The sequence below is a fragment of the Theropithecus gelada genome, chromosome 6, assembly GCF_003255815.1.
Source record: "Theropithecus gelada isolate Dixy chromosome 6, Tgel_1.0, whole genome shotgun sequence".
Lineage (NCBI taxonomy): Eukaryota > Metazoa > Chordata > Mammalia > Primates > Cercopithecidae > Theropithecus > Theropithecus gelada.
Genome location: NC_037673.1, coordinates 94,270,131 through 94,342,219, shown reverse-complemented (window position 1 = coordinate 94,342,219; position 72,089 = coordinate 94,270,131). Strand labels below are relative to the sequence as shown.

Genomic DNA, 72,089 nt, shown 5'->3' with positions numbered 1-72,089 from the left:
CATATATTTGCAATTGCAAATTGTGCTGCTATAAACATGCATGTGCTAGTTAGTGTCTTTTTCATATAATGACTTCTTTTTCTCTGGATAAATACCAAGTAGTGGGATTGCTGGATGGAATGTAGTTCTATTTTCAGTTCTTTAAGGATTCTCCATACTGTTTTCTATAGTGGTTGTACAAGTTTACATTTCCATCAGCACTATAAAAGTGTTCCCTTTTTACTACCTCCATGCCAACATCTATTATTTTTTGAATTTTAAATTATAGTCATTCTTGCAGGAGTAAGGTGGTATCATATTGTGGTTTTGATTTGCATTTCCCTGATAATTAGTGATGTTGAGCATTTTTTATGTTTGTCGGTCATTTGTATATCTTCTTTTGAGAATTGTCTATTCATGTCCTTAGGTCACTTTTTAATGAGATTTTTTTTTCTTGCTGATTTGTTTGAGATCCTTGTAGATTCTGGATATTAGGCATTTGTTGGATGCACAGTTTGCAAATATTTTCTCCCACTCTGTGAGTTGTCTGTTTACTCTGCTGATTATTTCTTTTGCTGTGCAGAAGATTTTTAGTTTAATTAAGTCCTATCTATTTATCTTTATTTTTATTTCATTTGCTTTTGGGTTCTTGGTTGTGAACTCTTTGTCTAAGCCAATGTCTAAAAGAGTATTTCCGATGTTATCTTCCAGATTTTTTATAGTTTCAGGACTTAGATTTAAGTCTTTGATCCATCTTGAATTGATTCTTGTATAAGGTGAGACATGAGGATCCAATTTCATTCTTCTACATGTGGCTTGCCAACTATTCCAGCACCATTTGTTGAATAGGGTGTCCTTTCTTCACTTTATGTTTTTGTATGTTTTGTTGAAGATCAGTTTGCTGTAAGTATTTGACTTTATTTCTGGGTTCTCTATTCTGTTCCATTGGTCTATCTGTCTGTTTTTATACCAGTACCATGCTGTTTTGGTAACTATAACCTTGTAATATAGTTTTAAGTCAGATAATGTGATGCCTCCAGATTTGTTCTTTTTGCTTAGTATTGCTTTGGCTATGCGGGCACTTTTTTGGTTCCATATGAATTTTAGGATTTTTTTTTTCTAGTTCTATGAAGAATGATGATGGTATTTTAATGGGAATTGCATTGAATTTATAGATTACTTTTGGCGATATGGTCATTTTTACAATATTATTCTACCCATCCATGAGTAGGGGATGTGTTTCCATTTGTTTGTGTCAATTATGATTTCTTTCAGCAGTGTTTTGTAACTTTCCTTATAGAAACCTTTCACTTTCTTGGTTGGGTATATTCCAAATATTTTTATTTTATTTTTTACAACTGATGTAAAAGGAGTTGAGTTCTTGATTTGATTCTCAGCTTGGTCAGCGTTGGTGTATTGCAGTGCTACTGATGTGTGTACATTGATTTTACATCCTGAAACTTTACTGAATTCATTTAGTAAAGACCTAGGAGTTTTTTGGATGAGTGTTTGGGTTTTCTAGGTATACGATCATATCACTGGTGAAGAGTGACAGTTTGACTTCATCTTTACCAATTTGGATGCTCTTTATTTCTTTCTCTTGTCTGGTTGCTTTGGCTAGGACTTCCAGTACTATGTTAAATAGAAGTGGTGTAAGTGGGAATCCTTGTCTTGTTCCAGTTCTCAGGGGGAATGCTTTCAACTTTTCCTTGTTCAGTATAATGTTGGCTGTGGGTTTGTCATAGATGGATTTTATTATCTTAAGGTATGTCCCTTCTATGCTGATTTTGCTGAGGGTTTTAATCATAAAGCAATGCTGGATTCTGTCAAATGCTTTTTCTGTGTCTATTGAGATGATCATGTGATTTTTGTTTTTAATTATCTTTATGTGGTGTATCACATTTATTGACTTGCAGATGTTAAGCCATCATTGTGTCCCTGGTATGAAACCAACTTGATCATGGTGGATTATCTTTTTGATATGCTGTTGGATTTGGTTAGCTAGAATTTTGTTGAGGATTTTTGCATATATGTTCATCAAGGATATTGTTCTGTAGTTTTGTTTTTGTTTGTTTGTTCTTGTTATGTCCTTTCCTGGTTTTGGTATTTTGGTGATCCTGGCTTTATAGAATGATTTAGGGAGGATTCCCTTTACCTTTTGGAATAGTTTCAGTAAGATTGACACTATTCTTCTTTGAATGTCTGATTGAATTCAGCTGTAAATCCATCTGGTCCTGGACTTATTTTTTGTTGGTAATTTTTAAATTACTGTTTCTATATTGCTACTTATTATTGGTCTGTTCAGGGTTTCTATTTTTTCCTTAATCTAGGAGAGTTGCATATTTCCAGGAATTTAACCATCTCCTCTAGGTTTTCTAGTTTGTGCATGTGAAGGTGTTCATAGTAGACTTGAGTGATCTTTTGCATTAATATTTCTGTGGTATTTTTTGTAATATCTCTTGTTTTGTTTCTAATTGAGCTTATTTGGATCTTTTCTTGGTTAATCTCACTAATGATCTATTGATTTTGTTTGTCTTTTCAAAGAACCAGCTTTTTGTTTAATTTATCCTTTGTATTTTGTTGTTGTTGTTGTTGTTTCAATTTCATTCAGTTCTGCTCTGATCTTTTCTATTTCTTTTCTTCTGTTGGGTTTGGGTTTGGTTTGTTATTGTTTCTCTAGTTCCTTGAGGGGTGACCTTAGATTGTCTATTTGTGCTATTTCAGACTTTTTATGTAGGCATGTAATGCTATAAGCTTTTCTCTTAGCACCACCTTTGCTGTATCTCAGACGTGTTGATAGTTGTGTCACAACTATTCTTCAGTTCAAATAATTTTTTACAAATTTCCATCTTGATTTCATTGTTAACCCAACAATCATTTAGATGCAGATTATTTAATTTCCATGTATTTGTGTAGTTTTGAGAATTCCTTTTGTAGTTAATTTCCTATTTTATTTCACTATGGTCTGAGAGAGTACTTGATAAAATCTTGGTTTTCTTAAATTTATTGAGACTTGTTTTCTGGCCTGTCATGTGGCCTATCTTGGAGAATGTCCCATGTGCTGATGAAAAGAATGTATGCTCTGCAGCTGATGAGTAGAATGTTCTGCAAATATATGTTAAGTCCATTTTTTCTAGAATGCAGTTTAAGTCAATTTTTTATTGTTGACATTCTGTCTTGATGACCTGTCTAGTGCTGTCAGTGGAGTATTGAAGTCCCCTACTATTACTGTGTTGCTATCTATCTCATTTCTTAGGTCTAGTAGTAATTATTTTATAAATTTGAGAGCTCCAGTGTTAGGTACATATATATTTAGTATTGTAATATTTTCCTGTTGGACTAATCCCTCTTTGTCTTTTTAAATTGCTGTTGCGTTAAAGTCTGTTTTGTCTGATATAAGAATAGCTACTCCTGCTCAATTTTGGTTTTCATTTGCATGCAATATCTTTTTCCACCCATTTACCTTAAGTTTATGTGAGTCCTTTTGTGTTAGGTGAGTAGCTTAAAGACAGTAGATTCTTGGTTGGTGGATTTTTATCAATTCTGCCACTCTGTATCTTTTAAGTGGAGCATTTAGGCCATTTACCTTCAATGTAAGTATTGAGATGTGAGGTACCGTTCTGTTATTAGTCATGCTAGTTGTTGCCTGAATACCTTGTGTTTTTTAAATTGTATTATTGTTTTATAGGCCCCATGAGATTTATACTTTAAGGACGTTCTATTTTGGCGTATTTTGAGGTTTTTCAAGATTTAGAAATCTCAGCATTTCTCGTAGTGCTGGCCTGGTAGTGATGAGTTCTCTCAGCATTTGTTTGTCTGAAAAAGACTTTATCTCTCCTTCATTTATGAAGCTTAGTTTCACTGGATACAAAATTCTTGGCTGATATTTACTTTGTTTAAGGAAGCTAAAGATGGGCTCCAGTCTCTTCTGGCTTGTAGGGTTTCTGCTTAGAAGTTTGCTGTTAATCTGACAGATTTTCCTTTATAGGTTACCTGATGCTTTTGCCTCATAGCTCTTAAGATTCTTTCCTTCATCTTGACTTTAGTTAATCTGATGACTGTGTGCCTAGGTGATGATATTTTTGTAATGAATTTCCTGGGTGTTCTTTGAGCTTCTTGTATTTAAATGTCTAGATCTCTAGCAAGGCCAGGGAAGTTTTCCTCCATTATTCCCTCAAATAAGTTTTCCAAACTTTTAGATTTCTCTTCTTCCTCAGGAATACCAATTATTTGGTCATTGAACATATATTAAACAATTATATTTTGTCACTGAACATATATTGAACAATTATATTTGGTCATCAAACATAATCCCACGTTTCTTGGAGGCTTTATTTATTTTTAAAAAATTCTTTTTTTCTTTGTTTTTGTTGGATTAAGTTAATTTGAAAGCCTTGTCTTTGAGCCCTGAATTTCTTTCTTCTACTTGTTATAGTCTATAGTTGAAGCTTTCTGGTGTATTTTGTATTAGGTTGGTGCAAAAGTAATTGTGTTTTTGCCACAATACTACAGTAATATTTCTCTAAGTGTGTCTTTTATTTCCAGAAGTTATAACTGTTTTTTCTTTATGATATCTATTTATCTGGTGACTTTTTCATCTATGTCCTGTATTGTTGTTTTAATTTCTTTAGGTTGTTTTTCACCTTTCTCTGGTACTTCCTTGAGTGATTAATAATAAACTTTCTGAATTCTTTATCTGGCAATTTAGAGATTTCTTCTTGGTTTGGATCCATGGCTGGAGAGCTAGTATGATCTTTTGGGGGTTCTATAGAACCTTGTTTTGTCATAATACTAGAATTACTTTTCTGCTTCCTTTTTATTTGGGTAGACTATTTCAGTGCAAAAATCTGGAACTCAAGGGCTGCTATTCAGATTCTTTTGTCCCATGGAGTGATCTCAGGTGGCTATTGATCTAGCCACCCAGCAGGGATACCAGATGCTGGGCTGGTGCTAGGGAATGTCTGCAAATGTTCTGTGATGTAGTCAATCTTCCGGTCTCCCAGCTACGGCTACCAGCACCTACTCTGGTGAAGGTGGCAGGGCAGTGAATTGGACTCTGTGAGAGTCCGTGGTTGTAGTTTTGTTTAGTGTGGTGGTTGTCTCAAATGCTGCTTATGCTAGCAGTGAAGTCACCATGTGGAAAGACTCAGGACCTCTCGTTAGCCAGGATGTGGCAGGCACTGGAATTAGCTGTTGTTCTCTCCTTCTTTGGAGCAGAGTTGTTCTCTTATGGAGTTACTGTAATGGACTGAGTTGGTTGGCCTGCAGTCAAAAGGCAACACTTTCAAGAGAGCACCAACTGTGGCAGTAGAAGGGATACATAAGCTTGCCCTAAGTTGGTCAGAGTAATTATTCAGCTTTCTCAGGCAACAGTCTGGGCCATCTAGGTAAGAATATTTAATTGTGATATTCTAATTTTATAATAAATTTGTTCCATCCCAGTTCAGATACTTTTATACTTTTGGCACAAATTGTAGCAAAAAGATCCCAGATCGAGCACAGCTGATCTTTGAGAAAAATATGTATTTATGAGAGGGTGTGAGGGGATGTGTTTTTTAAACTTGATTTATGTCTTTTGTGAATTTTGGAAAATATTCAGCCACTATCTCTTGGAATATACTAAGTATATTAGTCCATTCTCATGCTGCTAATAAAGACATACCTGAGACTGGGTAATTTATACAGGAAAGAGGTTTAATTGACTCACAGTTCCACGTAGCTGAGGAGGCCTCACAATATTACATGGCGGCAGGAAAGAGAACATGTGCATGGGAACTCCCCTTTATAGAACAGCATGGGAGAGACCCACACCCATGATTCAATGACATCTTACCAGGTACCTCCCATGACACGTGGGAATTATGGGAGCTACAGTTCAAGATGAGATTTGGGTGGGGACACAGCCAAACCATATCACTAAGCTTCCATTTTCCCTAATATTTCCTTCTGGAGCTCTTATTACTATGTGATGGACCTGAAATTCTATTTTCCATGTCTCTTAAATATTCTTGATTTTTTTTACTACAATCTATTTCAAGCATAAAATAGATAAAGTATAGAAAACCATACAACCCACACCAGTAAGACATCTTTGTCAAACTATAGCATTTTGCCATAAATGCTTATTATACATATTTTTGAGAAATATAGATACAATTATATATAGATAAGCATATATGGATATAAAGATGTTTTTGAGAAATTATACATATAATTAAAATCTCCTGGATACTTTCTCTGGATCTATTGTTTTTCCTGCTTATCTCAAATTAACAATGATTCATGATTTTATATTTTTAGTACATAAATATATCTTAAAATTTTATATTCAAGCTAAGCATTTTGATATAATCAGATATATCAACCTTCATGTCGTTTGCTTCTTGTGTTTTTGGTATATTGTTTAAGAAATTCTTACTCAATTTAAGGTTCATTTATAAACAAATATATCTATATTTTCTTCTAACATCTAAAAATGTTTTTCTTTTGACATTTATGTCTTTAAAACATCTGGAGTTTATATTCATGTAGGGTGAGGTAAAGATACTTTTTTTTGAAAATGAATAAACAATAGTTCAAGTGCAATTTATTAAATACGTTACTCTTTTCCCATTGATTTGAATTGTCAATTCCATTATATGTCATTTCTATTTATATGCTGGGGTCAACTGCTGGTTTCTGTTTCACTAGATTGTATTTCTAATTCTGAGGCAGTATAACGTTGCTTTAATTGTTATGTGTTATGTAAGTTATTCATTCCTAGTAAGACATGTTGTTTGGACATGTTATTCTTCAAAAGTATTCTGCTTTCTCCCTGGTATAACAAAAGGCATTTACATTTTTATGATTTTAAAAACCTTCACAGCAGTAAAGTGTAATAGGTATATAAATTTGTTTAAATATCAGTTGGTAGTTTGGTCATTTATATGTCATCAGAAAAAGAAATCATTTATTGAATACCATAATTCTGCACAGTTTCATAAAAACTGATTGATTTTACAAGAACAGTCATTATGCCTGAAGTCCTCTAGAGCTGTATGTTGCTATAGACAAGTATTCTAACAGATAATGTACTGGGACTGGTGGCAGTGGATCAATTTTCCAATAAAGTTTGTTTATCATATATTCATCATGGGACTTAACCACACTTTTCTTTTTTGGCTGCTTGTGCAAAATCATTACACATTTAGATTTATTTGCTTTTGCACATACAGATCTGCATTTTACATTCACACTAGAGCACTTCTCCCTATTCATACTTCCAACTTTATTTTGGGTCACAGTATTTATATTACCATTTTTATCAGTTCTTTTAATGTTTAATGAGCTGCTTTTGATAGATGGGTATATTCTTTGAATTGGAATGACAGCAATGAAACATGCTTAATGTAACAAATTTAAGTGATAATATTTAATTAACTTGAAAACACTGAGGTCAAGAGACAATATTTCAGTTTACTTGAATGTTAAGCAAGAGTTTCTTATTAATACAGTACAAACTCTTAAAGTCTATAAATTGTTAGAACAGAATAAGATTTTAGCAAAACTTATAGTTAATCTTACATCTCAAATTTACAAAATATATATAAATAATTATTGTAAGTTTAAAAAAATATTTAATTGCTAAACAGACAGATGATCCTTCATGGACCATGAGGGACAGAGTCTGAGGCCAGCACTGTGAAAAGCCCTGTTCTCAGGTATTTGCTTCAAAAGTGCCATAGCTTTGTACTGTGTTTCAGAGAAGTAGAACCTTAGTAATCTGAAGACATGTACCTTGACAGAAGAGCTATACCAACCTCAAATGTAGTCAGATCTAGAGTCTAACATATTTTTCAATTTCACTCTGTTGCTCAGGAAATTCCCTATGATATCACATGATTCATCTCCTTTCAGTGAACCACACACAGCGAGTGATCAAAGGATAGTCACTTTTATGATTGAGAAGTTTGTGTGGATGTTTTCATAATATTTTAGAAATTTCAAAGAAATCACATTCCTGGTATAAAAAGGATTAAAGTGTTAAAGGCTTACACACACACACACACACACACACACATAGCAGTTCCCATGATCCTTTACACCTGAATCGTATTCCCCAAAAGCAATCACTTAAACCTTTAGCTTTTGTTCCCCTAGTATTTTACCTCTATATTTCTACCTATTGCTTTTTACTAACTTATCGATTTTAAGCATTAAATTTTTTTTTTCAATCAGCCTTTCCAGCTTGAATAAGCTTGCTTTATTTATTTATTTACTTATTTATTTATTGTTTTGAGACATGGTCTCCCCCTGTTGCCCTGGCTGGAGTGCAGTGGCACAATCTCAGCACTGCTACAACTTCTGCCTCCTGGGCTCAAGCAATCTTCCCACCTAAACCTCCCAAGTAGCTGGGACTACAGGCTGCAGCCACCATGCCTGGCTAATTTTTTTTTTTTTTTTGTAGAGATGGGATTTTGCCACATTGCCCTGGCTGGTCTCGAACTCTTGGCCTCAAGTGATCCACCTGCCTCAGCCTCCCAAAGTGCTGGGATTACAGGCATGAGGCACTGCACCCAGCCATATATTTTCTTATATTCCAAAAAGATTTTATGTAGATTAAATGATATACAACTAATCTCTAAGTGCCTCCATTTTTAACTATCCATAAATGGATATGATAACATAGGGTAACTATGAGAACTAAATGAATTAATATTTGCAAAGTGCTTAGAACAGTGTCTAGCATATGGTAAATTCCATATGAGTTTTTAAAAATAAAACAAACAATATGGCAAAAAGATGTAAATTCAAAATAAGAAAAATGATGCCAATAAAAAATAAAACAAAATGCAAAACACAAAATTATTCCCATGAAATCCTTTACACTAATGAGAAATGGATCACAATCTTGGCTTTGAGCTTTCTGATACCAAGGCAGAATATGAATGACAATCACTTACATTGTTCACAGAGTTTACAATTTAAAAAGAAGAACCAGTATGGTTCCTTACATTAAGAAGAGAAAGAAATGAATCCTCAGATCCAAATATTTTCACTAAGTTTCTCATAGTGAACATAGTGTTGTTGGGCTGCGTCTCATCATCCCATTCAGTCACATCATAAACAGTTCATTGAGCACATTCTAAGGCTGCTGAGGACCTGTGTAAGACCAGGCACCGTGTTTCAGTTCTGCACCATCTTTATGGCCTGGGTTAGCCTAGGAGTAACTTTAAGAATGTCATTAGTGGCTGGACACAGTGGCTCATGCTTATAATCCCAACACTTTGTGGGCCTGAGGCAGGTATAACACAGTGAGATCTGTTTCTTTAAAAAACATAAAAAATTAGCCAGGGGTAGTGGAGCCTGCCTGTAGTTCCCACTACTCACTACTCTGGAGGTATAGGTGGGAGGATGGCTTGAGCCCAGAAGGCCAAGGCTGCAGTGAACTGTGGTCGTACCACTGAATTCCAGCCTGGGCGACACAGTGACACCCTATCTCTAAAAAAGATTGCATAGAATTGGATGAATAACAAGTTGATTTATTAAGCATGTAAGAATTGTATCTAAAATAGAAGGAAATGAGTCCTGAGTAATGGCCAGAGAGATTCTTCTTTGAGTAATATTCTGTAAGAGTATTACTTGGTTTTTCAGATAATTTTTTCATCTTCCTATTGATTCTTGGCTGTGTTCTGAATAACTCACTTTGCAAGATAACTGATCATGGAACAAATGCAATATTAATCTACACATGCTACAATATTATGCTGAATAGGGTGTCAAAGGGAGAGCTTTCTTGCAAAGTATTTCATGAGAAAGAGATTGCAAAATTGCTGCCGGGTGAGCCATCCTGTTATACATAATAGATCAGTTAAGGAAGAGCTCCAGGTAAATGCGGACCATATAATCCAAACTGTAGAACTGAGTCATCCAAGGGTAGGAGACAGAGGTGTTGCAGGTCTGGGGCTTGGAGCTTGAACGTCTTAGATATCCATCTGAAACACTGTTTGCCTGCCCTTGAAGCAAGAGTTTGGAGGTTAGTCACTGCTTCTCTTTATCATTTTCATATTCCATGGCAGGAGTGAAGAGAAAGAACATTTTCTTCTTTCTTCTCTGAAATTTGGGCATATTGTCTCCAGTTTTCATTTAGTGATTTCATTATTACTATCGACATTTTAAGCACCTGGAGATACTTGGGAATGGGACAACAAAAGGAATGAACAACTTAATGCAATGTGACCTTAAGAAGTTCATTTTCAACAGCATAAACAAGGATAACTGAGGTCAATTTAGTTTTTCAAGTGGGTTGGCATAGTTCAGTGAACTTGAAAAGTGGAATGACATTCTCAAGAGAACAAGGAATGTATAGTTTGTAAAGTAAAAGCAAATCTTTGAGATTTTTTTTCTGGCAAAAAAAAGTTACCCAATGTCCTACTAACACAGTCAGAAAATAATACATTAAGAATATTTTTAGTGGTGGCTCACTCCTGTAATTTTAGCACTGTGGGAGGCCAAAGTGAGAGGATCACTTGAGGCCGGGAGTTCAAGACCAGCCTGGGCAACAAAATGAGACAGTATCTCTTAAAAAAAAAAAAAAAAAAGAAAGAAAGAAGGAAAGTACTTTTAGGCCAGGCATGGTGGCTCATGCCTGTAATCCCTACACTTTGGAAAGCTAAGGCAGGAAATTAATGGGGCATGGTGGTATATGTTTTTAATCCTGGTGACTCAGGAGGCTGAGGCAGGAGGATCACTTGAGTCCAGAAGTTTGAGGCTGCAGTGAGCTATGATTGCACCACTGCAGTCCAGCCTGGGTGACAGGGTGAGACCCCATCTAAAAAAATAATAATAATTTAATCTTAGGAATTTTAGTTCATAATCTCTACCTGTTTGGATATATTCTTCCCACTTTAATCAGATCACCATTTGCTAGCAATTGAGCTTATTGATACTGCTGCCAACTTCATGAATGAAATGGAGTATTTGAAACACTGGCCCATTTATTTCTCTAAAAAACAAACCATTTCTCTTTGCTTCTGAAATTTCTTCCCACACTTCCATCACCTTAGTCTCTATGAAGTTCTTACCAAATATCTAAATGCATCTCTTTCCTGTAAAAAAAAAAAAAAAAAAAAAAAAAAAGGAGCTTCAAAGTGGGTGATCATTACATTGTCTATTGGCTTGTTCAATTTACTTTAAGGTCATGCAAAAACTACTTTATCCCAACTATAAATAATTTGCTTAAATTGAGGTCAGAAGTAGCCTAAGGAAGTAGCCTTCTTCATTGAGCCACCTGAGCCTACCCCCAGAATTCACTGACCCACACACCCAACACATGTTCACAGTCGATTCAAAATGCCCTCCAGTGAACCAGCCTCCTGAGACTTTCTTTGTAATCTCATCATCCGGAGATTCCCAGGAATCAACATGCGTGTCTATACTGATAAATGGCAGCAGGGCTTACAATGAAAATGGGAGCTAGGAAATGGGACTGAATCTTTGTTTATGGAGAACATGAGGTACAGGAAGCACTGTGGGACTACACAAAGAGTGAGGCTGGAGGAAGTTCTTATCGGAAAAAATTGCAACTGAGACCTCTTAATGTACTTTTTTCTCTTCCTTCTATGCTAGAATCTGTTATTTACTATCCGGACATTTCTTGTTTTTTCTTTGTTTTTACTCGGTTCAACTAAATTATTATTTTTTTAATTTAATTTTTTTTTTTTTTTGGCTAGGAGTGATGGTTCATACCTGTAATCCTAGTACTTTGGGAGGCCAAGGTGGGAGGATCACGTGAAGCCAGTTCAAGATCAGCATGGGCAACATAGCAAGATCAAATCTCTACAAAAAATTACAAAAATTAGACAGGTATGGTGGCAGTGCCTGTAGTCCTAGCTACTCAGGAGGCTTGAAGCAGGGGGAATGCTTGAGCCCGGGAGTTCAAGCCTGCAGTGAGCTATGACTGCGCCACTGCACTCCAGCCTGGGTGACAGAGTCAGACCCTGTGTCTATACATACATATATACATACACATATAATGTGTGTGTATATATGTATACAGACACACACACACATATATTTACTGAATAACATTAAAAAATTAACACACAGTAATTATAATTAGCATATTCATTATCTCATTTGCATTTATCATTTCTTTCTATTGGGGACATTCAGTTTTCTCTTTCTGTTTGTTTTGTTTTGTTTTTAAACAGAGTCTCCCTCTGTCACCCAAGCTAAAGTGCAATGGTATTTTCACAACTCTGCAGCCTGGACCTCTTGGGCTCAAGCGATCTTCCTGCCACAGCTGTCAAGTGGTAGCTGGGACTACAGATGTGGACTACCATGACCAGCTAATTAATAAAAAAGATTAGTAGAGATGAGGTCTTTCTATGTTGCTCAGGCTGGTTTTGAACTCATAGGCTCAAGGAATCCTCCCACCTCGGCCTCCCAAAATGTCAGGATTATAGGTGTGAGCCACTGCACATGGCCAATATCCTCTTTCTAGCTATTTGAAACTATGTAACATATTATTGTTAACTCTGGTAGTCCTCCTGTCATCCTCCAGTAGTATAGAATACTAGAACTTACTCCTCCTATGTAGCTGTAATTTTGTATTGGTTAACAAATCTTTCCTTATTTCCCTCTTAGCTCTCCTCCTTGCTAGCCTCTAGTGTACTCTGTGGTTTTTTTTTTTTTTTTTAATTTCTGTGATACCCACTTTTTTTAGATTCCACATAAGAATGAGAACATGTGGAGTTTAACTTTCTGTTCTTGGTTCATTTCACTTAACACAATATCCTCCAGTTCTATTCATGTTGCTGTGAATGACAGCATTTCATTATTTTTTATGGCTGAATGGTATTCCACTGTGTATGTATACCATATTTTCTTTAACCAAGCATCTGGTGTTGTACAACTAGGTTGATTTCATAGGTTGACTCCATATCTTGGCTATTATGAATAGTGCTGCAATTAAACATGGGGGTGCAGAGGTCTCTGATATACTGATTTATTTTCCTTTGGATAAATGCCCATAATGGTATTGCTGAATTATGTGGTAGCTCTATTTGTAGTTGTTTTTTTTTTTTGAACATTCACACTGTTCTCCATAGTGGCTGCACTAGTTTACTTTCTCAAAACAGTGTATAAGAGTTCCCTTTGTTCCACATCCTTGCCACCATGTTATTTTTTGTCTTTTTGATCATAGCCACGCTAACTCTGGTGAGATAATACACTATTACAGTTTGATTTGCATTCTCCTGATGATTAGTGATGTCAAGCCCTTCTTCATATGTTTAGTGACTGTATGCCTTCTTTTGAGAAATGTCTGTTCAGATCATTTGCCAAGTTTTTAATCAGATTTTTATTTTTTATTTTTTTGGGCTATTGAGATGTTTGAGTTCCTTGTATACTCTGGATGCTAATCCCCTTTCTCATTTGTTTATTTTTGCTTATGTTGCTTATGGTTTTGGGGTCTTATACATAAAATATTTTTCCAGACCAATGTCCTGAAGGATTTCCCCTGTTTTCTTCTAGTAGTTTTGTAGTTTTGGATCTTACATTTAGGTCTTAAATCCACTTGAGTTGATTTTTTAAACAGATGACAGGTAGTTTCATTCTTCTGCACATGGATATCTAGTTTTCCCAGTACCGTTTATTGAAGAGATTGTCCTTTACCCTATGAGTATTCTGGGTGACTTTGTCAAAAATCATTTGGCTGTATATGCGCAGATTAATTTCTGAGTTCACTATTCTGTTCCATTGGTCTGTGTATCTGTTTTTATGACAGCACCATGCTGGTTTTGTTACTACAGCTTTGTAGTATGTTTTGAAGTCTGGTAGTGTGATGTCTGCAGCTTTGTTCTTTTTGCTTAGGATTTTTTTTTTTTTTTTGTGGTTCCCTACAAATTTTAAGTTTTTTTCCTATTTCTGTGAAGAATATCATTGGTAGTTTTGATAATAATTGCATTGAATCTGTAGATTGCTTTTGGTAGTATGGTCATTTTTACAATACTAATTCTTTCAATCCATGAGCATGGATGCAAATGTCTTTTCATTTTTTTTGACATCCACATTTTTATGACACTTCACATTTTTATGACACTTCACATTTTTATGAAGTGATTAGTAATGATGAAGCTCACATAAATAAGGTTTTATCAACATATGCATATGTGTTTATACAGATGTTTACACACAAAACAGGCTAAAGATTCAATTTCCTTCATCAGTGTTGTATGTTTTCCTTGTAGAGATCTTTCACCTCCTGGGTTAAACTCATTCCTTTGTTGTTGTTGTGTTTTTGTTTTTATTGTTGTTAAATTTATTCCTAATCATTGTATTTTCTTTGTAGCATTTGTAAATAGGATTGCCTTCTTGACTTTTTTTTTAGTTAGTTCACTATTTGTGTATAGATATGTTACTGATTTTTTTTTTTTTTGAGATGGAGTTTCATTCTTGTTGCCCAGGCTGGAGTGCAGTGGCATGATATTGGCTCACTACAACCTCTGCCTCCTGGGTTCAAATGATTCTCCTGCCTCAGCCTCTTGAGTAGCTGGAATTATAGGCATGTGCCACCACACCCGGCTAATTTTGTATTTTTAGTAGGGATGGGGTTTCTCTATGTTGGTCAGGCTGGTCTCGCACTCCCAACCTCAAGCGATCCGCCTGTCTTGGCCTCCCAAAGTGCTGGGATTAGAGGTGTGAGCCACCATGCCTGGCCATTCAGGAGCATGTTGTTGAATTTCGATGTATTTGTATAGTAATTTTGTTTAGTTTTCTTTTTGTGTTTTTGTTTGAGAGACAAAGTCTTACTCTTGCCCAGGCTGAAGTGCAGTAGTGTGATCATAGCTGAAGCAATCCTCTTGCCTCAGCCTCCTGAGTAAATGGGAGTACAGGCATGTGCCACCATGCCTAGCTAATTTTTGAAATTGTTTGTAGAGATGGGATCTTGCTATATTTGCCCAGGCCGGTCTCGAACTCCTGGCCTCAACTGATCCTCTGGCCTTGGGTTCCCAAAATGCTGGGATTATAGGCATGAAACACTACATCTGGCCCATTTGTATAGTTTTAAATGTTTCTCTTGCTAGTAGTTTCTAGTTTTATTCCACTGTGGTTAGGTAAGATACTTGTTATGATTTATGTTTTTTGAATTTTGTTTAGACTTGTTTTGTATCTTAACATATGGTCTATCTTGGAGAATGTTCCATGTGCTGATGAGAAAAATGTGTATATCTCCAGCTGTTGATTGCAATGTTCAATAAATCTCTGTTAGGTACATTTGGTCCATGCTACAGTTTAAATTTGATGTTTCTTTGTTGGTTTTAGATTTAGATAAATCTGTCCAGTGCCAAGAGTGGGGTGTTGAAATCCCCATCTATTATTGATTGGAGTCTATATTTCTCTTTAGACCTAATGTTTGCTTTATAGATCTGGGTGCTCTCGTGTTGCCATCTGGAATTTTTTATTTCCTCACTTATCTTTTTGAGAATACTAAACCACATGGTGAGTTACAAATTTTTAAGTATAAGGAGAGTCTTTGGGGGTTTTCCGAGCCTACCTATTCAAATATGAATAATTGATAACAATTTCCCAAAGTTAATTTATGTTAGTTATTGTGAAAATTATTATAGTTCTTTTTTATATGAAGCACTAGGGAAAAATTTGAGACTTTAAAAGTGATCTTCTTTCTAATGATGGGCAAATAAGATGCTTGAACCTGTTTCTAAATGAATGCAAATTACAAGTTTCAGTAGACTTTCAGTCTACTGAAACCATTTGAGTGGGCTACCTTGGATGTCCAGCCCAACTGAAACTTTAGATCACTGCTTCCCTCAGGTGACCTCTAACCACCACTTCATGAGAGATCCCAAGGAAGAACCACCCAGCTGAGCCCAGTCAGTGCACATATCATGAGAGAAATTACTATACTTTATTGAAATTATGGATAGGCATTATAGAAATAAATTATAGTTGGTATATTAAAACCATACTAGTCCATTTTAAAACATTTTATTTCAAAGTTGAGCACCGAAGGTTGAACATAATATTCCTTTTTGCTAGACCACAAGTTCTTCCAGGTAAGAAAATGAGCCTATTTAGTGTGGAATTTCCAGTTTTTAACAGAGTGGCTTGTACTTAGTAGGTGTTCAATAAACATTTGTTAAATGAATGACTCTTCCCTTCTATGCTACATTCAGTCCAATTTTTCTCCTCACTAAAATCTCTATTCTATTGCAGAGAGTTATTTTATAAACTGAATTCATCATACTATCCTCTGATTGCCAAAGAATGTGGTTCTGATGAGTGGACAAGTTTTAGCACATTTTTATGACGTGATTAGTAATGCTGAAGCTTACATAAGGTTTTATCAACATTATACATATGCATATGTGTTTATACAGATGTTTACACACAAAACAGGCTAAAGATTCTTTAGCCTGATTTATTGACCCAACTGATTTAAACAACAATAATACAATTCATTTTTGCATTTGCTATGGACTAGGGGAAAAATTCATTTTTATAATAATTAAACAAGTGTTTGATAAGTAAGATTACAGGAGAAACATTTACATTTTAATGACAGTATTCTCAAATATTTTAGATCCTCTGTTAGCAAACAATTAAAATGGCCATTTTTAGTGTTTATTTATTCATAAAAGGGGGTTAGCTTAATAGGGCTATTTGTTCAGACTTCGTTAGTATTTTCTTTCAAGTAGGTACTATATAATTCAATGTAAACCTTATAGCAACAGTAAGACATTATTGGGCAGGATCATGGCTTCATATGGGGAGCATGAGTTTTAGATCCCAAGGAGTCTAAATTCTAATGTAAGCTCCACCCCTCACTGATTGCTGATCACCGTCTAATTACTCAACCACTTTCCTCAGTTTCCTCAAATCTCATAGAGTTTGCAAGGTGCCTGCATTGTGTCTGGACATAGGAGGTGATCAACAGATATTAGATCCCTTTGCTTCCCCTGCACTGGATACAGGATCAGTCTAGTTCTAGAACCAACTCCCTGCCTTCCATACAGCCTCTGTTGCTGATATCGCTAATAGGCAAGTATCAGAAAAAGGGGTTACCATAAGCTTAAAGCCTTTCTGATTATAAAATCACATCTGTCAGCTCACTCTTGACTCCTTCATTTTTTGTTTCTTCTAGTTTCAATTTTACTTCTACTCTTGAAGCATTACCAAGTTGAATCCCTCCCTCCCTCCCTTCCTTCCTTCCTCCCTTCCTATATTTATTCATAGGGGCAAAACTGTCTTCTCTGGGCACAAAACAATAAATAGGAAAAATTATCTGCCTTATGGACTTTACATCCTAATGTGGGAGACAAACAGTGAACACATAAACAAGGACTGTAGTAAGATAGGGAAGGAAAACAAAGGAGGGTGCAGGAGTAGAGAGGGAGGGGGTATCATTAGATAGAATGGTCATGATGGGCCTCTCAGAGCCTGCATAAAGAGAAGGGCTTTATGCTTGCAAATATCTAAGGCAGAAAGAGAGTGGATGAGAAGCCCTGAGGCAGAAGCATACCTGTCCTAGAAGAAGCAAAGATGGATGTGGTTAAAGTGAGAAGAAGGGGGTGGGCTGAAAATATAGACCATGTCAGCCAGCATGGGCTAAGGATTGTTTTTAACTTTTTTGGAAAAAAAAAATTGAACTTGCAGAAAACTTGTAAAAATAGTACAATTAACTTTTGTGTATGCGTCACCTAAATTAACTAATTATTAAATTTCTGCCACATTCAGACTATTTATCTAGCTATGTATATTATATACACATACACACTACCATTATCTGCTGAATTATTTGAGAATAATTTGCAGACCTTTTACTTCAAAATATTTCAGTGTATGCCTCTAAGAACAAGGATATTCTCTTTCATAATTCATAAAAATTTAACATTGTATAACACTATAATCTAAGACAGAGTTCATATTCAAATTTTATCCGTTGTCCCAATAATGTCCTTTAAGAACCATTTTTCCCCCTCATCAGGGTACAGTGCAGAATCCTACACAGACTGCATCTAACCACCACGGTGTCTCTTTAGTCTCCTTTAGTCTGGAACAGATCCTCAGCTTTACTTTGTTTTTTATGACACTGCTCTTTTTGAAGAGTACAAGTCAATAGTTTGTAGAAAGTCCATCTGTTTGTGTTTGTCTATGGGTTTTGAATTTTATTCTAAATGTGATGAAACCCAGGGCGGAGTTCTGAGCAGGGAGTGATTCTACTTATGTTTTGTAGGTTCTATCTGGTTGCCGCATGGCGAGTTGGAGCCCGCAGAGGAGCAAGTGTGGAGGCAGGAAGGCTCGTGAAGAGTGTCTTGCTATCGTCCAGGTTAGAGTCCATGGAGGCATGGGCAGGAGAAAGAGTCAGCAGGGAGACCTTTCGAATGGTCAGATTTGGAATATGTGTAACAGAGTTTTCTGGTGAATTTAATGTGTGGTGTGAGATGAAAAGAGACATGGCCGATTCTCTGAGCTACTATTTAAGCCTGAGCCCTGGTGAAGGGTGGTGCCATGGTTAGAGACAGGAGGAGGCTGTGGGTTGAGCAGAGGGTGTTTGTGTGTAGGTGACAGGAATCAAGTGTTTGGCTTTAGATTTGTTACATTTGAGATCTTTATGAGACATTAGTGTGGAAGTGATATGCAGGCAGTTGGAAATACAAGTCTGGAATTCAGGTGAGAGACTGGGATTAGAAAACCAAACCACCTAAATCTCAGTACTGATAACAAGAATACCTACCTTTATTAAGCACCATTGATGTACTAGGTAATTTGGCAGGAGCTTTATATCTACGTAACACCCTCAAATGTCAAGAAATACAGTGATATTAGCATTAACAGCACAACTTTCCAAGATTCTTGCCACATCTGCCTCCTATAGATTCCACTCAGATACCTAGGTGTGAGTGCTGCAGGGCTGAATTGCATGGGCTTTTGGTTAAGTCTTGCTAACTGGGTGGTGCCTCTGCCCTGTACCTCTTCCTCTGAGTGTGCCTGTGTTTCTCCTGCTGTGCCCAGCTGGGCTGCTGCTTTTCCTAAGGAGCTTAGACTATTTGTCCTGGATGTTGCTGCCCAGCACTGCTGGGTGCTGGTGCTTTGCCTTCTCCTGCTGGGCCACACCACCAATGCCTTAGAGCCCCAGAGTGCCAAAAATTCACGGAGGCCTGTGGTGAAATGAGGGAGATGCCCGCTGCTCTTTTTGTATTATGCTATCTTACCTGACCTAAGCTGAGCCAAAGGGATTCTCCGCTGAGGCTGTGAACTCTCTGTAGGTGGATAAAACTATAACTCTGTGAGGTGGCCATGTTCCACCATGAGTACCTGCGAGGCAGAGAAGTCAGCTTGCTGAGAGGGAGAGGAGAAAGTGACTTTAGAGTCAGAAGATGAGATCCTAACAGCTTCCCAGGCTCCATTCCTGCCCTTGGGTTCCACAAGGTACCTCTGTGACCATAAAATAAATCCCTCCTTTCTCCCTTCATGCTGGAGATAGTCCAAATTAGATTTTGTTGACAAAACCAGTCTTGGCCAGTTATGCTCTCTAATGCTTGAGGGATCTATAATAAATTTTAAAGTGGGCGTGGTGGTTCATGCCTATAATCCCAGCACTTTGGGAGGCTGAGGGGGGCGGATTATGAGGTCAGGAGATTGAGACCATCCTGGCCAACATGATGAAACCCAGTCTGTACTAAAAATACAAAATTAGCCAGGTGTGGTGGCGGGTGCCTGTAATCCCAGCTACTCAGGAGGCTGCCGCAGAAGAATCACTTGAACTTGGGAGGTGGAGAGTGCAGTGAACCGAGATGGAGCCACTGCACTCCAGCCTGGCAACAGAGTGAGACTCTTGTCTCAAAAAAAAGAAATAAATAAAATAAATACATAATAAAATAAATTTTAAAAGTCATGATATGAAAGAATACATGGTTGCTCCCTGTCACTGCTCTTCTCCATAAACACCTCAAGCATTGCCTGTAATCAGTGTTTCTATTAACTGTATACAACTTTCTTAATCATCTCTCTTCCACCCTTCTCTGTCACTTGCTCCACATTCTCTTTCCCATTTCTGTCATTTTTATAGTTTTTTTTTTTTGACATCTTTTCATTATTTTTTCCCATGTTGCCTTTTTATTGAGCACCTGTGTAAAATTTCTCACAGCTCCTCTCACCTCTCACATTTGAAAACCATTTTAAGATCAGAGAGGAGAAGGGCATTGCTCAATTGGGCCAATTTAAATCTGTCAGCCTTCATGGCAGACAGCCTATTCTCTCTTTTCTTCATTGTCTATTTCAAGCAATTCTGAGAAGGTAAGAATGCTATCATTGGCCTAGGCTGAACAACGAGAAGGGATCTGTGGATAAGAGTTATGGTGATGATGTGAGCCCTGGAAGCCCAGTTTCCACACCACTTATATACAACCCCATCTATCAAAACATTTCAGAGTGTCCTTTCCCAAAGTTAGGTGCTCTCTACACTGGGACTGCGATTTGCCAAGCTGTATAATACATGACCAGCAATCACTAGCAATAATTTCTCCATTAGCAGCTTTTCCTCAGAGTTCTTTCTGTCCCCAGTTTATCCCTAATTCCTGAAGTTATGTCCAGGGCAAATGGTTACTCACAAGTCAGGGTTATTTTTTTAGTAGGTGCTTTAAAGAATGTTTGCTGGATTTCCGGGGTGGCTGCAGTGAGGGATCCAGTAGGAAGCACCTGATATGCACAGGTTTTGCATTTGGTCTCATGCACTCTTCCAAGGAACCATGTGCACAGCACATCTCCCTCATAGATGTGAATAAACTATGCAGAACTGTGGCCGCGTCCTAAATTCTTGGATGTTCACAGGGGCATACATGCAAATTTCATTCTAGGAATAGCTCATAGGTTTGCCAGTTCCCAAAGGTGAAAATACAACTAATTATCCATCTTAGGTCCATTTCTGAGTAAGGTAGGTTGAGCACTAGGTTTGTATCAGGTCCTATGCTAAAAACTTTAAAATGCAACAAATTGAACCTCACAATGAATGTTGGAGGTATGAATTTCTTTTAGAATTCTTATTGTAAACATGAGGAAACTGAAGCTTAAGTACAGCTTGGCACGTCTAAGGCCACATAACTAGTAAAGTAGGTGGATTTAAACTCAGAACTGTCTACTCTACAGCCCATAATATTGACCACTATGGTATGCTGCCTCAAGGCAGAATATATAAAATAAATGACCATGCACAAATGAACCCTTCATAATGGCCTGAGGCTCAAAATGTAACCAGAATGCATTCCACATTTGTCATTTTGCTTTGTGAATGCTTCCTGTCCTATTGCCACCCTTCCTCCCAGCTCCCCAGGTATACTTTCCTAACCTCCAGATGTCATCCACGTTTCCAATGTGACAGGATGCTAAGGATCGTGTATTGCAGGCTGCCCCGAATTGTTTCACTCCTTTTTCCTTTTCCTTTCCAAGAAGGAAGATGGACATTCATGAGCTGACTCAGGCTGAGAATCTTTCCCTTGCACTTAGGGTGAGCCAATCAATAGCTCTACTCACAGTCCTCACTGTGCTGATGACCAACCCTGCATTAATGGCATCGCTATTTAGCAGCACAAAAGAAGGGCTCACTAGAAAATAAATTTATTGTCCCTCTCCATCTCCCCCTTCAGTGAATCCCACCTTACTGCTTCCTGTTAGAAGGCTTTGGAAACCCTCTGGGTTATCAAATAGCACCATTTCCCTTGGTAGTGTTACATTATTGATTGAGATAATGTTCTGAAAATGTCATCTATGGCAGGTGCAATTCCTACTTGGTTAATTCATCTGTGGCTAGGTCTTGTATACTCAATCTGGTAGCAGAATGCTTTTTTTTTCTTTCTGGAGTTGGAGTTTTCATTACTGAAATAAAAAATGGGTCAGAGAAATATTACCCATGAAGAACTCAGTTAGAAAATATTGCCCTGTTGCTTTTTTCCTGCTGAAGTTTGATAGACCTACTTTATTACATTGCTGTTGGCAGGACCAGTTTACTCAGTTGCTTTAACATCATTCCAAGGAGGCTGAGGGCAGCCATTCTGGCTTTGTAGAATGTTAGCGTATCCTGCTGGGTGCTGGACGCCCCAGTCTTCTTGTAAATCTGTAGCATGATCTTAAGGGAGGTGAGACACAAACACATCACCACCCCAAGCACATATTTCACTGGCAGGGAGCCATGACATAACCTTTTGGGTACAAAGGACAGCATATTCTATTATTTAGTTGATAGTATCAAATGGTATGCTTATTAGAGGTACTTGGGGGAAGAAGAGCAGAATTTTTTTTTTTTTTTAAGTCTCGCTCTGTCACCCAGACTAGAGTGCAGTAGCATGATCTCAGCTCACCGCAACCTCTGCCTCCTGGGTTCAAGCGATTCTCCTACCTCAGCCTCCCGTGTAGCTGGGATTACATGTGTGCACCGCCGCACCTAGCTAATTTTTGTATTTTTAGTAGAGATGGTAGTTTCACCATGTTGGCCAGGCTGGTCTCAAACTCCTGACCTCAAGGGATCTGCCCGCCTCAACCTTCCAAAGTGCTGGGTTTATAGGCGTCAGCCACTGTGCCCAGCCAAAGAGCAGTAAATTTAAAGGAAAATACCATCTAAATAATAACAATTGTTTGCATGTGACTTGTCCATTTGGAAGACATACAGAAAAGGGATAGAAGCAGAAAGAAACAATATGATGAGTTAGGTAGTGAAATAATAAAGAACTTTGAACTGCTCCTTGAACATCCCGATTACTTTCTCTGTGGGGGAGACATTGGTTCACATACAAATAGAACAGGGAGAAAATCTGCAGCAAGGTATCTTTGCTCAGAAAGGACAGCAGCAATACTGTGTTATTCCGGCTAACCCCAGACAATAGAATGTTGCCAATGCTACAAAATTAAAAATAAGACAAAAAATAAATCAGATAACAGGACTCTTAGGGTTGTGTCACTGTTGAGATTTTGGAGTTGAAGTTTCATTCCCAAAGAGCTGGAGTTCTGGGAATGAAGAGAGAATGGTAAAGAATTATTTTTGACTTTTAAGCATAAAAGTCAAATAGTCTATAGTACATTTCATTGTGCTATAGATTATTTGCATTCATTCAGCACAGACACATCACTGGGTACTCAGTGACTATGTCACTTCATTCCTATTTTAAGTTGTTCAGCTGACATGATTTTTTTTTTTTTTTTTTTTGCTCTGAACTACTGCATGTAAATAACCAACTGCAATGATTAAGCTTATTTCTTTAAGGAATGATTATGGCCAGGTGTGGTGGCTCATGCCTGTAATCCCAGCACTTTGGGAGGCTGAAGCGGGCAGATTGCTTGAGTCCAGGAGTTTAAGACCAGCCTGGGCAACATGGTGAAACCCTGTCTTCAGTCTCTACAAAAAATACACAAATTAGCTGGGCACCTGTAGTCCCAGCTACTTGGGGGCATCACTTGAACCCAGGAAGTCGAGGCTGCAGTGAGCTGAGATTGCACCACTGCACTCCGGCCTGGGTGACAGAGACCCCGTCTCCAAAAACAAAAAGAAGAAAAAAAAAGAAAAAAAAGAAAGAAGAAGAAATGATGTATGTTTACCCCAATCAGAATTTGATCCATTTAGTATTCTACCTAATACAAGTAACACTGCTTTCCTGTGCCTTTCGTTTATTTTCCTAACTTTTCTACTCTTTGGTATGTTTCTTGAACAAAGACCAACTTATGATCTCTTGATGTCTCTTTTTAAAGCCCAAGAAGTGAGACTTTATGTTTTCAAAGCCAGAAAATACTGCCCTCCCAAATCCTCCCCACCAGGAGGAAGTTGTTACAGTTCATATTGCCTTAAAAAGAACTAGAGTGCAGGCTGCATGTCTTCAAGGGACCAAAGTTGTTACTAAAGACAGAACTTTGGGACAATACTAGTGGACAAGTCTTACAGATACTGATTTGTAACTGCTTAAAATTTTAAAAGAAAAAAATGACAGTAGTGCTATAGTTTTGAAAATCAGTGAATTTGTGGGCAGGTGGTATGACTTATCAGCAACCTTTAGGGATTTTATACAATCCCACCCTCCCCCGACTCCCTTTCTTCTGCAGTTCTCAGTTCTTCCAGCAGGTGTCCCTATAATCACAGAACAGACATTCCACAGCATGGTATGTAACTTTATTTTTCTAGCGTAATAATTTAAAGTATTTACACACTGCACACTCACTGTTTTACACAGATACGTATTCATATATCTATGAACCACATCTAAAGGTTTCTTTGCAAAGACTCGACACACTGTGGGGGGGGGGGGTGTTCCAAGCATAACAAAGAGGACAACAAGTTTTGAGTCTTTTAAAGACAGCCATGTGAAGCATCTGTGAAAACCAGTGTTTCCCCCGGTTTAAGCTCCCCCGGGAGACCTCTGAACAGCTACAGCCTATCCACATGTTGGCATGACCTGAAACTCTTCTAGCTAAGGTTTCAAGAACCAACATGTGCAAGCAGCATTTTTTTTCTAGAAATCTCAGGAGAAAATAAACCTGGCCCTTATGTAGAGAAGTACATCTATTTGTAATCTGTGGGGACTGTTTTACAGGGACACTGATTATAAGGGGAGAATAGCAAAATACACTATTACTAGTGATGCAGGGTGCTTTGAAGTGTCACTTCCAGCTACATATGGCAAAATAACCCAATCTTCATTTCCCAACTATCAGTAAGGGTGGTTTTGTAATTTTCCCTGTAAAGAGCAAAGGTATATTTATTAATCATATACACTCTAAACCCAGATCTTATAGAAATTTCTTCTATTGCTTTTACTTCACTTTCGTATTATTTGCACAAAAATAGTGGTTAAAGTATCCTCTGTATTTTTCCTCACTTGTACTACTCAATTATAAAACAAATTATCAACAATAGCTTCTGAATTTGGTACATGGCTCCACAGGTGAACAAAAAAAGCCACAGTTCAGAGCTGATGGTCAGTCAGTCCCTAGTCCAGCTTCTGTAAAAGGAAGGTGGGTTTAGGTTTCAACTCTCTACAGTTGAATCTCTTTAAGTAAGAAGCAGATGCCTTCCTTATTTTCCCAAACTGCCCAAGATTATTCCTATAAACACAAGGTAGAGGTTTGCCATCTCTACATGAATTCACAACTCCACTCTGTGACTGGATGGCACATCAGTTCACTAAGAAATAAAACTTTACAAAACGACGTCCTCTTTTTCCTGCCAGTCTGGGCCTCTGGCAGTGTCACTGATCAATAGGACATGGCAAAAGTAACTACCTGGAGACCTAAAACTAAGCATAATCTTGGCATAAACTACTACCGTATTTAAAGTTCGTACCTTTTATTTCTGTTTATGTAAACTTATCAATAAATTACTAAAGCACAAACTGTATCACTTCTTGTTGGAACCAAAGATTTCCATCTAGATATAACAACAGAAATCTACCTATCCTGGAGTTAACTTTCTCAGATTACTGTTCCTGCCTTTTGCTGTTCTTTTCCTTTTCCAAGGGGGTGCCAACAATGGAATGGAAAAGGCAAGGAGAGATCATACTTTATAGAAATTTCTCCAAGTTACAATGAGCAACTGACTAAATCATATTCAATTACAGGTGTGAAGAGGGAGAGTACCTGACTTCAGAGACCACCTGGGAAGCAGCACAATGCTTAGTTAACAAGAATATCTGGATTAAGCAGTGCCGAAGTGGCCACACACTGAGTCAGGCCAAGGAAGCTTTTCTGTCATTGCTGCCCCACTCTGTTCCACTTTGCATGCAGACACATCAAAGACTGTGATGAAGATCATGGTGGACAAGGAAGAATGAAAAACTTTGTGATGGGATCTGGGCCTCTACATAAGAGAAAGAACCCAGCTCTTTGGATTCGTAAGGTGAGGTTGAGGAGGGCTTACTGGAGGTGGAGACAGGGAAAGCTGTGTGTTTCTGGGTTTGACAGCCAAGAAAAGGTTAAGATCAGGGGCTTGCGCCAGTCATACAGATTAAAAAAAGAGCAAGGCATGATAATTACTAAATGTATAGTTTCATGTTTTAACACAGAAGAGTCAGAGGAAAAACTGACCATTTAAAAAGGGGCATGGGATGAGAAAAAGTCTGGGAGTTTCTGAGGTCTAGCAAGATGCCTGGTACTTATCTACGAAAACTGCCATCACTACACCCTTTTGACCTACAAGAACAACAGTTTCTGTGGTTCAACCTAATACACTGTATGGGCTCAAATATATAACAACTAGAATTGAGAGTAATCAGAATACCAGTAATACCCTCCGTTCTGAAAAAGTAACAGCTGTTAGACCGGAAGAGAGCTTCTGAAGATCAGTGTTTAAGAGTCAAAGCACCTGTAAGGGAGAGTTAACGATCCTTTCAAATCAAGTGAGGGCAGAGGGTGAGGGCATAGTTCAAAGGAACAAGGCAGCTCCACCGGAAGGTGGCGAGTAAAAGCTGCACACCATGGCAAATCAGTAGCAATGGGAAAGGGCAGGAGGGTACAGCCAAGAAGAGCTACAAACAACTGGTCACTTCAAAGGAAACGCTGTGTATGGGTGTCTGTGTATATGTACTACACATATTAACCAAGCACACACATAAATATTTAATATATAAAAAATAAAGTGCTTTCTAACAGGTCCCTGGGCAGGGACATTATAAAACATTTCACAAAACTGCAAAACAAAATTGATACAATCAAAGAACACTACATCCAACATATGTGAAAACAGCCAAACACAATATGTACAATCTGGTGGGTGTCCCAGGACAAACGTCCTGTCATATACATGGTATATACATATATACTCTTTTACTCAATATATTATGACAATACATATTTTAAAATTTTGTTATAGACAAAAAATAAAAAACCAAAACAAAAGACAACCCCTACAAAAACACGATAAGGATCAAGCATGTGAGTCCTAGACTGACAGACAATTCACTGCCTCCACGGGGAGTCCCATTGCCACTGCTGGGGAAAATGTGCCACCGTTCCTTCCTCGGGTGCAGGGCCTCCACGTCCTCCAAGGCACTGTGGGCTGCGGCGGTAAAGTTGGCATCACCAGTGGTGAGCAGGTCGAAGACACAGGACTGGAAATAGATGTCCTTCACTGGCATCTTCTCATGGCATTGAGTGTTGGCAGTCTCCAGTGTGTAGCCAGGCCAGGCCTGCACCAAGGAGGTGCGAGGCAGGCTGTGTCCCAGGATGGCAGACACCTGGCCCTGCCCATCATCGATGCGTTCACTCACGGGGCAGCCATTCATGCACAGCTGCAGGTCCTGGCTCTCCTCGTAAGACATGGCCAGGTCTTCAGGCATACGGATGGCAAGGGTCAGGTAGCGACCCACTTGCCGTACAAACACTGTGGTCCCTATATAGAGGGCGTGCATCTCCACATAGTGGCCACTCTCCCTCTCCACGATACGCAGGCTCTTGGCATCGCCGTCCCCACCACTGGTGGTGCCATCCACAAAGGCGGCTGGCAGGTCATCTGTCACAGCTTGGTAGACTTTCTGATCTGTACACTCATGGTGGGCTTTGAAGATAATAGTGATCTGTGGGAAGGAGCATGTACAAGGTTTAACAGAATGGGAGGGAAGCAGAATGGGGTAACTCTCTGTAGCAAGAGCTCCCATCCATTTTGAAGTTGAATGGCTTAAGGCAGTATCTCCAAAATGGACCCAACTGCTTGTACCTCAAAAATGGGTATCACTTTCAGAAAACATTTTTTAAAGTCCCATATATTTAGAATTAAAATTTAACATAAATCCAGGCAACGTACATCAAGACAAAACTTTTTTACTTTCCTAAGAGAAAGAGCGTGAGCGAGCAGTGTTGCTATCAGAATATAGGCTTTCTTTCTTTCTTTTTGTTTTTGTTTTAAGTGATGGGGTCCACTCTCTTGCCCAGGCTACAGTGCGGTGGCATATTCATAGCTCACTGTAACATTCAACTCCTGGACTCAAAGGGCATTCCCACCTCAGCCTCCTGAGTCCACAGGACTAAGGGCATATGCCACCATGCCTGGCTGATTTTTTTTTTTTTTTTTTGAGACGGAGTCTCGCTCTGTCACCCAGGCTGGACCGCAGTGGCCGGATCTCAGCTCACTGCAAGCTCCGCCTCCCGGGTTCACGCCATTCTCCGGCCTCAGCCTCCCGAGTAGCTGGGACTACAGGCGCCCGCCACCTCGCCCGGCTAGTTTTTTGTATTTCTTAATAGAGACGGGGTTTCACCGTGTTAGCCAGGATGGTCTCGATCTCCTGACCTCGTGATCCGCCCGTCTCGGCCTCCCAAAGTGCTGGGATTACAGGCTTGAGCCACCGCGCCCGGCCGCCTGGCTGATTTAAAAAACTTCGAAGTGATGGGGTTGGTGGGGGGCTGGACAGGGGGAGGGAGGCGGCAGAGGTCAGGGGTTCCTCGCCATGTTGCCCAGGCTGGTCTTGAACTCCTGGCCTCAAGTGATCCTCCCACCATCATCTCCCAGACTGCTGGGATTACAGGCATGAGCCACTGTGCCAGGCCAGATTATGGGCAATTTTTTTTGATAATTTATATCTTGTCTCCTTCCACAGTGGATGAGTCATGGCATAGTTCTGAGAAAAGAACAAGGTTCGTTTCTAAGTTATGATGCAGAAACTTTAAGGGGCTTAATTAACAATATACCTAACAGAACTTTGCTTCCTACAAAGATTCTTCGTAGAACTAAAAAACCATATCCCATGACTCACCACTACAAACTTACTCATTAGAAATACAAAGAGAAAGAGTTGAGGAGGGGGCACCCCAGTAACAGCCACGACTCATGTACCCCAGGAAAGATTTCTATTAGTCCCTTCATCAAATGTTTCACATCACTGGCTAATCCCTGTGACAGGGAAATCACCTGGCAAATATAGCTCCTAAGCACTGGCAGAGACTGAATACCCTAAACCTAGTTACAGCAAATGTTTTCCCAAACAGCACCAGAGTCCCTTAACTCCTCAGAAATCTTCTCCCAGCCAACTCTCGATTCTCCAAACTAAGCACATAAATTCATCAAATAAAAAAAATTACTAATAATACAAAAGCCTCTCTTTTTTAAATCCATGTTCTTTCCTGCAGAATCCTTTAATTAGAACAGTTATTTAAAAACCTTGCACACCTTCACCTCCAACATATCCAACATCTCTGGTACAGGTGGTGGAGGGAAGGTAACTATGAAGAGACAGGGGCTGCTATGTCACACAACAAGGAGAACCTATTTCAAAGAAAAAAGACCACATTTTGAGATTTGTATCATTGCTAGTAACTGAGGCAACAGGGTTCTCTCTTCCTTTTTGAAAAAACAAAAACTATCAGGTGATTTCAGTCAGGAGGAAGGTAGACAGGCCAAACACCCTATGAATTACCCTGGATGGAGGAAACCTACCCCCTGCAAGGAAACTAATCAAAACAATAGACCCTTGTGAAAAAGACCAGAAAATGGCCCCCCTGAAGTCCTCACCACCACCCTCAAGTTTATGTCTGAAGTTTTTCTCTAACTCGGCCAGCATTTGCTCACACTATTTAATTCCACATGTTCCCACTGGTGTTACTTGACTGGAATTTTCCAGCCATTTCATTTTACTTCAGCCAGTTATAAAGCCAGATCTGAACCAGCTGCACTGTAGCAACTGGTTAAATTCATATCCGTTGTTTGCAGCTGCAACTAAAAGCCAGACAATGTACTATGAAAATGCTGGGTTTTCTCCCTTCCTAATTACCCTGAGCCACAACTTGATTTCACTACCAGCCTTCTCACATTTCAACACCTTCTTAACAACCCAAAGGAGGTGCATCAGAGATGATTTCAGGAAATTTGTTGTGCATCCAACCATAGGTCTTTTCAGAGTGAGTGGGGGTTTGCAGCTAGATATCTAACGGGGCCATAAAATAGCTTTATTTGGTGGCTCTAAAATCAGTTGACAAGTGTTTTTTTTAAGGCATGCTGGGATCCCTTGGAGATGAAAAGATTGATTCAAGAAAATCTTACACCTGAAAAAACTAAACGTTAACAATACAGATGGCTAAAATAAGAGTTAGTAATAGACTTTTTATATAATCACTCTGATCATTTTCACCTGTAACATCCACTCAACGATTTACCTCTTCAACAACGGCTAATTGGTCTCTCTAGTCTAACCTAAAATTTAAACCAACTTGATATTATGTGCAAGAACTACTTTTTTGTTCACCTTAGGAAAAACAAAGAGGATTTACTTGTGTTGGGCCAACAAAGCAAAGGTAACTGATTCCAAACAAGTTTCCAAAAAGCAAGCAAGGGTCCATATTGAGATGAATGGAATGGTTCCATTCGTCTCACCATGACTGTTTTTTTCATTAAGCACAACAATTCCAACTCAGGAACTCAGGATTCATTTCAAACACCTCCCACATTATTGTCCTCTGCTATGCCAGTGACATTAACCATAACTCCTACCTATCTAGCAGCTCAAAACTTGTCTTCTGCTCTAGTATCTACACCTACAAAATATTCTAGTTAACCTAACAGATTTGTCTTTCCAATTTACTAGTAGTGATTTGCTCGGAGACAAGTGGATATTTCTCATTTCCCTACCGAGCAAGGTAATTTGTACACAGAGCATAAGTGTAGAATTATTCCTCGAATCAAAATGCTGAGGGTGATGAATTGATTGTAAAGCATGAGTGGGTTTCCTGAGTAGTCCCTTATAGTTAAATATGCACTGAACAGGTACCTAGAGATACAATCAATGTAAATTTAGAAAACACTGGGTAATAGTTTCACATGACTTAAGTTTTATAATGCAATTTCATTCCTCATAACAATTACAACATGAGCTTTCAAAAGGCAAGCACTCAGCCAATGAAGGGCAAGAAATTCCTTTTCAGACTGTCTTCCTCTTCAGAAAAGCAAAATTTATTCATTCTTAACTCTTACTTTAGAAACATGCACAAAAAATTTAATTGGAATTTTAAAAAACACCAAACTTTTAATATTTCCAGCTAGCAGCCACTAGAAAATAAAAATTGAATATTCAAAATTGTATTTCAAAAGCTCACACAAAGATAATTTAAAAACGCTATCTATGCTACTTACTTTTCCCCTCTATGAACTAATCTATATGCCATCATAACTCAATTTGGCACATCTGTTCTATGCCACACCATTTATTATTGATAGATGGCATTTCTGTGCATTTAAAACATCAATGCCTTTTGTTAAACCTCCTCCACCCGGCCCCTCTCAACCCCCACCTTAGACCAACTACTCCAGTTCTCTTCATTCATTTTTAATGTTTCACTCTCCTAGATCTTCACCGCCCACAAGGTTTATTAGGAAGAGAAAGACAGCAGCTACAAATCAACCTTTCTACGTGAAACAGGCAACAAGAACTTACGAAGGTTTGCTGTGAAATAATTCTAAGAGGCACCTGCCTCTTCTTTCCACCAGGAGAAAAAAATATATATATAAAATGAAAATGAGGTAGCCAACAAGGAGGGAAATACACAGGTACTGCCTCGCCAAGAGATAGAGAGATATCTATCCAAGGCACAGCAGCCTTGCAAAATGCCACAAACAGGTTTTAAAATAGCAGACTTCTCAAATGGCTGTGCACCTTGACTATTTGTGCATAATGTATTTTGGAAGAAACATTTATCTGTGTTTAATCAGGCCATTTGGCACTGTGAGTGTAGGACTTTTCTGGAATCCTCAAATATGAGAACCAGACTTTAGGAGCTCTCATCTCTGGGCTCTAGCTTGGTCAGTAAACTAAACTGAAGTAGTCACAGAAACTAGCTTGAAACACATGGAAACATAATTTTGATATGCACCTGGTTAAAATTCTGCTGTGTCAAAGAAGTCAATAAATTGTATTTCATATAATTAGCTGATGTGTCTACTTTGCCATATCCTCTGGGTGCAATGATAGGTTGAAAAATAGAAGACTCTAAGGGAGAATAAGAACATGGTGCTCACAGCCCCTTTTACTCTTAACACATGGTAACAGCATGCAGCCTCTACAATCAGTCTTCCCCAGTGAACAAAAAAGAAACCATTCCAACAAGAGCACATACTTCAAAGGAAAAAAAAATACACATACTCTCTCTCCATTCCTAAGAAACCCAAATTTTACTTCCAAGGGTTGATTTTTCTAAATGTTAAGAAGTCAGAGACTAGGATGCTCTGAAGCACCTAAAGGAAGTAGAGGCCTTTGAAAGCACCTTCGAGTGTCTTTCCTGGTCCCATTCCTCCCTACCCGCCAGGGTAATTTTGAAGTGTGGATCTTGGCCAGAGCAGAGGAACTCTGTCCAGGAAGGGTGGCAATTGTCCCCTGGTTACATAACAACTGGGGAGAACTCTGTCTCTCCCTCGAGGGGGGAAAAGAGGTGTATTGATTTAGAATAACTCTGAACAATTTCTTGCAAAATTCAGGAGAGTTTTTATATATGCCATGTTTAATTAAAAAATACTGGACTAGAAAATATTTGATGTCATTGATAATTTCCTTTAAAAATTATGAAAAAAACTGTTAGGAAGCTATGAACTCAATGAACTGGGATGTAATTTTACTATCACCACTCAGCCAATGTATCAAATATCTTATAAAACAAGTATCTACCGGAAGCTGAACTTAAGATCCACAAAAATACATTTTGTTAAACAATTTTATTGGACTAGGACAAGATACTAACCGTAAGACAGTACCTGTGTTTACGAGGTGAGTAGCAGATTAAAACTCATACTGTGGACTCCTTTTAGGGCTTGAATGAGACTAAGAAATGGGCTACCTTCAAAAGAGGTATCAGTTTCTCTATCCTCACGTCTCTTTCCACAGAGCTTGGAGCACCTTACAGGATCCAGAGAAATGGAATGGACCAAACTTATTCTTCAGTGTTGCCCTAGGTAATAAATACATGCAGAAACAGGGGCTGCCTTGGCTTCAGAAGGGGTACTTGGCAGCAGATAGAGAACGAAGAAACCAAACCAGAGGGGAAGGACACCCAGAGCTGAAGGCAGCTAGGGTGGTCTAGAGAAGCAGCATCAAGCTCAGTGGCTAAAAAGAGAATGAAAGGGAAGCTGGCCCCGGAAAACACATAAAAGGAACAGGCACAAAAATGCTGGCTTCCCAAGAGTAACTTCTGGACAATTAAGACAATGAAGGCTGGAAGCATAAATAGGTGCAGAGATAGGCAAATTGGCCAACTTCCTTGTACAGACCAGAGCAATGCTAGGGCGAGCCTTTGTCCTGGAAATCTTGGTCATTCCAAAAACTCCAAATGGAACCTCTCCCTTAGCTTGTCTGTTGTGTTCGGACTCTGCATGGTGAGGAGGCCAGCAAGTGTAGGAACTCACTATGCGCCCAGATATGAAGTCAGGCCTGTGTGGAGAGTATTACAGGCCCAGGATGCCACCTTGCTTAAGACTAGAGGCTAAAAATATTTTGAACGGTGAGAGCCACGGTTGGTGGCAGTAACTCTCAGCCGAATCTGTCCTAGCAGGTCTTGCCTTCTTCAGGCATTCCCCCTCCTGGTGGAGAGAAGCTGCAGAACTACAGACCCGAGGCCCTACTCTGGGCCTAGGTTCAGCACAGCTGTTCTCCAAACCGATGGGATTAGAAAACCACAGCCTCTTTGATCATTTTTCAGCTTTGGGAGGTGAGCAAAAAAAGCAAAAGGGCTTGAAGGTCTTCACAATACACTCACTTTCTGTCACTTGTAGGTTCAATTTTAAGTCACGAGGGCTTAAAAAAAAAAAAAATGCCCATGAGAACTCAGGAATGAGGTGGTTAGAAGTGGTCACCATGCATTTCAAGAAGTCAGTTAACTGAAATCCTACAAAACAGTATCTTTATGTCTGCATTTTCCTTGGGTAGGGAGAGCGGAAGACCTCAATACCACGTAAAAGCACATGCACGTACATCTATGCATGCACACACACGTCTTAAATGGAAACTGACCCCCATTTCAGGAGCACACGCAGAGCAGATGAGAAGTGAGTTTTAGAAGGTGTCATATCATCCTATCCACAGTATACATGCTATGTCCCAAAAGGAAAGAACCCATGTTCTTCTGGCTCCAACTCTTAAAATAACCAGTTAACTGGGGCATAAAAAACTCCTCTTTCCATAGAACCAGTTTCACCTAAACTTCTTTCTAGACCCAGTAGCACTGTGATTTCACTGCAAGGCTGTCCAGTTCAAGTCTGTAACTTAGATGTATGTTAGCTTTTCTTTTAAGTTATCACTTACTGACAAGTTGGCCAGCTTCCTTGTCAGTATGAAAAGTCCTTAAGTTACCCCACCCACAAGAACACAAAATTCAAAACAGTGGAAGAGCAAGTTCTACTGCAGTCAAAACAAAAACAAAATGGGTAAGGTAGTAGTTTTCATTGTTCAACACTGTAGGTAACTTCACATGCCACATTCCACACGAGCAGAAACTGGTTAGCATTAATTGAAGCCAACAAAAAAAGGACCAATCGCCCAATGTTCCCTTCTCACCCTCTCCCCTCAAAATGTTGACTCAAAGAAAATTTAACCAGGCAAAGAGACATTTGGAAATGTGACAGAAAAACAAGTTCTAACTCTCAGCTGTGTATCAGACTTGGCCTCATGCCTCAGGCCAAGTCTCATGGAAGAGTGTGGATTTGTTTTAAAGCAGTAGAGCCCCATAGCACCCTCATGGAATCTTGACTGGCTCACACAGGGGTAGGCGCTGGGTTAATTTCACTTACAAACGGGGGGGTTCTGAAGGTTTCTTTTTCCTTCCAAACCACATCTGGGATAGAGGGAGTGGCACAGTCAGGGAGATTAGAAAGATGGTAAAAGACTCATTACCCAGAATTTTTAATGTGTATGAATGAAATAAAGGCATAGCTTGTTTGAAAAGTATAGCATAAACAATAAACAGGTAGCTCATTTATCTTACAAAATGATTTTTCAGACTTATAGGTTCATTACACAACTAGTAATTTCCCCATTTTTCTCTGCTTCCTTTCCCCACATCCACTTGGAAACCTTTTCACCTCCAGGCAACTTCCTGAAATGATATAAAGCAAAGTTGAGTACTTCCTGGGCCTAAGACCTTATAATCCAGTATGCACAAGAGCTGCGTGGTAAACAGAAAAGGACAAATAAGAAGACTGCCACGTGGAACTATAGCTGATTTCTGCTCTTCTGAAAACCTGCCTTTTCATGTTTCAATATTGTTTCTTTTTTTTTTTTTTTTTTTTGAGACGGAGTCTCGCTCTGTCACCCAGGCTGGAGTGCAGTGGCCCGATCTCGGCTCACTGCAAGCTCCGCCTCCCGGGTTTACGCCATTCTCCTGCCTCAGCCTCCGAGTAGCTGGGACTACAGGAGCCCGCCACCACGCCCGGCTAGTTTTTTGTATTTTTAGTAGAGACAGGGTTTCACCATGTTAGCCAGGATGGTCTCGATCTCCTGACCTCGTGATCCACCCGCCTCGGCCTCCCAAAGTGCTGGGATTACAGGGTTGAGCCACCGCGCCCGGCCCAATATTGTTTCTACAATAAAAAAAAATTCACGGAGAGTAAAAATAGCGAATATATGCTTTTATGAGAATTTTAAAGATGAGATGAGGCTCTGGAAAATGAATTTAATTAAGAACTGGCGACTGTGATGGTCAAATTCTAGAAAGCCTTTGGTATAACATCAAAGATCAGCAGCCTTTCAAAAGTGGGAGCCAGGGTTCTAGGCCGTGCTAGCTTGCATGCAGACGAGGAAATACAGATGCAGGTGGGCATTCTTACCGTGGGAGGTGGAAAGAGACTGTGCCAAATCCCAGGAGTAAAGACAATGATTTGGCAAGGAGAGGTATTAGCGTGGGACGGGCCTTTGTAGCACCCCACTCTTCTGGCCCTTCTTGACACCCCTGCCAACTTGCTAAATGAATAACATCAATTGGAACCAGCTTGTCAATGTGGTTCACCAGTGTTCCACAAAGAAACCCTGAAAATGCTGGGTTTACACACAAACCCCACGCTTTCCCACCGACTGCTGTAAATTTTAGTTATGTGCTTAGATTGAGGCAAAGGCTACATTCACCTCTACATCACCCACAGTGGACCCTTTAGTACCTTCTCTTTCAAATGCAGCACCAAATTAACCATACATTTATCAGAGAATGATTATCAGGGAAAGAATTACATTAAGCAGGGAGCTGTAACTGCAAAACCCTTTCCCATCTGTTCCCAATATGCCTCAACCAGTCAGAACTTCTTAGCATCTTCATAAAGCAAGGCGGGTCACAATAAGGAGCAAATCTCCAAAAGATGGCAAGAATGACCAATGCAGCAATATAATCACAACCAAAATAAAAGCAATCTTAGACTTTAAGGATTAGTTACAATGTATCACCAAGAGAGTTGTAGTTTCCTTGTGGAGGGAAAATGGTCTATTTTTCCCCCCAAAATACTATGTGTCCCCCTCTTTATAACACTGCGTGCAAGAACAGTGTCTTGCATTCAAACACAGACCTATCAATGGAAGAACCATATCCCTTAGTCTAGAAAAATAATGATAAACACTATGTAGCTCACATGGTTTCCATAAAGATGCTAAAAACATAATGGGCTGCAAAAACTTAGCTACAATAAATGTACTAGGTCTGGGGTCAACAGAGGACAGATTTCCAAACCTTATGCAGAGATATACTTAAAATGACAGCTGAAAGCTGTTGCAATGCAGGCATGTCTGGTTCTGATTTTGTAACCAACAAAGAATGACCCAGAACACTGGTTTACATGCCCACATGCTGTTGCCGAACAATAACTACATGCTAAGGGGCACCAGAAAGCAGTAGACCTACCTCATGCTCTAGCAGCCTACAAGGCAATGGTGTTTCTTACAATGGAAAACTGCAGGTTATAGTTTGAAGAAGACATTAACCAACAGCAAACCAAACTAAGTCTTTCTACATCTCTAGTGTCTTCAACCAGTGGAAATTTTCAAGAACTCCCAAGAAAGTAGCTGCAGAATTTGAAATTCAGGGTAAGTATGGAATTTAGACTATATCCATAATACATGATGGGCAGGGTATGCTACCATGCTTTGGACAGGTGGTGAGTGCTGCCCATAGGATTGCCAGGAGCTGGTGGCCCTTGGCAGCTCCAAAAACATACAAGACAGGCACCTCAGAGCATCTGCCCATCTGGCCAATGGTCATCTGGCTTGGTCAAGTACAATGAGCACAGTCCTTTCCCAAATTCAAATGCCTTAAGGTAAACCACCTTCTCTACTCAAGAGTGAGGCACAGTAAAATGTGTAGTAGAAGATCTGCAATAGGACCTGTTGTCATCCCCAGTCTCACTCCTGCTTTTCATTTTGTGTTACTGAGGTAGAAGGATAGCGTAAGAAAGCAAGAGTGGTGAAAAAGGATACAATCACATTAAAACAAAAGGAAAAATAAAGTGAAGGAATTCAAACTACTTGCACAAAAATAATTACTAAAAACATTTCCATTATTTGTTTAGGTATGCAACTTAATAATAAATGATTTCTGAATTGTTTTTGAAAAAGGAGTAATTTTGAATTCCCTGGACACTGCCAATTTTAATATATGCTATTGGGAATATATTTGCAAAAGCAGAATCTTTCATAAAAAAATGTATTCCCCAATCACCTTCTGTGATCATGGCATATACAGATTCTTATTGAACCCACTTAAACAGAGATACAAAGATCCATAGAATGAATGAAACAGGAGTTGAGACTGAGAGGCTGGCAAAAATAACATGCAAAAAGTCAAGCATCCTCACAAACAGATGATCTGGTTTCTCTTGTGTGTGTGAGGTACAAGACAACTGCTGACATGTGCCCTCTCTGGAGCCTGTGAAGGGTGGGCTACTTCCTCCTACAAAACAAAACCTGCCTTTCTTCTCAGTGTAGCTGATTCTGCCAGTTCAGAGCCTATCCCTCTCACCTCTTTCTGAGTGCCTGCATGCCTGTAGCCGCCTCTCACAGCCAAAGGTGGGGAAGATGGCCCAGAGCTGATGTGGATGTCAGCCGAGGTATGTGTGTGTGCCAGACACCCCTGCAGCCCCCGGGGTGGAGAGATGAAAAACCAGCCCTGGCTTCCCCTTCAGAAACACATCTACCTGGCAAGGTAGCCAACTGGCACAGGCTCCTCCAAAGACAGGGAGGCAGGCAGAGGGCAAAACGAAAAACACAGAGGCCTTGAGAAGGCATACCTGTGCACACCACGACCGATGGGAAAACAAGCCTACCTCTCCCAAGGAAGGGGAGGAGAGGGCCATGGTGGGGAAGAAAACAGTAGACCAGGGGAGATGAGGCAACATCATTAAGCACCGCAAGCCTGTCTGCCTTGAACTCATTGCTTGCCATGTAGAAAAAAAGAAAAGGTTTAGCTAATATATGACCCCGGATAACTTCATTTTATTTTATGGTGTTTAGATTTTCCCACTTTGTCTTTTTTGTGATAAGGAAAAGGGGGGTACTTAGGAAAAGGCAGAGCTCACAAAGTTGGGCTTGAAGATGGCTTGCTTAAGAAGCCAGGTACCCAGGACTGAGGAGCTGTCTTAGTAGCCTCACTGAGCAAAATATCCTAGGGTCTAGTGCTTCAGTGCAGTGCTAAAGGGAGCGAAATGAATGGATGTTTACAAAAATTTCAGTATCACAGCTGGCTAGCTAGTCCAAGACATCATCAGTCTTTCAATCTAGTGGCACTGCGCGTGTGGGTTATTAAAAACGCTTGACTACACAAGGATGATCTGATATCTACAAGGCACAGTACTAGGTTACCCAACAACTGGTCTATGCACTTCTTAAATTCTCAGTAAAGCTGAGATTCCCATGAAAAAATTTTTCAAAAGATTTTTCAAAGAAAGTATTGTGGTAGACATTAAGAGAAAAATTCAGATCTTGTTTAGAACTTATTTTATAAGCACTTTGTGCCTCCTATTGTTTTTATTTTTATTACCACCACTTTTTTGTGCTTAAGGTTTTATTTTGGTCCTATGTGGGTAAAAGGAAATCATACTACAAGATTCTAGGACTTTCTTTGGTTTCACCAGCACACGTCATACTAGTATTGAGACAGGTCTTCAAGAGCAACCTTCCAGATGCTCATGGTGCTTTGGAGAGAGTTACAAAGAGAAGAGGGGTGGGGAACCAAACCCAACAACTCCTAGAGGTCGTGAAATGAAGCTACAGAATAGCTTGCTGCTAAACAGCATGGTCACCAGATGTGGGAAAATACTTTCCAATAGTGCAATTAAAGACCAAGCATTCTCATCATCTACTTGAATTTATGTCAGAGGACCACTTTCTCCAACTTTTTTTGAATGGGTAAAACCTTTGATCCTTATTCCAAACTGAGGGAGAAAACAAGATTGTCCTTTTTATTTATTTGCTAAAAATTACAGCTAATTCAACTGAAATAAAATGATCTTAAATACTTCAGTGTAAACTGTTCCATTTATATAATAGCAATTTTCATAAGGTTATCCCCCACATATTTTCACCATAATCAGTAACAACAGAATTCTGAAAGACTGAATAACAAACAGAAGTGACATGAGTGGATGGAAGACATGGAGAATACAATTTGAATACTGGTTCTTGTGACGAGAACCAGTATTTCCCCATGTACAAGCTCTGATTAATCTCTATAGTTTTGTTTGAAGGTTACTCTGCCAAGTCCTCAATTATTTGCACAATTGATGACTTTTTCCATTCTCAATGGACTGCCTTCTTTCAGTTACCCAAAGACTATTCCTAGCTTTCATGTGCCATATGACTCTGCAGTAATGATGGATTTGGGGCCACGGTTTCTCTTATAACTTCGTAATTCTATAACTCTATATAAAACATAGCAAATACATATTCTGAGATATTTATAGAAAAAATGATTTGCATACATACAAAACCAGAGGGAGAAAACTTTGAGATATGGAATTTGGTAAGGCAAAATAGAAGCTTGAGCTTTTACTGAGAGTTGAAGTATAAACATTTTGGAGCTCCCCTAAGATGTCTAGACCAGTGTAACAGTCGTCTTTGTTTAGGGAAATGACTTCTAGTCTTAAATTTGTGACACCCCAGGGTGTCTCCAGATATCTCCCGAGGTGTTGTAAAATTCCCTCCACAAAATGCCAAGTAAAATAACTCTAATTCATTTAAAAAGTATGCCACACATGTTTAGACGCAGGGGAGGGTGTCCTGGAATCAAGAGAACAGTCTTAAGCATTTCAAAAGCCTGCGTCTTGTCAATTACATTAAAAAAATCTAAATCAATGTTTTTGAATAGATACAATAAATGCAGGAAATAAAGCAAGATGAGATGATCTATGCGTGTGGTTTTGTGGTTGGAAAAGACAGGGAAGGAGGTGGTTAGTTGGGACACTATTTTAGCGGAAAACTCTTTTCACTTTACTTACTAATGGTTGGATTAACACTGACTGTCAATTAGAAACCCAGTTCATAGGTCCTCTCTACCTGGTTGCACTAAACACTGGTGCCTTGAAGTTGGTTTCAAAGATCTCTGTACAGTAGTAGTTTCTTTAAAACAAATGAACACAGACTACAGAAACCGGTAGCTAGTCATGGTAAGCTAAATTTTGTCAGTGTTTCTCTTAGCTTCTGACTGAAACTGTTAACCTGAGGCCCTGAGATTACACAGAGGTTACACATTGCTGCTCTGCAATATCCACTTATTAACCTTCTTGGTCATCAAGAAGTTAGTAACTAAAACACCACCTTGGGTTTACCACTGAGAAGTTGGCTTACTGCCATTATGTTTTACTATACCTTCCAAATCTCCAATAAAATGTTTTCTGATAGGTCACTGCCTCAGGCCTCACAGCTTTCTTTATTCAGAACACCCACGTCAATCATCTGATAAATCTGAACTTGGATTTCTTCAAGAGTCATACATATATGCACTCAAAAAAAGACATCACTGAAAAAAGCATCCTTTTTTTATTAAACAGGCCTGTCTTTTCCCTGGAGAACTCGATTTCACTGTTTACTTTTTATTCTTCATATCACGGTCTATTTAAAATTAGAACCACGTTTACATTCCAATGAGAAATTCCTTACTAAGTAATTTTTATTTAACCCTTTATCAACTGTTAATTGCTTTCCAAAGAGAAGTTCCTTTCAAACTAGGCCCTTTTTGGCACATTTCAAAAGTTATCTGAAGAATCAAACATCTGAAAGTTGAGTAGGGAGAGGGAAAAAAGAAAGTATACTTGCCTTATTTGTAGCAGTAGCACTGGATCCAGGGACCACAGGCACGTTTGTCACTTGAACTGAAAGATAATTATTATCTATGAGTGGCCAGGCCCCTTCCACTTTGCATGTTTGGAAGTGATCCTTGAAAGTTCTGAGGTGAGGATCTCCAAACAAGCCACAAAAAAGGTAATTGGGAGGGTTCTGGTCCCCTCTCCTGTGTTCCCTGGCTCCAGCGTGGCTGTGATAGTTGCAAGGATCATGGGTCACTTCGGGGTTGGTAGAGGATGTGGGTCCATCCTTGGAACAATTCCTCTGGCTCATGAGGTCACTGATACCCAACACAGCAGAATGGTATACCAGGTTGCCACGGCAGGCTTTTGAAGTTCGCTGGGTGCAGCCAGCATAGGCACGCAAGGCCTTGCAAAACTCAGAGTCAAAGCCGTCAATGGCAGAGTTCAGGTGAGAAGTCAGGGACACAAAGTCCGTGGTACATTTCTGGATTCGACATTGGGCTGGCTGTTGGCAGTCACCTATGGGAAAGAAGATAAGACCAAACATTTGTAAACTCTTCTTAACTTCCTGGGCTACATGAGAAAATGGCATTGTTATTTGGGAACTGTTTGTTCTATTTTATATACTGTACTCCTGTTTTAAGAAACCTTCAGAAATAGGGTTTCATTGTGTTCCTGTGTCTTCCTCAAATTAAGCCACTGGAAGAAAAACTGCATGCAATTAGTTAACTTAAAACTTTAATGCATGAGCCACTGTGAACGAACATGAGTCTAGTCCAGTGATCACAGGTTGAGTTTACAAGGGAATAGTAAATAAAATATTTTATCAATGTTGCTATTTGTTTAGAGGTTTTGAAAAAGATTCCTCTACTCTAAGGTTACGCCAAAAACATGAACATTGTTTTGGTTTTCCAAAATTGCATAACATCCTTCAGAAAGCATTGGAAAAGCAGCACTAGGCACAAAAATGGTTAAAACCTTCCCACCTCAGGAAGGTGTAAAATCCTAAATGATAGTATAATTAGTTAAAACATCTTTACTTCATTTACCTGTATGGCTACAGAATAAGAAAACAAAACAAAACAAATAAAAATCCAGGTACTGTCATTCTACTTCTCCTGAGGCACATTTACCAAGAAACTTAAATAAACTGACACAATTTTCTAATTTCTACAAAATGTAAATGCTCTAAGAAAAAAAAAAACCACAAGATTAACTTGACCAAGCTATATATTTGCTTTTTCCTTACCATCTATCTCCACTATCCTAGGATTCTAGCTCCCAAGCAGATCACAAGTAAAAGCACACTAAATAAAAACAATTCATATAAACATTATGAAAAACCAAAGTATTACTGCCCTATTAGTTTAAAAAAAATCAATTTCCAAATGATGCTTTTTACCACTAGTTTCTCGAACAAAAATTTATAAAATCTCCTAAAGCACAAAAAGCACAAGAACTACCAATACTAGGTCAGTTTTGTGCCCCCCAAAAATTTAATATTCTGTTCCATAAAATGGAAACAACAGACTTAATGAAAAGAGACACTATTCTTTCTCATCAACTGCAAATTTTATATAAATGAACTGTAACACACATTTGTGTTACATAAAATCTTTATAGGTCTTTAAACTATAGAGACGTCTGTTAATCTCTTTAAGTGTGAGGGTCCTCCATCTGAGAAATGAGGAAGCTATTCTAAGACGAAATTTGTCATCTTTTCCAGACAGTAAATATCTTCTAATTTATACTCTGGATGTGGGAAAAAATTCAGGGCCAGTAGATTATTATTAAATATATAATTATTTCAAGATGTGGATGCAATAAACTTTAGGATGATATCAAGATTTAGGGAACTCCATCTGATAAAGACTTAAAATTAAGTCTAATATTGTCTTAGAAAGCTATTTTAACATTTTCACTAGTAAACTGCTCTTAAACCTGAATTTAGTAGCTTGTAATCTGTTTCTGGCTTTAGCTGGGAGAAATAGGTGGGAGGAGACAACTTCTGAAGACAACTCTGTCACCATTTTTAAATCTGAAAAATTCTAAATTTTAAATTTTAAATTTCAAATCTTCTTGGGTTCTTTTGCTTTGGCCAAGGCTTCCAACAGCCTTTTGCTACAGAGATGATGGGAGGGAAAAGGGCTAGAGAGAAAGTGCATTTGGGTCAAAAGGGGAAAATACTATGTAGTTAAGGCTTGCTATTCACTTTAACCTGAGTCAAAGATTAAAACATTTTGATATGTTGGAGCTATGGATTTACAGCAATCATCAAATCATACTTTAAAAAAAAAATTTACAAAAACATCTTTGTGTGGAATCTATGTTTGCTCATTCCAAAGCTGACAAAAGTAGCTCCCGGTATTTACAGAATTTCTTTTTCCAAAGCAGATCAAATAATTTTTGGCTATTTTTCACTAGAACCCAAATCAAACTGAAACAGAAATTAACTAATTAATCCCAAAAGGGTTAAAGCCATTTTGCATATGGAAAAACCAAGGCAAAGCGATATTAAAAGGCTTGTTCTAGCAGATTCATAAAACAGCTAGCATTATTAAACCAGGAGGTGGTGCTTTCCCTCAAAACTTGTTCTTCCATCACAGGTCATGTCTCCTCTTATTTCCTAACTCTAATGACAGTACTTGATGGCTAAAAAAAAAGACTTAAGTAGCCACTGTATTTTTTTTTTCTTTTAAAATCAGATACACAGAAAGCAAGAAAATAAACACGGGGCCAACATCTCAGTGATGAGGAGCTCTTAAGACTACAGATAAATGACAGCACAAGAACTTACCGCTAAACTTGCAGTGCCTATTTGTTCTTTTTATGGTCTATAAAATCTATCTGAGCATGCGTTTCTTTATAATTATTTTAAACAGTCATAAAATATCAAAAGTAAGAACAGTATGGAAATGCAGATGGAATCATTCAGAAGGAAAGAAAAGTACAATTTAGTTTCCCAGCTCCCTTTTCTTTCTTTTTTTTGAGACGGAGTCTGGCTCTGTCACCCAGGTCGGAGTGCAGTGGCGCGATCTCGGCTCACTACAAGCTCCGCCTCCCGAGTTTACGCCATTCTCCTGCCTCAGCCTCCGGAGTAGCTGGGACCACAGACGCCTGCCACCTCGCCCGGCTAGTTTTTTGTATTTTTTAGTAGAGACGGGGTTTCACCGTGTTAGCCAGGATGGTCTCCACCTCCTGACCTCGTGATCCGCCCATCTCGGCCTCCCAAAGTGCTGGGATTACAGGCTCGAGCCACCGCGCCTGGCCTCCCAGCTCCCTTTTCATACCTTCCTTGCAACCCCCCGAACCTTTCCCTTTTTCTTTTTTTTTTTTTTTTTTTTTTTGAGACGGAGTCTTGCTCTTGTTGCCCAGGCTGGAGAGCAGTGGCGGGATCTCGGCTCACTGCAACCTCCACCTCCCAGTTTCAAGTGATTCTCCTGCCTCAGCCTCCCAAGTAGCTGGGATTACAGGCATGCACCCCCACGCCCAGCTAATTTTATATTTTTAGTAAAGACAGTGCTTCTCCACGTTGGCCAGGCTGGTCTTGAACTTACGACCACAGGTGATCCGCTCACCTCAGCCTCCCAAAGTGCTGGGATTACAGGCGTGAGCCACCGCGCCAGCCTACACCTTTTCCTTTTTCATAGCAGGTAGGTGTTGACTGCTTAAACAAATCTCAAATCAAACAGATCTCCTGGGGTTCTTTTGCTTTGGCTAAGGCTTCCAACAGCCTTTTGCTACAGAGATGATGGGAGGGAAGAGGGCCAGAGAGAAAGTGCATTTGGGTCAGCATTTTCAGCTTCGCTGTGGGCTCCTATATAATGACTAATTTGCAGCATACACCCAGAAATATCCAGGCTTCATGAATTTATAACGACAATGCACACTTTGCCTGTTACAGGCGGTAAAGTAAGCCTCCTGCCAAAATGCCAAGACAATGCGGAACAGAAACAATCTCAAGGATGTAGCCAAGAAGGCCATGAAGTGTATGAGTAAGCAAGTAACTCCCATATTGGATCTCCATTCACGAATAGCAGAGATTTGCTTAAAAAAAATGAAACTAAAAGTACTCCTTTCATACTCTCTTCATTCCCCAAGGGCAGAATGAAAACTCTGCAGTTACAGATTTCTCTACTTTTGGGTCAGATCATCTGTGATCAGTGTGACAGTATTTTCATACTAGTTACTGAATATGCCAAAGCCTTTGTGGGTCTACAGCTTTCATTTAATCATTTTTTAATGAGTCAGACATAAAGACCTCACCATTCAAGACAGTTTCCTTAACACCAGGACTACACGTGTGAATCTGCAGCACAATCACCAGTTTATACTAAAAGAAATGAGATATTCTGAAGCTGAACTAAGTGAAATGTGGAGCCATATGGCGTGCTGAGGCAGATGATAAGGATTCCGGCATAAAATATATAGTATAGTCCATCTGCAAAGAGCACTGGCACTCTTGCTAGGCTCCCTTCTCTGAGAAACAACCCGGGCATTTAAATAGCACCACTCTTCAAAGAAATCTCTCAAAAGCAGCGTTCTTTTCTTTAACAGGATTAATCGCTTCACTCCAATAAGTTGTCCATAGAAATCACTCACCACATTATGTTGGGTTGAATCTAATGGTGACTTAAATGAGGACACATGAAGCTACTGAGAGCTTCACATTCCAAATTCTTGAACTAAGACACCCTACTTTTCTAAACCTTTAAGCCAACTTACTATGCCTTTCAAAGGCCAGCAAAGAAATCTTCAGGGACCACATTCCAATTCTGTCACAGGATCCTATGGCAACTATGGGAAACAATATCCAAGCAGCCAAGGGGGACAGAGTCCCACCTAGCACAATTTCCATTTCATGAAACGTACCTTTTTGTATTATGGACACATATTTTTCGCACAAAACACTCCTGAATATATCTTTTAACATATCAGGAAAAATGTTCCACGTAACTACATGCAGATTGACACTATTTCCTAAGGTTCTTAAGTTACTAATTGAAAGCCGTAATCACTCTAAAACTTTCTATTACACTTTTTTATTAAGTCGTCAGTCTTTTCCCTAATTGTCGGTGTTAAAAGGCAGCTATTACATCACAATGCAAAGCTACGCAAAGTAAATTAAGTCTTCTCAGATGCCACACTTTTCCCCCCAATACTTAAAAGACCTCCCTGATTTTTAGCATGGCGGGTATGGTTTAATAAGTAAGTAAAAATTACTCTGCACAGTTGCGTAGCATCGAAGTTCAGGATTCTCCAGACCAGAACGTTGTGAAGTGTCTCATATACACAGGACAAAAAGGTCTCGAAGGAAAAGAAACTTTTCCAATGCTCTGTTTGTTCTCAAGACTAAAAGATAATGCCTCTTTCAACCTTAGCATTAAAAAAAGTTCTTTGTCTAGGCAAATTCCTAAAATAAAATACTGTGAAGAGCGTCCTGGATTTTCATGAAACGATTTTTTTTAAAAGAAAAATAGGTATCACATGGTAGAAGGCTCATCTGCAGGCTTACTTCCCTAGAAACATATTCCTCGACGCGGGGGAAGCGCCGACCTCCAGAAGGCAGCACGGTTATCTGTCAACCCCTCACGGAGCCCGAAGACACCCGGCTAGCCACAGAGCACGAGCTTTTCCCGGGAGACTGATAGCTGAATTAAAAGCAGCTTTTGCCAAAACGAAAGAAATCCCTAGTCAAAAAAGTTGACGTTACTTCGAGATTAACTCCCAGGTTTGCAAAATCTGGTGAAAATCTTTCCATCTGGTGCGCTTCCTTCGCCTCGCCGCCACCCCCAACTCAAGAAAAACAGCACAAGGCTCCTGGTCTCCCTCCGAGGAGGCTGCGGCGGCGGAAACCTGATCCGACCCTGACTTTCAGTAAACACCACCGCAGAGCAATAAAGCATCCGGAACATTTGTCTCCGGCGCGCGGCCCCCGCCCGCTAAGTGTTCGATAAACGGCTGTCTGAGGGGAGATTTGTCAGCGGTCCGAGCCGAGGGCAGGGAGGGTGGGGAAAAGGCTCGTCTCTGCGCCCGGCGGCCGCCCGGTGGGTGGCTGCGTTCCTGTCGCCGAGAGCCCGGCAGAGGTGCGTGTCAGGGGCTCGGGAGGCCTTTCTCGTTGCGCCACGCCACCCTTCCGCCCGGGCGAGCGCCTTCGAGACCCGGGGCTGTTTGGGAACAAAGCTCTCGGCCCCAGGGCTGGCTCCCCTCACGCGCCCCCGTCCTACCTGCGTGGAGCAGCTCGAGGCTGAGCAGCAGCAGTAGTAGCAGCTCCAGCGGCGGCAGGCAGAGCCCGGGGCGGCGGCGCTGCTCAACCTCGGCGGCAGCAGCGGCGGCGCTGGAAGGTGCTGGTCTCAAGCCCATGCCCGTCCATGCAGGTCTCGTGGGCTCCGGCGAGGGCGGCGGGGCGGGCGCCGTGGGGGGCCTGGGCCCGTGGCTGCGGCATGGGCCGGGGGGCGCGCCTCGCTTCCTCTTCTTCCTCCTTCAGGCCCGTGTAGCAGATGGGGCGCCACCACAGCCGCAGCAAGCAGCACGCCGCGGGCGCAGCCAGTCGGCGGCGGCAACAACGGGGCGCAAGGGCATCGTGGCGGCCGGAGGCGGCGGGCAGGGAAAGAGGGGCGGAAGAGAAGACACAAAGACCGTGAGCGACTGCGGAGACGAGTCCCGAGCGCGCCGGCACCCCGGCCCCAGCCAGCGTCGGCTCGGCGGGCGTGGACCTCCAAGCGGCTCGCCCAGCCCTAGTTAGCGGCAGCCGCCGGCGGCCCGGATATCTCTGCGCGGCAGCCCCAGCGGTCAATCAATCTCAGTCCCGCACTGCCGTCCCGCCCCGCCCTGTGCCCGCCAATCTGCGACGCCATCATCCCCCGCCGCGTCCCTCCCTTCCTCCCCATTGGTTTTGACCGCACGTCCGCCCGACTCAGCCTGCCAATCGCAGGACGCAGAGGGCCCTCTCCCCCGCCTGCTCAGTGTAATTCGAGTTCCGTGTCCATCGAGACTACAAGTCCTCTCCTGTGCCGCAACCTTCCTCGCACTCCCTTTCCTCTCCCCTCTACCACCTTCCGCGATTTACTGTTTCCTTGCGCCCAATAGAAATGGGCGACCGCAACTCTCACTCCGGCCGGCGTTACAAAGGTACCGGCCTTTGATCTCTGCTTGAATTAATGTGATCCGATTCATCTTCCCTCCAAGTTTTTTTTTTTTGTTTTTTTTTTTGTTTTGTTTTTTGTTTTTTAAATTTAATTACCCTTCCCCGCCTTGGCCCGGCCAACTTCAGCTCCACCTCCTTGGAGGAAGCTGGCGCTTTTACAGAGCGCCGCGCGGCAGGTCCCCTTTTAGCCAATCACATCTGCGGAACAGCGTTCCGAACCGTTTGCGGGTGTCTGGTAAAGCAAGCTCTGGGCAGTGTTGGAAATCTGAATGTCACCCGCGGTCCGGAGCAGATAGGATGGGCTGGGAAGGTACCCGTGAACTCCCGGCGGAATTCGCTGGCAGCTGTGCGAGGCTCAGGTGTTCTAGTTTCTTTGACATTTCCCTTCCTGAAAGCGGCAAGGAGAGGTCTAAGAGTGGGCAAACTTCAACGTTCGGTTACAGTGTAATTAATGAGTGGTGGGTTTTTATGCAGTGTAATTATGCCACGATTTGTTGTTGCTCAGTGACTTTTTCACAGATTTCTACAGATTATTTCAATTTTCCGCAAATTTCTACAGATTAATTCAATGACTGCTCACTTCCTCCTTTTATGATTGGATAGGTCCGAAAGTGAGGAAAAAGCCAATTGTCTGCAAAGAAAGAGGCTGCCAAGTGGAGACAGAAAAGCAGTTATGAGACTGGTGATAGATTCCAATTTGTTACCAGTAGGTGTGAAGTGGTATCTAATCTCAAGAATGACCTCAAGGCTGAGAGACACTTGATACTGCCCTTGCCTTTGCCTTTCCCCAAACAGCACAGGACCGCCATTTAAAATCCACTAACATCCAAATCGTAGTTGGCAACTCTACACGCTACATTACTCAGAATCTGTAATTAGGAATTTCGTATCAACCACGGACATGCTGATATTCCACACATGTTTAAATGTGCTAATCAATGGACTAAGATAATTGAGGGGCAAACCTTCGGTCTCACCAGCTCACTTCATTATAGACACATTGTGAATTGCCCAAACCACTATGTCCCTAACGAAGGATGCCTATCTGTTTTTACTGTAACTTTTCATTAGTTACTTATTACATACTATGATGACTTACGGGGTAAACACACCTTTCACTACCCACGATATAATCCAAGCCTGTGTATATCCATAATATGCTTAATAATAGCTTCACAGTTGCCTGGAGAAATGACTTTTGGGGAGGAAGGTATATGACATTTTTAGATAATGCTGTGGATTAAATATTATTAGAGCAAAAATTTACTATCTTGCAATTACTTCATATAACTAATGAGGTACAGTTCATGACATACTAAGAAGCATCTTAAAAAAGTAATCAAATACTGATTTTCAAAGTATTTGGCTAACAAGGACTAAAATTTTTTTTCTCTTAATCCAAGATTTAATTCGACCCCTATACAAGAAACACCTCACTTTATTGATCATACTTCAAAACATATACTCAGTAGTTAAGGATCAATAATTTCTGTTTGGTTTGGGTCTTTCCACTCGTGACTTTATCATGTTTTTACTCCCCTCCCCCCATATCCTGTTCCTTAAGTACACGGGTGCTCTAGAGTTTCCTATCAATAGAGGGCGTCCTCGAGTCATTGTATACCCTGGTGTCGTTAAACGGAACTGTTCTTCAGAGGAAAAACTTCATCTCTAAGGCGCTTTATTGCTCCTCTGTTGTAAAATTTGACAAGCTCGAGATTTATAAGCCTAACAATTCACTTTCTATTGCTGCATAAGTGTTCACCCGCTAAAGGAAAATGCTAATTTTCACAATTAAACCGCAAGGTGGTTCCTATTTTCAAGACATAGGTCAGTTGACACACTCGCGGGTAAATTCGTACTGTTCGCAAGAGCAGGAATCAGCTTGGAAAGCAAGAGTGTAGTGAATAGTCGCTTATAGCGCAGCCACTCCTCAATCCCGTGAGCTGCAAGTTACAAAGGATTTTAGATTCTACAAAGAAAAATCGGGGAGGGAGGGAGAAAACAAACATAAAATCGGTGACTTATAGAAGTTTTATGTTTTAATCAGAAAAAAATCATGAAGTGACTGATGAGTGGTGCAACTCACACATCCACCCTGTTTCTTGCCACTGGTACTCCTTCTCCCTTCCTCTTTGTTTTCAGGAAGGAAGGAGGAGACCTGAACAGTACATCCAGAGAATCCAGCAAAGCATACCACGGTATGGACGTGCAAGTGCACAGAATTAAAACACATGTCAGAAACACTAATGGATTCTAAACAAGATGCGGTTTCATTTCCTGAACCTATACGTGATGTTTTTAACTGTTCTCCAGTTAATATGTCTCCATTTCCAGAAATCTAACAGGAGAATCTCTGACTGCTTAACAGATTATCTAGGTTTGCGATTTGTGCAATCCATTCTAGAGTAAGGGCTCCCCGGCTGCTCCCCGGTCACTGTGTACCCCAAAGCAGCGGCTGAAATAGCTCAGAGTCCAACAGCTCAGCGTCAAGCAGCCTGTGGTTTGTACTTACATCATTTTTTTTTTTTTCATAGCAGGAGTAAAAGTTTATTAAAAAGCGTTAGAACAGTAAGGAAAGGAGAGAAAATAATGAAAGTACAACTTGGAAGAGGGCCAAGCGGGCGACTTGAGAAACCAAGTGCCTGTACTTACATCATTCTTAACCCTTCCGCTCCTGGAGGGGGCTCAGCGGGATCAGGGGGCCCCCGAACTTCGGAACACGCAGGACCTGAGTGTGAGAGAAGAGTCCCAGAGCTTGGTGTGAGCAATGCACTCCCGGAGGGAGACAGCCCGGGGCTTGCGAAGGGCTCATCACCCGCTCGTAGACAACGGGCCCCCGCAATCCCTGCGGGCTCCGCCGCTGCTCTCACCGCTCAAAACGGCAGGTGCAAAAAGCATTTGGGAGCCGCTTGCCAGCGCACGGAGGTAATGTGCTTCCTGTCCATTTATCTCAGGAAACCAGTGCAGCCTTCCCTTCGAAACAAAATTAACCTCTCATTAGCCAGCCACTCGTTCCCAAGAAGGCCTTAAAAGCTTTACCGGCTCGCTAATGTATTTAGGCTTTTCTTCCAGGCAAACGCAGCCGCCGGTCTTGACTGCCATCAGCTCAAGGGGTTCCTCTGGGCTCTCCCGCGAGCCAACAGCCGACCTCTCTCCAGCCTAGTCTGGGAGACTCCAGCCAACCCAGGATCCCATTTTGTAGTCCCGGGCAGACCCGACACCCCTGAAAGAACTCCACTCCAGAAGACGCCAGAACAAGTTCCCACGAATTTCATGGGCGCCCTTCACATCAAAACCCCAGCTCCCCTGTCCTCAAGGAACGGGGAAGAGAGCCGGGGAGGGATTTCGGTGGCCAGCTGTCCCTGGGTCGTGGGCGCTGTTTGCTCTGCGGAGCGCCAGCCCTGCACACAGCGGGTGCGGGAAGCGTTGATGGGAGGCTGGAGGGCGGGGTGAGCGTAAATTAGGATCTAGCCGGTTCCAGGCGTGGAGAATCAAATGTGGTCCTATATCTGTAAGTGGCGAAAAGGGGTTTTGGGAGCGCTTTCTCACTCCGGTCCCCCGCCGCCTTGAGGCTGGCAGATTTATACCACACAGGTGGATGGAGACCTAAACAAAACAGTCCCGGCCGCTGCCTGCCGCTCGCCCCCCACGTCCCCTGGGCCCACCGCAAACTTCAACAAAATAAACAACTCACCACAGGCATTCCCTTGTCTGCAGCGCGACGCTTGCCAGCTGGGAAAATAAGCCGCAAGCCACGCGGCCGAGGCGCGGAGCGAAGGCAGCGCGGCGCCCGCCCCTCTCCCCCAGGTTGGGGGCAGCGGGACTCCGGGCGGGAGGGAGGCTCCGCCTCGGGGGCCGCTTTCCCAGCTCTCCGATTCCGGAATGAGCTCTCGGAGAGGAGCTGCGCCCTTCCAGCTAGCCCGATTTCTCCGCCACCTAGGGGAGAGGGCGGGGAGCCAAATCGCTCAGTCCCCCGCACCCCAGCAGCTTCCTCCAGGCAGCTTTTCCCCCAGTCCAGCCTCAAATAGAGGTGAACAGAGAACCCCCTCCTCCCGGCAACTCCTCTGTCGCCACACTGCCCCCTGCCGGCGCTACCCGGCTCATTCCGGCACAGCGGACGGCTAGGGGCATAGGGGCGCCCTAGACCCCCGCGTCCAGGTCCGGGCTCAGTTCTCTCTTCGCCTTCCCCCCACCACACTCAGTCTTGCACAAAGACGCCTTTCACGCCGCCAGCGCCACCCTCCGCGCTGCCCTCCGGGCCGGCGGCCGTGCCTTCGCCCACCCGCGGCACCAGCCGATTCCTGGTGGGCGATTTTGCCACTCGTCGCCAGGCAGGGCGGCAGCGGACGCGTGCGGGCTGTTCCCACTCTGTGCCTCGGCCAAGGCGCCAGATGCGCTGCCCCCCGCGACGTTCTCTAGCTGCCCGCCGGCAGCAGCAGAATGCTCCCCTTTCTCTCCGTAAATGATCCTTAAGGGTCTTCCAAGTGTTTCTAAAATGGGAACAGTGGCGGGAATGGTCCTCTGGACTTTCGCCGAAATAAGGAATCCAGCGATCTTCCCTGACCACCTAAGGTGCCAGTGTGTCTTTACAGCTTAAGAAAGTCAAAGATAAAGACTTGGAAATAAAGAGGGGAGAGAGGGTTTAAAGAGACACCTAAGGCCCAGAGCAAGTGTTACAAAGAATGAGCCCACGAAACGTTCGAGGCAGGACGGTCGCTTCGGTCAGCGTGGAAGGCGTGGAGGGCGAGAAGAAAGCGATTAACTTTCTACCTTACATTGATCTTCCGAAGTAGAAAAACAAACAAGCAAACAAAAAAATTATAGATACTCAGCGGCAGCTAATCGGCGCGTTCAACTCCTGGAACTAGCGAGCTGCTTCTCTTAGTCAAGTCAAATGCTCAAGTATCTTGACTCAGGGAGGTCACTTCTTGCCTCCTTAGACAAGAATCTACGACCCTCTCCAGCTTTTCTTTGCCTTCTCCTCCCCCAACCCCTCCTTATAGTTTCTCCGGCTAACGCTAGAGGCAGCATAGGGCAGTGTAAAGAGGGCGAGTGGGAATCCACAGAGGAAGGTCTAGTTCTGACTTTCTGGGTCTGAGTCTTAGGCAACAGATTTAACGTCTTTGGACCTTGGGGTCACTATCAAGAAAGGATGTGTAAGAAGCAATAATAAGTAAAATTTACATATTTTTCTCTTTCTTAAATGCGATGACAATGAACGCCCTTCCTCCAAACCTCTGCAGGTTCCTTCTTAGTATTTTTTCACCTTGCTTTATCTTTTCTAAGTGACAGTCAAATTGAAAAAAAAAATACTAAGATCGTTTAAAGGTAAATGTAAGACACATTGAAACATACTCTTTTGCATCTGAGAATTTAAAAAGAAGAAGAAAAAACACCCAACTCAGCTCCTGGTTCACAAAAGCAAGGAATTTTAATGTCCCCACTTGTTTTGCTTTTGAAAAGCCACTCCAGCAGTCAGCAAAGCACAGCTTTGATTTAGAAACTAAAGGCTAGTCTCTTGTGTTTTTCTTTTCCCTTCCACCAACACAAAGACAAGCTGCAGCATAAAATAATGATGAACAAGAGTTCAAAGCAAGCCCAGTGAGCCAGCCCAGAGGATGTTTTTTAATGCAGCCCCAGTCCTTCCTCCCTCTCCTGCTAAGCTGGACGGTACATAAATAGCAGGCAAAAGCTGCCAGAATTCCCTGTCTCCTCCAGTCTTTTCCCATAAATATTGGTCAGTAGAACCTGGATGCTAACTTGTCAATCATCACATAAATACATTCATCAAATCATACATTTAATTTTTCTTTAGTTTCATAACATTTTTCATGATTTTCAATTCACTGCCCACTTTGGAAGCTTGAACATTAGTTCTCCCTCTGGGCAAGCTTGTCTGATTTCTGGGAACTTTCTATGCAACCAAGGCAAAAAAGGGTAAAATCTCATAAAGAAGCATTAACTTTTAAATTACAAATATCATGCTTCAATTTCAACAACAGAATTTTAGAATGGCTTAGCTTTCATACAATGCACACTTTTAAAAGTTATTAAAGAGGATTCTTAAGTATCTTTTTGGGATACTTTTTTTGGGGGAAAAAAGTTTCCTTAAACAACATTGGTAGGAAAATATTGTGAGCTTGTCTAATTCTGTTGCTTTCATTTTTTTAAAAACATTATATTTTAGGCTCATCTGTAATCCCAGTGCTTTGGGAGGCCAAGGCTAAAGGATCACTTGAGTCCAGGAGTTAGAGATGAACCTGGGAAACATAGCAAGACCTCATTACTACAAAATTTTAAAAACTTAGGAGACATGGTGGCACATGCCTGTAGTCCTAGCTACTTGGGAGGCTGAAGTAGGAGGATGACTTGGGCCCAGAAATTTCAGGTTACAGAGAGCTGTGGTCTGGCCACTGCACTCCAGCCTGGGCAACAAAGTGAGACCCTGTCTCTAAAAACAGAAGTTGTATTTTAATTGAGAAATAAAACTATATATAGTTATGGTATACAACATAGTGTTTTGAAATATGTGTACATTGTAGAATGGCTGGATCAAGCTAATTAACATGCATTACTTCACATATCTTTTTTTATGGTGAGTGCAATTAACATCTACTCTCAGTGAATTTCAAGAATAGAATACTTTGTTAGTAACTATAGTCAAAACATTATATAGTAGTCTGTTGCTTTCAGTTGTATCAATCTCAACATTCCCACTGCCTCATTCAAATATGCTAAAACATTTACATTTCTAAATAGATCTTGGATGTTTCATTGGTAAAAGGACATGACTTGTTTCTTCTCCCCATTTTTAAAAAATCTTGCTCAATCCTTCACAACATTCTCACCTGATTTCATTTTGATTTTTCTTTTCTTTTATCTTTTTGAGACAGAGTTTCTCTCTTGTTGCCTAGGCTAGAGTGCAATGGCGCAATCTCGGCTCACTCCAACCCCTGCCTCCCAGGTTCAAGCGCTTCTCCTGCCTTAGCCTCCCAAGTAGCTGGCACTACAGGCATGCACCACCACACCCGGCTAACTTTTTGTATTTAGTAGAGACGGGGCTTCACCATGTTGGTCAGGCTGGTCTCGAACTCCTGACCTCAGGTGATCCACCGGCCTAGGTCTCCCAACGAGCTGGGATTCAGGCGTGAGCCACCACGCCTGGCCTTGATCTTTCTTTTTTTGTCACATCAAGCAAAATAGAACTAAGATGGGAATAGAGAAGGGAAAAAAAGTCCCCTTTCAGTAAAGTTGACTTAACATTTTTCTACTGACTATAAAGAAACTTTTTGGTGATACAACGTGTATATGCACGATCTTCTGAATATTCACTAAAAGGTGATAGCACTTGAGCTTTTAGAACATTCAACTAATGTGTACATCTAACCCTTCAGTTGTCAAGATCATAGCTTGCTTACTCCTGATGTTCCTAAGTTTTTTTCATTTGCAATTGTGGAAGTCATCTTAATTATCAGGAAGCATATGAATCCATTTTCTTGTATCTTGTTTTACTTTTCTTGCATGTTTTTAAAAAAATTATTCTCTAAATTAGTTTCAGATTGATGCCTAACTTAATAATTCCTTTGTTTACTCATAATGTTTGAGAATTATTATTGTTAATAAATTACACTATTTTAAATATTAGTAACACTAATAGTGTTATTGGCAAGGAACAGAATATCAAATGAGCTACATTTGACTACCTGAGCCTGCAGTTCCAGCTACTTGGGAGGCTGAGGCAGGAGGATCCCTTGAGGCCAGGAGTTTGAGGCCAGCCTGGTCAATACAGTGAGACTCTATCTCAAAAAACAAAAAAAGGATATTTATAAAATAATGTTAGGAGAAAATGTTGCTTTCTAGATGTGATTTAATAAATGTTTGTTTAATTAAACATTGAAGTTCATAAAATTCTGTTTTGTTTTATAGCATCAGTGTTTAAATAGAGTGAAACACAAGATCTAAGACCTACTTGTACTTTTAAAAGGGTGAGGATTTGCTTTGCTACCTCCCCACCCTCAAACAAAGATACAGGACAATTGTCTTGAACCATCAGCTCATGTGATAGTTAAAGAAAGGAATTCTGGTAAGTCGCAAATTTGAAAAATAAAACCTCTAACCACATGCCCAATGAACAAAGAAAAGAAGGGATATCCTGTAGAAGATGAACACTATTATATTCTATCAGTAATTCAAGCCTGATTTTCAAGAGAAATCCTGCAGTTCTGAAGTATTCCTACATATGTGTACAAGAAAAAGGCACATGAATACACATTAAATTAGTAAAGTCGATATTTATAAAGAAGTACTAGAAAAAAAGCTTTTTTTTTGGGTCTACTTAGTATTAGAAAAGCTCTTCTCATGAAGAACTTTCTCTCTTCATCCTTCCATCATTGGGTGGCATATAGAAGCTCTCCCTCCCTCTTCTCCTCTCCCTGTCTTCATTCCTTCATTCTTCAACAAATGTTTCCCGGCTGTTAATCACCATAATTAGGTACTGATTATACAACAGTGAATAAAACAGACCTGAACCCTATCCTCAAGTGGTTCCTTTTCTGCCAGGCTGGCCAGGAAGAAATGGCTTCAGCATCTTTCCTTCTTTGTATTCATGGAATAAGGGATGGAACGGGCTCCTTCACCATGCTTTCCTTTTATACACACACACACACCCGTCTTTCCCTGGCCTTTCTCCCTTTCCAGTGCTTATTTTTTTTTTCTAATAAGTCTCATTTTTTAGGGGAAAAAAAACCCAAAGTGAAAACATTTTAGCCATTCAGCACAGTTTAAAATAGTAGAACATAAAACAGCAAGGACTGGACTTTTTTTCATTGTATCTGCCAATTATTCCAGTTGCAATCATGATAGACACACCCAGATATACGAACACACACATATACAGTCTTTTCTAACTCTCAAGTCTAAGTAGGCAATTTATACATCCCAAAGATATCCATACTTCTCCATTACATTTGCTTTATAAAAATGAACTCCATGAAGTTGGAAAAGAACCATTTCAGTGAAGCAAATAACTGAAGGTGCCCATGTGAGAACCAATTTGGACCTATTGCTATAATTCAAAGTTTCTTCCATAGGCAAAATCTCTATACCCACATTCACCTGTATATACGATGGCAAGAATATTATAAAAACATGACAGAATGGAAAATGCAGCAATCCTTAAAGTACCATGAAATCTAAGACATATGGGAAATTGAATACTCTTGATTCTTACAGCCAATACTCCTAATTAAGAGTTTACTTTAAAAAAACACCCCTGCATATTTTAATATACAGATAATAGGTTTTTTTTTTTTTTTTTTTCAGACGGAGTCTTGCTCTGTCGCCCGGGCTGGTTTTTTGTATTTTTTAGTGGAGACGGGGTTTCACCATGTTAGCCAGGATGGTCTCGATCTCCTGACTTCGTGATCCGCCCGTCTCGGCCTCCCAAAGTGCTGGGATTACAGGCTTGAGCCACCGCGCCCGGCGATAATAGGTATTTATACCTTACCAAAATTTCCAAGGAGATATGTTTTAATACAACTTAACAAAATTGAAAAAATAATAGGACCAAGAAATCAGTGTTCAAATAATTGCAAGTACAAGCATATTAATATTCTTTTTTTTTTTTCCTTATCTTCTTGTATTTCATTGTCCTATCATTTCAAATTGAGCCACATGAGGAGGCTCAGGTAGGGTTTGCTCCAGAAGCAAGATGAAACTCAAGGATGAGAATGAACTCAGGAATAAAAATAGCGCATGTTTGTCAGAAATTTATGTGAAAGAAATCTAGCTGAATTCAGGAGTGGGGCTGGTTTCAAAAGAAGAGGATAACTTGGGAGGAGGAAGGGATTCTCTGAGGTTTGGACTCTTGCTATTGAGTTGTTAATGTGCTCTTCAGCTGTCTCAGCTGGGACTGTCCATCAATGAAGAATGTGAGGAATGCATGACTGGTGCAGACTTCTATGTGAAATAGATGAAGTTTCCTTTTCCCTTGGTCCCTGGGGGGTGGGGGCTAGAAGAGAGGATGGGGATTCTTGCCCTTACATCCCCCGGGAAGCAGTCAGCATCCAGCATACTTTCTCCATGTCAAAAAAGAATCTGATGCTCACTCATCCTCAAATAGAACTTTTTAAATTTCTTTCATTAAGTAATGTTTTTTGAGCACCTACTAATGGTCCTGGCAATCTAAGTCCTGGGGATACTGCTGTAAACAATTCAACAAGGCTCCCGTGAATGTACATTCTGGTAGTGGAACTAAAAGCAGGCAGCCCAGCACGGTGGCTCACACCTGTAATCCCAGCACTTTGGGAGGCCAAGGTGGGTGGATCACTTGAGGTCAGGAGTTCAAAACCACTCTGTCCAACATGGTGAAACCCCGTCTCTATTAAAAATACAAAAATTAGCCGGGCGTTGTGGTGCATGCTTGTAATCCCAGCTACTGGGGAGGCTGAGGCAGGGGAATCTCTTGAACCCCGGAGGTGGAGGTTGCAGTGAGCCGAGATGGTGCTATTGCACTCCAGCCTGGGCAATAGTGAGACTGTCAAAAAAAAAAAAAAAAAAAAAAAAAAAAAGGAAATATAAGCAGGCAAACAAGTCAATATTCAATAATGCTATAGGGCTTAAGGAACAGGGTGTTATGATAGAGAGTAAAAGGGGGAGAAAGAGCCACCATTAATGGAAATAAATTTCTGAGATCCCATGCTCAGGCCTGAGTACAAGATAGTTATGTAGTAAAATGGGGAAAAGCATTCAAGGCAGAGGTCAATGTCTCAAAGTGAAAACAATTTTGGAGTGTTCAAGGAACAGGGAAAAACTATGGCAGAAAGTGCCATACCCAGAAGACTTTTTAGCAATCTAAGGCAGAGTCCTTTAATTCCAGCTGGCATTTGAATGAGGGAGGGTTTTTTTTTATTGTTTCCAAATCGCAGGGAAATACGGAACAGAAGAGGCATTTATTGAATTTAAATCTATTTAATTTAATTCCACTTGATGTCTGGTTCCTGGAGATCTAAGTGTATCCTCATAACCTCTCTCTGAAGCACAGATTATTGTTCTTACAGATGAAAAAATTTAGGTTGAAAGATTTTAAAACCTGCCCAATATATTACAGTATATAAATTTAGTATATATAATATATCATATAATACATAAATATAAAATACATTACAAAGAAACAATAATTAAAACAATATGGTACTGACATGAAAATAGACATATATACTAATGGATTAGAATGGAGAGCCTAGGAATAAATCAATAAATATTCAGTCAACTTATCTTTGACAAGGGTGCCAATAATACACAATGGAAAAAGAATAGTATCTTCAACAAATGGAATTGGGAAAAATGGATACCTACATGGAAAGAAAGAAATTGAACTATTATCTCACAACATACACAAAAATTATCTCAAAGTGAATTAAAGATGTAAACATAAGAAATGAAACTGTAAAACTACTAGAAGAAAAAATGGGGAAAAGCTCTATACTACGGATTGGTCTTGGCAATGATTTCACAGATCTGACGCCAAAAACATAGACAATGAAAGCAAAAACAGACAAGTGGAACTACATTAAACTAAAAAGCTTCTGCACAGCAAAGAAAACAGTCAACAAAGTGAAAAGGCAAACTGTGCTATTGAAGAAAATATTTGCAAGCTGTATATCTGATAAGGAGTTAATCTTCAAAATATATAAGGAACTACGCTTAGATAGCAAAATTAGTCCTAATAACCTTATCAAAAAAATGGGCTGAAGACTTGAATAGATATTTTTGTAAAGAAGACATATAAATAACCAATAAGTATATGAAAAATACTCAACATTACTAATCATCAGAGAAATGAGATATCACTTCACACTTGTTAAAATCTCTGTTATAAAAAAAAGGCAACAGATATTGGCTAGGAAACCCTTGCACACTGTTGGTGAGAATGCAAAATGATGCAGCTGCTATCAAAAATGGTATGAAGATTGCTCAAAACATGAAAATAGGACTGCATATGATTCAGCAATCTCACTACTGGGTTTCCACCTAAAAGAACTGAAATCAGGATCTTGAAGAGCTATTATCACCTCCATGTTCATTGCTGTGCTATTCACAATAGCCAAGATGTGAAAACAGCTAAATGTTTATCGATGGATTAATGGATAAAGAAAATGTACTGTATAAGTAAAGTGAAATGTTACTGAGAATTAAAAAATTAGGAAATTCTACAATATGTGAGAGCATGGATGAACCTCTAGAAAATTATATAAGTGAAATAAACTTGTCATGGAAGGACATACACTGCATGATTCCACTTACATGAAATGTCTAAAATAGTCAAATACATAGAATCAAAGTGGAAAGTTGGATGCCAGGGGCAAGGGGAGGGAGAAATGGAGAGTTGCTAGTCAAACGGGCACAACGTTTCAGTTGAGCAAGACAAATAAGTTCTAGAAATCTGCTGTACAACATTGTACCTATAATTAACAAACTGTACACTTACACATTTGTCAACAGAGTAGATCTTATGTTAAATATTCCTACCACAATTAAAAATAACCTGCTAAAGATACACAATAAATTGTTAGTACTGGGTTTGAACTTTGTCTCTTTGATTCTAAAGTACAGTTGTTTTCATTAGACTTCTTTGCTCTATATTATTTACCAGAGAGTTCTGATGTTAAAATACACAGAGATTCGTCATAAAAGTTTTGAGGCAATGATAAATCAAGTCAGTGTAATTAATAGGGAAATTGAAAATGAACTAGTTAAAAGGAAGGCCTTAGGAATGATTGTTAGAAATTTTAAATTAATCCTGTGGTCCCCTCCTAGACCAATCAAGAATCTCTTTTCAATAAAAGAGAGGGCTAAAGAGTCTCTTATTTCCTCAATTTACATTCTGCCAGTTTATATGGTACTTGTCAAGAATAAATACTCTTGGCTTGATTAAATGCCTAGTAGCCTATGGCTTGATCTTGAGAATATAATTTTGATATACACTCCAACTGATTTGATCGGAGTCCTCTAGTTTTTAATGAATACACAATCAGAATTATCTGATGGACATACTCTTGTCTGCCTCACAACTTAGCTTATGCCATTTCCTCACTGTTTTCCTGTGTAGGGCTGTGTGATTATGGTAATGCATGTGTGGTGTCCATGGTACTAGAAACACAGCAATACTAATGGTTTCTTACCACATTCAGAGCCTGGAAAGAGAACTAGGGGTATTGATAAAAAGTTGAATAGAATCAGAATGGAAAATAATTCAGATTATCAGTGCATAGCTGCCGCACTTGTTATTACTCTAAACAGATAATATTATTATATTCATTTATCCATTCATTCAACCAATTAGTTATTTGGCAAATCAATCTTTCCGCAGATATTTATTGAACTACCTACTATGTGTCAGACACTCTTTTAGGCACTAGGAATATAGCAATGAAAGAGAAAAGAGGAACTAAGATATGCATTAATGATTAAAACATAAAAATCCTTCTCCCTCTTAGAGGAGAAGACAGGCATAAGTCATAGACATGAGGATATTCTATAATATATTAAAAGGTTAAAGTGCTTTGGGAAAAATAGGACATGATAATGGGGTGCAGAATGCCAATTTAGATGTGCAAGTTTTAAAAGGGTGATTAGAATGGCCTTCACTGAGAAAGTGACCTCTGAGCAAACACTTGAAAGAGGTGATAGAGTGATCCATATAACTATCTGAAAAAAGGGAATTTAAGTCAGAGGAAACAGCCAGTGCAAAGATTCTGTGGTGGAAGCATGCCTGGCATATTCAAGACAGAGAAAAGAGGCTCGTTTTGTCAGATTCAAGTGAGACTGGTAGGTGACGAGTTCAGAGAGGTCATGGAGAAGCCATACCATAGAGAACTTCTAAACCACTGTAAGAACTCTGACTGAAGTTGGTAACCTTTGGAGAATTTTGATCAGATAAATGACATGATCTGAATTTTAGTTCATTCATGTAATTTTGTTGAGAGTATACTATAGCCAGGCAATAGTGGAAGCTGAGAGGCCTGTGGGGCGGTTTTTAAAATAATCTATGCAACAGATGGTAATGGCTCAAACCATAGGGGTACCAGTGGAATTGGTTAGAAGTGATAGGATTCTGGATGTATTTTGAGGTGAAAACCAAAAGGATTCCTTGGTAGATTGGATGGGGATGCTTGAGAAAAAGAGGAGTCAAGAATGACTTCCAGGGTTTTGGCTTGAGCTGCCATCAAGATGGAATTGCCACTGGGCTCATATCTGTAATCCTAGCACGTTGGGAAGCCAAGGTGGAGCCAGAAGTTCAAGGCCAGCCTGTGCAACATGGCAAAACCCCATCTCTACAAAAAAAAACCCCCCCCCACACACACACAAAACAAAACAAAACCCACAAAAACCAAAAATTAGGTGGGCATGGTGGTGTGCACCTGTGGTCCTAACTACTTGGGCGGCTGAGGTGGGAGGATCACCTGAGCCCAGGGAGGTTAAGCCTGAAGTGAGCTGTGATTGCGCCACTGCACTCCAGCCTGAGAGACAGAATAAGACCCTGTTTCAAAAAAAAAAAAAAAAAAGGAATTGTCATCAACTAAGGTAACAGTTGAAATAGTTTTTACTAGACAAAATACACCAGACAATTAAGGGGATGATTTCATAAAGTCTCTTGCAATACGGAGATAGTTCATTAACTAGGATGATCTCAAAGATAAGAAAAGAGGCCTTGCATGAAGGGCAGATAGGCAAGAATGTCATCAGGTTATCTTTTGAGAGTGGTAAGAAGGAGTTGGGAGGCCTCTTAACCTAGTCATTGAGGAAGGTAGAGATGGGTTATCTTGGAATATTAAAGGGCAGGATGGTTCTGTGTGGTTCCCCATTTATTTGAACACAAAAGAGTGAGAGCAGAGTGCTCAGATAAAGTTGAACATTGTCAGGGGAAAAGCATGAGTATTATTTTGGACTTACTAAATTTAAGATTTGTTCGAATTCCTAGTGAGAATGTCTTCAATATTTCTTTGTGTTTGCTGCATCTATCCCTGAATTCTCACATTACATGTAATAATATGTCATTTGAATAACCAATTTTTATTTCATTTCAGCAGACAGATGTAGGCAATGAATTATTTTCTTTTTATTATATAAATAGTTTCACTTTTAACAGCCTTCACATTACTAAATGATCTATTTCAACAAAATTGGAGACTTCACCTGCCACCAGATATCCTGCATCTCAGTGATAGACTTCATGAATCACGAAAGACTGCAAGGTGCTTACCATGATTGACTTCATATTCACACCTATCTACATATATGTGTTCTCTCCCTTTTAGGCACTTAGATGTACAGTAAATTAGGAAAATTATACCTTTCTTTAGTAAATTATCTTAAAGTTACATGAAAATAGTTTTGATAACTACATACAATAAAATACATGGATTGGTGTGTTTAGTTATAACATTATGGGTTCTTGGTCTTTCTCCCAAAGTCCTCTCAACAACTCTCGTAGATTATCTCATATTTCATATGACATCCAGGACAGCCAAAGTTTGATCAAAGTGGTCAGAGAAGTGATAAGAAATGTGGACCTTAAGGGAAGAGACTGGAAAAAAAGTAGACTGCAGATTATATGTATCTTGGAAAGAGAAAAGATGATAATATATAGGGTTTAGGTAGGAAAGAACATGTTGAGAAGTTTAATTTAAGAAGATAGAAAGAATAAGAGTAATCCAGATTCCAAGGACAAAAGGCACTCCTGAAAGGTAAAATACCACAAACAAGCATCTGAGTTAGACCATTCCCTTTATTTTGAGGGAAAGGATAACTTGATCTTAAAATAATCTATATTTGTTGATCTCCTTCCTTTGTTTTTCTGGAAAGAAAATTAAAAACAAAAATAAACAACAAACAAAACATTCATATTTGGGATCTACTCTAGCATTGTCTCTCTTTGACTTTAGAAAAGCATCATTTTAACTAAATTTGATTAATTAATGAGGGAAATGAGACCCGGAAACCAATGCAAACTCTGCACTAAATGTATTATCACACTTAATTCTCACAACAATTGTCCAATCCTAGATACTTTTGTTTTCTATATTCTACAGATGAGGAAATTTAGAGAATTGAGGAAACTTACTAAATCATGACTTTGTTTTTCTCTGCACAGTAAGAAGTTGAAGAGGTAGGATTTATATTAGTCAGTTTTCACACTGCTGATTAAAAACATACCCAAGACTGGGCAATTTACAAAAGAAAGAGGTTTATTGGACTTACAGTTCCACATGGTTGGGGAGGCCTCACAATCATGGCAGAAGGCAAGGAGAAGCAAGTCACATTTTACGTGGATAGTAACAGGCAAAGAGAGGGAGCTTGTGCAGAGAAACTCCTGTTTTTAAAACCATCAGATCTTGTGAGACCCATTCACTATCATGAGAACAGCACAAGAAAGACCCACCCCCATGATTGATTCAGTCCTCTCCCACCAGGTCCCTCCCACAACATGTGGGAATTACGGGAGCTACAAAATGAGATTTGGGTGGGGTCACAGAGCCAAACCATATTAGATTCAAACCCATATGTATAGCTCTAAAAAGTCTTTTAACCTTTACACTTACTACTTCTTTCTACTTATATATTACTGAAGAGTTCTATCATTTCCCCTTTGCTGCCTTTTCTTTTTCTGGGCTATTAACTTTCTATAACTTTTGACATGAAGGTATTTCTTTCTTAACCTTTTATTAATTCTTCTATTCTCTTCTGAATGATGTAATTTGACTGTCTCTTATTATATAGTTCTGCCAGAGTGAACTTCAAATTTCACTTGTACTAAACCAAAGCAATGCAAATGAAATTCACTCAATGTATTAAATACTATTTTAAATGAAGAATAAAATATAGCATTTTTGTGTTAGTGACACATTATTGACATTTTTCGTTTTTCTCATACTTTTCGGTGTTTTGTTCTTGTTAGTGTTTTGTAGTACTCACCATTTTCTGTGTAAACCACTTCACATTTTTCCTTTATTGAACATAGCATTTAATTGTTTTTCACCCATTTCTCAAACTTTTCATGCTCATATTCGACTTTAATCTTAATTTTCTAAGACACTGTAATTCTAACCATTTATAAGTTTGATTAGTGTTAACATCTCCACTCAAAGCTTTTAATAAAAATGTTCAATGATACTGGGTTCTAAAGGACTTCTATGGAACTCTAAGTAGCATTTTCTCCCAATCAGGATACCTTACATTTATAATTACTTTTGGGGTTTGATTTTTGGGGGGGGGGGCAAATGTCATGTTCTTTTACAGCAATGTCATTCTAACCAAAATTTAATTTTAGTTTCTCCCATCTCTAGGATCTTAGTCATAGATGAAATTGTATATACTTAGTATTGGCTTTAATAAGAATTTCTATGTAAAGCTATTTTGGCTGCAGGGCCTGTTAGTCATTTTGCCTTCTCAGCTGCCAAAATTCTAATTGTCCCCAAGGGCTGCCTGCAAATACAAACTCACTTAAAAACAAACAAACAGATCACATGCACTTGCAATACTCATAACCTAGTGACTTTGGGAATGCATTTTCAGCTATGGCTCCTGCTGCTGGTCAATACTAGGTAATCCCAGTGAGTCAATAAAGAAATAATGAAGCCATGTATCATTGAACTCATTGCCCAAAATTTACCTTTCTAACATTTATCACATGGAATCTGAGTCTTGGAATGTTCCTTGGTTTTTCTGTACTTTTTTACAAGGCCCTCTCTGTTAACTCAATGATTTTCTTTTTTTTTTTTTTTTTTTTTTTTTTTTTTTTTTTTTTTTTTTTTTTTGAGACGGAGTCTTGCTCTGTAGCTCGGGCTGGAGTGCAGTGGCCGGATCTCAGCTCACTGCAAGCTCCGCCTCCCGGGTTTTGCGCCATTCTCCTGCCTCAGCCTCCGGAGTAGCTCGGACTACAGGCGCCCGCCACCTCGCCCGGCTAGTTTTTTTGTATTTTTAGTAGAGACGGGGTTTCACTGTGTTAGCCAGGATGGTCTCGATCTCCTGACCTCGTGATCCGCCCGTCTCGGCCTCCCAAAGTGCTGGGATTACAGGCTTGAGCCACCGCGCCCGGCCAACTCAATGATTTTCTTAAACTATCAAGACAGATATCAAGCAAGATGTCAATCAAATCCCATTTTCTAGTATCTGTTTGAATTTCTGCCAGAATAGATTTACTCTAGGTAAGTCTTCAAGCCAAAACTTTGTTTTCTATTTTCTTAAAAATAACAATAAAATACAGCTCAAAGGGACTTTTTTTGGTTATCCTTCAGAGTACATTTCTAATTGAGAGGGTTTTAAAAAGTAATTTGACATTTTAAATTAAATTGGAGGAAAAAATCCTGTTATGTTGTCTCAGTGTACCTTCTATTATTGTCCCTTCTTTTCTGGGAATAATAAGTGATTGATAGAACACTTAGTTTTCTAATTATGCACTCTCTTATCTGATTTGACAAGTTTGCTGCTACCATTGTCATACCACAATTTAGAGCTGTAAGATTCTATGCTATTTTGAGGTGAATTGTGTCATAATTGTTTTAGGGTTTTTAAAAAAGGTTTTGATTATATCATAACCATATGAATTCTTAACTGATTCACAGAAGATTGCCAAGTGTGGTAGTTTTTAAAATATCTACTTTATAGACAGTTAATTACATATTATTTTCAACTCCTAGACATGAACAAAAACTTATTTATTGAATAAATAAACATTTATATAGGGAAAATAGAGATGCCCTGGTTCATTAAAACATATTTTATTAATGGAACAATTTAAATAATTGTCCTACAATAATACTAAGAAAATAAAAGTGATGTCACCTTGGAAATATGTATAACAGATGAAGTATAACATATATGTCACTTTCCTGGTATGCAAATCAGCCTGAGGGAAAAATATTCTTCAGAAAAAAAAAAATGCTTCCTGAGAAACACTTGGTGTTGGAAGAACAATTCACTTTATTTTCTATTTATGACACTCAACTCTCCACACTTTGGAGGCATATATTCTTATTAGTTTGCATTATGCAGCATGTTCATAAGAAAGAAACACAAAGATGCATTGGAACAAAGCAAACAAGAAATTAGAGAGGCAGACACGCAATGAAAACAATGCAGAACATTAAAGTTTTTGTTAAATGGGAGAACTGGTTGCACACTATAGCTAAAATCTATGAGAAAGAGACAATTCAAAATTTAGTCTAAGCTGCTTTTAGTGATAAGACATATCTGGGGAAGCTTCAGTGTTTCAGATACATTTCCCTTTCCTCATCCAAAGCTCGTTTGCTGGCCTATTATTGTCATATTTCTCCTTCCCCAAATAAAATTCCTTTTAGCTAGCATTTTCCTGAGGAGAATGTACAATAACAATGTGCCCAAATGGAATTCAGGGAAGAATGAAAATAGGTGAAAAGCATTCTGGGTAATGAAAGTTAAAATTATAAAGTCTGTGCTCCAAACTTGAGAGTCTACAGTTCACGTGGTTTTTGCTAATCGACTAATCCAGCGGATTTCAGTGTGGTCCCTGGTCCAATAGCATCAGCATCACCTGAGAATTTGTTACAGGTGCAAATTCTCAGGCCTCTTCCCAGATCTACAGGATCGGAATCTCTGAGGATGGGGTCCAGCAACCTGTGTTTTAACAACTGCCCCTTCCCCCCTCCCTGCCACCAGGTGATTCTGGTGCGTGTTGTGAGAACCTTTGGGCTAAGCCCTTTGCTACTCAAAGTTTAGTTCTTAAACCAGTAGCAAAGGTATCACCTGGAAGCTATTTAAAAATTCAGATTCTTAGGTCCTACCCCAGACCGATATGTTTTTAATAAGATCCTCAGATGATTTGTCTATACATTAAAGTTTGGGAGCACAGTGCTAGCCATTCTTTCATGGTGTTTGTCCTCTGAGTGCATAATAACATCATCTTGGGATCTGAAAAAGAATACCCTCAGAGGTTCTGATTTAATTGGTCTGGGATGTTGTCTGCACACTAGGGGTTTTTAAAAGGTCCCCAGATATTTCCAATGGGCAGGCAAGACTGAGAATTGCTGCTTTTAAGCCCTCAAACAGAGTTTACTTACTTTGGTTTCTGATAACTTTCTTTATTTGGTTTCTATCCCTGGAATACCCCAAAGGAAATCTCAATCTTGAGTTGCATTAAGTAAACGAGGAGAACATTAAAGGAATTGAGGTGATTATTTTCACCTAACTTTGAATGATCAGATCACATGGAAAGCTGTGCCTTCATTTACGGACTCCCTTCTGGAGGAGAATGTGGAAAACCTAGAGCAGGATTAGAGAAGCTATCATTCCTGTGAGAAATGGTTACAGGAATTTGTAAGGTTCAGGAAGCCAGAGTGATTTTCAGAAATGTACCTCAGATTTATTGCTCTCATGTTTGTCACTTGCCACTGCATTTGGAAAGGAATGGAAGGCTTCTACCAAGTCCCTACATGATCAGGTACTGCTCGCCTCTCCCCCTTATCTCAGGCCCTTTACCTCTCCCACTCGTACCTCTCCAGCCACAGCTGCCTCCATATTCCTTGATGATTTCGAGAGTTTTCTTCTCTTACAGTGAATTAATTTACTGTTCTTTCTGTCTAAAGGACTTTTCTCTTGACTTTTCTTCTGGGTGGAGCTTTAACTTTTAGGTCTCTGCTCGGATAGGGAGTCTTCCCTATGCACTCAGTATCTCCCACTACCTTTCCAGAACAGAAGCCTATTCAGTGTCTTCTTGATACTTACTGTGATCTGTAATGATCTTGTTTGCTTATTTATTTTCTTGTCTATTATCTTCTCCACCAGTAAGTTTGATGAGGGCAGAAACTTATTGGTCTTATTTAATACTATATATATTCCCAACATCTAGACTGGGTTCAGCACAAAGTAGACACTTGATAATGATTCATGAAGTGAATGAAAAATGAAGAAAAAGAGAAGACTTTGTGTACCATGATAATTATTTTCAGATATTTGAAGAACTGTAATTGGAAAAGGGTTTAAATTTGGCCCTGAACGTTAGCACTAAAACCAAAAGGTAAACTGATTTTGATTTAATATACGTAAGAAATTCACAAAACTGAAAAAATCAATAGGCAGTCAAAGAAAGAAGTGAGCCGTCATAAGCGAATGGGTACAAGGTTCAGGGAGATGGCATCTTGGTAGGTTGTAAATCAGGTGACTTAAGCATTTAGAAGGTGATTGGTTTCAGTGGTCACTGACATACTATTAAATCTCATGATTATGAAAATTAAGGCTTTAATAATCGTTGTAATGATAAACTTGAGTTATTAATATTCTTCATTGAGTCAGGCAAGTAAGTGATTTATTCTGGAAATGAATCCAATAAAATTAAGATAAAAGAGTTTGGCTATGTACAAGTATGAAGTTAATTTTCAAGAAATGTTAGCCATCCATAAATACCCATTCATCAAGAGTTCCATAGCCAAGACGTTTTACTCTGTCTAAATCTGTGTATATGTATTTATGTTGATTGAATAGAGATATGGTTAATACGATAGCTAATCTATAAATGATCTCATTGGCCTTTATTGGCACTGCTCACATCCTCAGTGGAAATGCATTGTCATAGTTAAATTTAACTTTTTCTAGTAATAAAAAAGAAATTAATGGGCTAAGATAGTTCACACATTGATCCAGTGTCTATGCATTGAACAGATGTTTCACCCTACACTTCACTTTGATATTTAGACTTATTTTTGATGTTTCCAGTCAGCAAACCTCATCATAAGGGTTCATTGGAAATTTCATAGGAAGACCTGAGACCTCAAGTAGTTAGTGAGAGAATGGTATCAACTAAGTAGTACTAAGGTAATTTCTACTGGGTAGCTCTATCTTAGTCATATGGTTTCACTCGGTGTCCCCACCTGAATCTCATTTGTAATTCCCACATGTCGAGGGAGCGAGGTGACTGGATGAATGGGGGTGGTTCCCCCCATGCTGTTGTTGTGATGATGAGTGAGTTCTTACTAGATCTGATGGTTTTATAAGCATCTGGCACTTCTCTGCTTGCACTTCTCTCTCCTGCCATAATGTGGAGCAGGTCCTTGCTTCCCCTTCACTTTCCACCATGATTTTAAGTTTCCTGGGACCAACCTGGCCATGTGGAACTGTGAGTCAGTTAAACCTCTTTATTTATTTATTTATTTATTTTGGGGCACTGAGTCTTGCTGTGTCGCCCAGGCTGGAGTGCAGTGGTGTGATCTCAGCTCGCTGCAACCTCTGCCTCCCGAATTTGAATGAATCTCCTTCCTCAGCCTCCTGGGGACTATAGGTGTGCACCACCATGCCCAGCTAATTTTTCAACTTTTAGTAGAGATGAGGTTTCACCATGTCAGCCAGGCTTGTCTTGAAATCCTGACCTCAAGTGATCCGCCTGCCTTGGCCTCCCAAAGTTCTGGGATTATACAAGTGAGCTACCACGCCTGGCCAAACCTCTTTCCTTTATAAATTACCCAGTCTCAGTTATCTATTTATAGCAGTGTGAAAATGGACCAATACACTTAGTTTGGATATTTAGCAGTTTCTTTTTTATTGTTGTTGCCCTATGCTCTGTGTTAACATGAAATTTTTTATCCACGAGCTCAATGATTACAACTAATTCGGACAATTAATTACTGGAATGGCTGATGGAGGCCCTAATAGAGAATTAGACTCTGACTAATTAACAAGTTCACAGCAGTTAAATTATAGTTTACCATTACTACTGCTAGTTACATCGTTACAACCTTAGAGAAGAATTTCTTAACAAGCTGATAATATGGTCTGTGCTTATTTTCCACATCATGATGAAATTGTCACTAGCATCTCTGAGTCCTCAAATCTTTTCTAGGTTACATTTAATTATCTGCATTTTTCATTCTATTTAGTCCTTTGCCCAAAATTGTTTTTCCATTCACATTATCTCCTAAATTTGGTCTTTTTGCTTATAACAGTCTTTTGTCATATTCTCATTATCTCTTCCTTGAATTATCAACTTATACAGTGATTTTGGGAATGGGGTTGAAAAAACTAATAATTATTGGGGACTTTCTGTGAGCTAGGCATCATATAGATGTATTTCAAATATTATTTAATTTTCAGAGCAATGACGGAAGATACATTATTATGCCCATTTTTTATATGAGGATTCTGCAGTGCTAAGATGTTTTATAATTTAGACAAGTAGCTAGTTTGAACCTAGGTGTGCTTGCTTCAAATTTCTCTCTACAAAACCCCACACTATCCCCAAAATTAGTGTGAGCACTTACTATGTTCTGTAAATTAAACTATGTAGGCTGGTAGTTATGAAATTAATGAGGCATAACCCCTTTCCTGGGGGAGCTTGTATTTCAGAAGGGAGACAGGCCTGTAACCAAGACAATTCTGCATCATAAATGCATTTGAAAAGGGGTAGAATGAATAGACTCACAGAAAATAAAGATGACTGTGATTCACAGATGAGTAAAGAAGAGGGGAAGAGATACAGTAACAGGTTCTGGTGACAGTAGATAAAATACAAGATTATATAATATAGAGAAAAACTCCTGTGGTTCTATTTTATTTTCTGTAAGCTGTGTTTCAAAATAACACTGACCAACAGATACATAGGCGAGCTGCATCCGGAGGCTCAATCCATGACAACTGGAACTGGGAACTTACTTTCTATCTCTCATGTCTACATTGTCTTGGTTGACTTTGACCCCAGGAGGGCTCTCTCCTCATGACCAG

General features: G+C 39.8%; 1 protein-coding gene and 1 long non-coding RNA gene across 2 annotated transcripts; one reads left to right on the top strand and one right to left on the bottom strand.

The window, feature by feature from the left end:
• Positions 1-24,111: 24,111 nt before the first annotated feature.
• RGMB (repulsive guidance molecule BMP co-receptor b) lies at positions 24,112-52,489 on the bottom strand. Its single transcript, XM_025388968.1, has 5 exons — positions 52,039-52,489; positions 50,997-51,072; positions 47,425-47,678; positions 41,208-41,716; positions 24,112-27,530 (listed from the first exon to the last, which is right to left on the bottom strand). Exons 2-5 carry the CDS (start codon positions 50,999-51,001, stop codon positions 26,862-26,864), a joined length of 1,437 nt encoding a protein of 478 aa, XP_025244753.1. The 5' UTR covers positions 51,002-51,072; positions 52,039-52,489; the 3' UTR covers positions 24,112-26,861.
• On the top strand, positions 48,555-52,046 carry LOC112626689. The gene is made up of 3 exons (XR_003119943.1): positions 48,555-48,703; positions 48,874-49,050; positions 50,487-52,046. It is a non-coding gene; the product is annotated as an uncharacterized LOC112626689 (long non-coding RNA).
• Positions 52,490-72,089: the final 19,600 nt, after the last annotated feature.

Coding starts and splice junctions, on each gene's coding strand:
- RGMB (XM_025388968.1), bottom strand. Junction 41,717..47,424: donor CCTCGAGCTGCTCCACGCAG/GTAGGACGGGGG, acceptor TCTTTCCCATAG/GTGACTGCCAACAGCCAGCC. Junction 27,531..41,207: donor GTGCTACTGCTACAAATAAG/GCAAGTATACTT, acceptor TCCTTCCCACAG/ATCACTATTATCTTCAAAGC.